A 57215-nucleotide genomic window follows, 5' to 3' on the forward strand; every position below is an offset into this window, starting at 1 on the left:
TGCCGCATACACACATAGAATAAAAATGAAATGTATTAAAATGGAATAAAGTAACAATAAAAGGAAAGCTGGAGTTTGAAGATGTGAAGATGGACTTGGGGGTGAAGATCCTGGACCTGCTGCAGTGTCCCCGTCTTTGGGTAGGGTGTGTGTGGGGACAGACAATTCCTAGAGTCACAAAGTCCTGGGTAGTAGGAAGGATTCAGGATTGACAGGCTTCTCAGAGGTGCACAGGGGTAAGAGCCAGCAACAAGTAGACTGAGGGTGCCACCTGGTCCGATCCCCAAGCGTCCCCTGTGGCTTGAAGCGCTGCCTGGATGACAAGCGGTGACATGGGCGGTTCAGTCTAGTTCAAGCTGTCTTATGCTTGCTGAAAAAGCGATGGGGTGGAGGGGACACGGGGAGACGCTAAGAGGAGGGGACCTCCCAGTCGCACGATTGGCAGCGTCGTCCCCCCCCCCGCCCCATATCCCGCCCCCGCCCCGCCCCCGCCACCATCTGCTCGGGATTTGCTATCCCGAGACTCCAGGCTCGGGGGCTCGGGCTCCAGGGGCAGCCGATCGGGTCTGTTCAGGGCCCTGGAGCTGCGGTAGGATCCGACGCCCTTCCAACCTGCTGCGCCTCCTGCAGCGACTCCCTGCGTTCCCGCGTCCCAGCCCGGGGCTGGGCGCTGATGGAACCGCGGCGATGTTCACTCTGGCCAGGCTGCTGGATTTCCAGAAAACCAAATACGCAAGGTGAGCAGCGGAGCTGGGGGGTGGTAGACAAGGGTCAGGGCGCTGAGGCCCCTCTTTCCTGTTCCTACTGCCTGGAGAACTGGGCTCGATGCACAGACCCCATTGCCCGGGGCTAGAACAACCCAGGAACCAGGCAGCACCGTCTTGGTAATGGAGTGGAAATTATCATCCCGCTTTTGCGCGCGACGCAGCGGATTCTCCGCGTTTCCTTTATCCCTTGGGCGAGGCGCTTCATCGGTCCAGAGCACAGTTTCCCCATTTGCGAGTTAGGGACCACGGGAGGATTAAATGAGATGATCCTTAGAAAGCATTCTGCGACGCCAGCAGGGCGGGGGTGGCGGGGGGAACTGCTCTATCCTTGTGGGGCTCCTGGGTAACATTTAAAAAGGGTTTTGCACGCACCTGCTGTCCACTCTCAAGGCAAGGCAGAGGAATAGATAGTTCCTCTTTTTAGGTGGAGAAACTGAGGCCCAGAACTCAGAAGGAGCTGACTATGTACCTGAGTCTCTGGGGTCCTCGCTGAGCCCTGGTTTCTTTTTTCATTTTCGGCTTTGTTTTGTTTGAGACAGGTCTTTCTGTGGAATTCCTGGCTGGCCTGGAATCCTCTTTGTAGACCGGGCTGTCCTTTGACCTTACAGAGATCTGTCTGGCTCTGGAGCGCTGGTCATTCTTTATCGTTTTTTGAGACAATCTTGCTATGTATCCCAGGCTGGCCTTGATCTAATTGTATAGCCCAGGCTTGCCTTGAACTTAATTCTCCAGTCTCAGCTTCCTGAGTGCTGAAATTAGGGCTAGGTGTCCCCACATCTCACAAGAGTATATTTTCATTAATACTTCGTATACATGATTTCAGGATGTAGTTCATCTGAACACATTATTTGTGAGGTATTTTGCATTTAAAAAAACTGGTCTTTAATATCTTGTGTGCATTTTGATTTGATTTGATTTCCCTGAAAGATTATTATTATATCTATTATTTTTATTGTATGCCTCAGCACACACGTGGAGGGGGGTCAGATAACATTGTGGAATTGGTTCTCTCCTTCCAACTTTATGTGAGTTCCAGGGATTGATTGAACTCAGGTCTCCAGGCTTCTTGGGCAAGTTCCTTGAACTGCTGAGCCATCTTGCCATGCTTTTTTTTTTTTTTTGAGAAAGTGTCTCTATATAGCCCAGGCTTCCCTGAAACTCACTGTGTGGCTGGGGTCAGCCTTGCACAGGTGGCAATCCTTCTGCCTCAGCCTCCTGAAGGCTCAGATTACAAGTGTGTGCCAGCATGCCTGGCCACATGTGGAAACTTGATGGCCTCCGTGGTGGCTGGAGAGGGAGAGGTGGGTCTTTTTTCTTTTTCTTTTTTTGTTTTTGTTTTTCAAGACAGGGTTTCTCTGTGGAGCCTGTCCTGGAAATCACTTTGTAGACCAGGCTGGCCTCGAACTCACAGACATCCTCCTGGCTCTGTCTCCTGAGTGTTGGGACTAAAGGCGTGCACACACCCGGCTAAGGGATCAGATCTTAAGAGATAAAACTGTTTCACTTGAGTGAGTGCTCGATTTCAGAGACTGGATTAACTCCCCTAGAGCTGGTTGTTGCAAAGTGCGGCTGGTCTTGCCCCTTCTGCACACACCTGCATATTTACCACCTTTGAACTGAAGCCAGCAAATGGACTTGGAAGTTCCAGAGCCTCTGTGTTCTGTGTCCTAAGCTGGCGTCTAACAGCTGAGGAAGGCCTCATATTCCCGATCCTTTTGAGTGCTGGGTTAGGTGTACACCAGCACACCCAGTTTATGCAACACTGGGGGTGAAAACCAGTGTCTTGTGTATGGTAAACAAGCATACCGAGCTAGTTCCCTAGCCCAAGAACCTCTGGTTCTTTTAGCTAGCCTGCCTCAGGTACTCTGTTACAGCAACAGAAAGCAGACCTAGGGGCTGGGAAGAGAGTTCAGCTGGTGCAGTGCTTGCCACTCAAGATTGAGGGCCTGAGTTTGAACCCCAACACCCAAGACAGAAAGCCAGATGTGGTGAAGCCTTTGAAGCCAGGGAGGTGGAGACAAGTGGATCCCTGGAGCTTGCTGGCTATCCAGTCTAATCAGGTAGGCCCTAGGTCCCAGTGAGAGACCCTTGTCTCCAAAACAAGGTGAGTGCCTTCTGAGGAAGGACTCTCTCTCTCTCTCTCTCTCTCTCTCTCTCTCTCTCTCTCTCTCTCTCTCTCTCTCTCTCACACACACACACACACACACACACACACACACACACACACACACACAAAGATAATGGACAGACTTAGATAAGGTTGGGTTGGGGAAGGCACATTGAGTGTTTCTTAGTTATACCAACATTATTTTCTTCCTTCCTTCCTTTCTTCCTTCCTTCCTTCCTTCCTTCCTTCCTTCCTTTCTTCTTCCTCCTTCCTCCTCTTCTTCCTTCCTTTCTTTCTTTTGTATTGGATATCTGGAGATGCTAGAAAAGAAGTTTTGGATTCTTTCTGTTATAATTTTTTTATTATATTTATGTGTGTGGGGTGTGTGTGCCATGGCATTCACGTGGGGGTCATAGGATAACATGAGGATGTCTTTCCACCATGTGGGTTACAGGAATTGAACTCAGGGCATCAGGCTTGGCAACAGCACCTTTACCCACTGGGCCATCTTGACGGCCCCTGCTTTGGAGTCCCAAGTGTCTAATAGTGAAGACAGACAAAGCTTCATTTCTTTGGCTATTTTTTCGGTTTTATGGTCTGTGCAGATGATAAAACCTGTCTTTCTTTTGATACACAATTTTTAATTTGTTACATAGCGGGCCGTATTCTGAAACTTAGTTCTTGGGGCTTTTTTTGTTTGTTTTGTTTTGTTTTTGAGACAAGGTCTTTCTATGCAGACTGGGCTGACCTTGGACTTTCAGAGCTCTGCCTGCTTCTGTCTCCCTAGTGCTGGGATGAGGGTCTTGCACCACCGTGTCCTGAGGTCAGCATATTTGTTCACACTGTGACCAATAAGATCTTCTCCCCAAGACCAATTCAGCTTTGACTCATCTCACACCTGGGAGAGGGGCTGCTTTGGAAATGTTTATCGATGTCTATATCATGTGGCCACATGACTAAGGCTCCTTCTGCAGCAATGGAGCTTCATGTTGTCTCAGTTCAGTCATAGCCGTGGGAGGCTGCAGGTCTCTGTTTCGCCTGGTAATATGTAGTTGACTCGAGCCAGCCATGGGGTGTGGCATCTTGTTCACACTTTGAACTGGTTTGATCTCTTCTCCTTTAAGCTCCAAGCTTAGTGGGTCACAGACACACACGTGCGTGCATGCATGCGTGCTTGTTATTAAGCAAAGGAAAGGAATCCACCCACAGCCATAGCTTGCAGGGATGCTCTATCACAGCACGGCATGGCGGGCACTGAGGCAGGAGCTTGAGCAATCAGCCCCCTTTCTCCTGAGTCTGATCCATAGGACCCACCTGATGGGAGAAGAAAACTGATTCCTCCAAGTCCCTCTTTGACCTCCCCACAGGCATAGTGATGCACGTGCACCCCTCACCCCTACCCCACCCCTACCCCACGCAAATAAATGTAATAAAAAGAACCCAAATAACCAACAAGTCAATTTGACCTGCTATTTTCCTTGTATGTAATAATTACTTGCAGATTCAGGAGGCCGAGGGAGGAGAATTGTGAGTTTAAGGCTAGCCTGGGCTCAGTCGTGAGCCCCTGTGTCAAAATAAAGCAACAAAAACAAAACAAAAAATCCAACTTATTTTCAACCCCGGTTTAACATATGTCTGAAAGTCCATATCATGACTGCATGATGATTCATTTCATTATCTCCCACTTTAGGGTATTTGGAAAATTCCACTCCTGAAGTTGCAGATGGACACATCTGTGCAACGGTATTAAGGGGATTGTTCTTCTATGGCCTGTATTACCCATTGTTGGCTCTGGCCATGAGCAGGCAGGTCATGTGGTTCCCAAGTTCCAGGTCATATCCGCTTGCTGCCCAGTGTGCAGTGACCGGGTCAAATGACCCCACAGTGGAGTTCTTGCGCAGGACTTGGAATTCCTCCTAAGGCCACACAGAGACAAAGATAGGGTTCCAGCCTGTCCCACAGAGGGGTCCGTGGGAAGGCTTGGAGCTGGTCTTTAACTGTGTCCTTGCTGGGTTGTCCTGCCTGTCAGTGGGGCTGCTGGATGAGGTTGGTAGCCTCTTTGTGGCCCTGTTTAGGCCTCCTTGGTGTCCTCAAAGACATTAAGATATGGACAGTGGGGGCATGTGGTTCACTTGGTGGAGTACTTGCCTAGCATGCATGAAGCCTTGGGTTTTGTCCACAGCGCTACATAAACTGAATTTTGTGGCTCATGCCTGCAGTCCCAGCACTTGGGAGGTGGAGGCAGGTGAATTGGAAGTTCAGAAGTCATTGTTGGCTAATGTATATTGAGTTTGAGGCCTGCATGGGTTACAGGAGACTCTATCTCAGCAAACAAACAAACAAACAAGCTAACAAACCAAACTGGAAAGACTCACATTCCAGCCAGAACTGTGGCATTGTGAAAGGCTGTAAGTTCTAGAAATAGCTTTTGGCCAAAAGATAAATGGGTGAGACATCTTCTGTGGTGTCTAATATGAAGATAGGTATAGCCAAGTGTTGGTTATTATCCTTTTGGTATGTTTTTATAGAGCTGGTCCTTGAATCTAGGGCCCTTGTACCTGCTAGGCAAGCATTCTGTGTGTCTTCAGTCTCTTTCATTTTCATTTCATTTTGTGGTGCTGGGGACAGACCACAGCCCTGTTTATGGCCAGTAGTGCTCTGCCACACAACACATACTCAGCTTTCTGGTTTGTGTATTCCTAGGGTAAGGAGCAGTGGTCCAGGTTCATGTGTGCCCATCCCAAGTGTGAAGGTCAGAGGATAACCTCTGGTGTGGGTCCTCAGGTGCCTTTAACTCTTTATTTGAGACAGAGTCTCTATGGGTCTGAAGCTTTGCCATGTAGGCCAGGCTAGCCCAGTCCTTGAACCTCCAGGGATCCAGCTATCTGAGAACCCCATCTCCTTGTCCCTGTTCCTGACTTTTTATGTGGGTTCTGGGGATCTGAACTTAAGTCCTTCACACTTGTGAGGAAAGCACTTTACCACTGAGCCCTCCCTCCAGCTCTTTTTTGACTTCACTTTTGAGACAGGGTCTACCTAAGTGACCCAGGCTGACCTGGAGCTGATCCTGTAGCTCAGGTAGGCCTTCAGGTTTAAACACTCAACCCTCCGGCCTCAGCCTCTAGAGCGGCTGGAGGGATAGCCCCGAGTCCCTGGGCTCTGCTGAAGTGTTGGCTGTTTGTGCCATTGCTGTTTACGATTGGCCTATTTTCAGTGGGAGTTTGATATAGTTTGTAGAAAGTTACTCTGTCAAGGTCAGTGGGGCTGTCTGAGAAATTCTTTCTTCTCGATAGGTCTGTGGGGCTTCAGCTCATTTCTGTGTGTGTGGAGAGTGGGTAACGGGCAGTGGAGGTCATTTGCTTGTTTTCCTGTGTTGTGGCAGATGGCCCTGCACAGGGTTTCTTGGGCTCTGGATGAGAGGCACTCTATCCATCACTTGTCAACCTCACCCCATCTAATCCTGCTAGTCGGCCTGCTGCAGGGCACACTGTTTTCCTCTTTGTGGGTGTGTGTATATACTTGCTTGTGTGGACGTGTGGACACACAAGTACCACAGCATACATGTGGAGGCCTTAGATCATTGCTTTCTGCCTCGTTTGAGATAGGGTCTCTTGTTTGTCACTCAGAACTCTAGCCGCTCCCAGGCTTCTGCAGAATCTCCTGTCTTGGCTTCCCGTCTCGCCATGGGGTGGCTGGTATTACAGACATGTCCTGCTGCACCCGGCTTTAGGTGGGCTCGAGGGATCTGAACTCAGATCCTTATGTCTGCAAGGCAGGCGCTTTACCCGCTGAGCAATCTCCCCAGCCTTGGTATATTTTTGAAATCCCCATTTGGTTTTCCTAGGCTGCTGCTTCGATTTTCTGCTTCCCCCGCACATCACACCCACGGCAACCAATGACAATGGCAGTGCCAACCACGGAGAACAGACTCCATAGCAGAGCATGTTCACCTCCCAACCCCATTCCCCATGAGACACAGGAGTTCGGAACCAGGTCTGGAGCTGCCCTTGCTACCCGTGCTTGGGTGGGAATTAGTGAGGCTCTCAGAACATGCAGCCCGCAGGTCACCTCCTTAATTCAGTCACACTGCCTGGCATCTCCAGGTCACCTCCTTTATTCATTCACTCTTTTACTGGCCAGACATTTGTAGGGTGCAGCAAGTATGCAGATGGGGAGCCACATATCTTATGCCCTGGTATTTTGCTTTATTTTTTAAAAACAGCATCTTGCTCCGCAGCCCAGGCTGACCCGGATATCCCCATCCACTTGCTTCAGCCTCCCAAGAAGCTGAGATGACAGCTCTGTGCTACCATGCCCTGCTAATTAATTTTTTTCTTGATGTCACTGTACCAAAATTATTCTGCTATTTATATACACAATTTTCTTTTAAATTCGAGTTAACAGCACCACCCTGAAGTTCTGCTGTCAGATAAAGTAACATGAGCCACCTGTAGCTACTTTATTTTAAATAGAAATTATTAAATTAACTAAAATGAGAAAGGCTACATCTCAGCTACCATGGCCACATTTTCAGGGTGCAGGATGCTTGTGGCTGGTGGATTCTATTCTGCATAACTGAGATCTGGAACATTCCAGTCTTTACAGAGACTTCCTTTGGAGAGCAAGGACCTACAGCATTAAAATGTACAATGTGATGATTGTTGTTGGTAGTTTGCACCCAGGAGCCTGAGGCAGGAGGATTGCCCATTGGAGGTCAGCTTGGGCTGTACAGTGAGACTTTGTCTGGAAAAGGCAAGGGATGGGCCTCATGCATATGAAACAAATGCTCTACCAATGAGCTCTAATTCCAAGCCAGTACTGAAAGTATTTAAATAAAGATGATTTATTTTTCTGTGATAATATGATTGGATCTTAGGAAATGAAGCAACTCTACCCAGAGTTCTGTGTCTTTTAGCTGCAGGTGTGAAGAGGGGGAGTGGTTCTCTGATCCCCGTGTTAGATCAGAAGTGATCTAGGAATACTACGGTATCAACAGACTCCGTCCATGTGCACTCCTTTTGGAAGTGACTCAGGCTTTTGGAAGTGATGGGCTGAGAGGGTAAGAGCAGAGTTTCCACCCTCAGGACTCCTGGAACATGCCACCTTCTCATGCAGGGGCCTGTGACACTCATGGCACCCAGACAGAAGTTAGTCTGTCTTTTCAGTGCTCACTAATTTCACTCCATTGACTGACCAGTGAGCCCCGGGATCTGGCCGTTTCTTCCTCCCCCAGCACCGGGATTACAGGCACGTGTGACTTCGGACAGCTTTTTATGTGATTGCTGGGGATTTGAACTCAGGTCCTCTCATGCTTGCACAACCAATGGCAACCTCTGAGCCATCACGCCCCTCCCCTCCCCAAATGGGCCATCTTAACAATTTAAAAAACTGTGTGTGTGTGTGTGTGTGTGTGTGTGTGTGTGTGTGTGTGTGTGTGAGAGAGAGAGAGAGAGAGAGAGAGAGAGAGAGAGAGAGAGAGAGAGAGAGAGAGAGATCGTAGGAGAGCACATGGTTTCTACCATGCTTTTTTCTGTCTCTGTTCTGAGTGTGCAAGGTTATCTACCACCACAGACTACTTGACAGTTCTGTCTCTACCTTCTGCCGCAGGAGTGCTGGGATTACATATTTGAGCCGCCACATACGTTTTTGTTTGCTTGTTTGTTTTTTTAAAGGCAAGTTCCAGGGATCAAACTCAGGTGGTCAGGCTCACACAGCAAACACTTTTACCCTCGGGACCATCATACCAGCTCTGTCTTAATCATTTTTAACTGCACAACTCAGCGGCACTAAGCACATTCATACCATCTGCTTCCAGAACTTTTTATCTTCCAGACATGAAACTCTGTAGTCATTAAATGCTAAATCTCCATTCCTCACCTCAGCCTCGAGCTCCCATCATTCTCTTTTCCATCTTGTGCACCCCGCCCCACCCCCATCTCTTCTGCAGACGAGGTGGGTCTGTTAACTCTTTAGCCTCTGTCTCTGTAGTGCTGGGACCACAAGTGTGCACTGCCACACGCGGCCTACTTTATCTCCTTGTGATTTAGCTACCCTGGGACCTCAGAGCCATGGAATCCCATAGTATTTGTAACTGACCTGAGTACATGTCGTCGTCGTCGTCATCGTCGTCGTCGTCGTCCTGACCAGGGTTCCTTGCCTTTTTAAAGTGGAGTGATATTCCACCATGGATTTATATATGCAGCCATCTTTTGTTGGAACAGTAGGTACATGGATGGGCCTGGAGATGTGGAGAAGCTCTTCCCGGGCCTGCCTAGTGTCCATTGACTGTGGAAGGCTGTGCTAGTGATGGGTGTCACATCCCCAGTGACTCTCAGTACTTAAGGACCCTTGAGCAGCTTTATCTGCACCAGGGACAGTGGGCCCCCTATGTCCCAACCTGCAATTCCCTCCATGGACTGCTGGCTTTGGTGTTCAGGAAAGCTACATCTCTGCTTGCAGTATGACCTCTGTCACCTCCCGTTGTCCCTGCTCCTCCTTTTCCCCCTCCATTTCATCTTCTTCCTTCTCCTCCAGGGTCTCATGTATCCCAGGCTAGCCTCAAATTCATCATTAGCTGAGGACGATCTTGATCTGATCCGCCTGCCTTAAAAACTTCCTCCCCATGAGTTCTGAGAATCTTTTTTTTAAAGTGGGTGTGGAAACCAATATTTCCCACATACTGGGCAAACTACTTCTCTTTGCACTTAAATCACTTAAAAAAAAATCTCTGTGAGTGTGTGTGTGTGTGTGTGTGTATGCACGCACAGATGTGGGCACGCACGCACGCACGCATGCGTGCACACATGCATGCAAGAAGTGTGGGTGAGGGCATCTTTTGGGAGGGTCTCTCTTGTTTCTGCCATGCTTCATACTCCAGGCTAGCTGGCCTGCCTGTTTCTAGGCAATCCTCCAATCTCTGCTTAGTGTCTCTTCCTAAGGCCAGGCTGTCCTGGAACTCACTCTGTAGGCCAGACTGGCCTGGAACTAAGAGATCTGCCTGCCTCTGCCCACCCAGTACTGGGATTAAAGACGTGCATCCCCACTGCCTGGCTTACATGTGGCTTTTTAATGTGGTCTTCGGGCTTGTATGGCAAGTGTTTTTGCCTATTGAGCTATCTCACAAGCCACACCTTTCTTAAAAAGATTTATTAATTTTTTTTGTATACAGTGTTCTGCCTGCATGCTAGAAGAGGGCATCAGATCTCATTATAGATGATTGTGAGCCACCATGTGGGTGCTGGGAATTGAACTCAGGACCTCTGGAGGAGCAGCCAGTGCTCTTAAACTCTGAGCCATCTCTCCAGCCCCCACTCATTTTTTTATTTTATAATTTGATTTAATTTTACATATCAACCACGGATTCCCCTGACCTCCCTCCTCCCGGCCCCTCTCCCCCCAACTCCCCATTCCCATCTCCTCCAGGGCAAGGACTCCTCTGGGGATTCAGCTCAACCTGGTAGATTCAGTCCAGGCAAGTCCAGTCCCCTCCTCCCTTCACCCAGGCTGAGCAAAGTGTCCCTGCATAGGCCCCAGGTTCCAAACAGCCAGCTCATGCACTAAGGACAGGTCCCGGTCCCACTGCCTGGGGGCCTCCCAAACAGTTCAAGTTAATAGACTGTCTCACTTATCCAGAGGGCCTGATCCAGTTGGGGGCTCCTCAGCTATTGGTCCATAGTTCATGTGTTTCCACTAGTTTGACTATTTGTCCCTGTGCTTTAGAAGCAAAGTGCTAGAGAGGTCCCCAGAAATCCACAAAGATACCCCCACAATAGACTACTGGCAATGGTCGAGAGAAGCCCGAACTGACCTACTCTGGTGATAGGATGGCCAAACAACCTAACTGTCATGCTAGAACTCTCATCCAATGACTGATGGAAGCGGTTGCAGAGATCCACGGCCAGGCCCCAGGTGGAGTTCCAGTAATCCAATCGGCGAGAAAGAGGAGGGATTATATGAGCGAGAATTGTTGAGATCAATTTTTTTTTAAGACAAGTTTTTGTTTTGTTTTGTTTTTTTTCTGACACAAGGTTTCTCTGTGTAGCCTTGGAGCATGTTCTGGAACTTGCTCTGTAGACCAGGCTGGCCTCGAACTCACAGAGATCCGCCTGGCTCTGCCTCCCGAGTGCTGGGATTAAAGGCATGCGCCACCACCGCCCGGCTTTGTCATTTATTTTAACAGTGTACAGATGAACAGCTGGGATGGGTTCCCAGGTTCAGGGGCCACTGTACCCGTGGAGACAGGGTAGCTTTTTCTATCCACGCTATCTCAGATCCATCCTAAGCCCAAACTGCCCGTGTTCCCAAGCTGAGGGTCTGACCTCTGCAGTCCTGGGACTCTGTCATGAGGACTGATTCCGCCAGGCCCCATGGGGCAGGAGGGCAAGTGGGGAGGTCAGGGGCCATGGAGATTCTGTAGTCTAGATGTTAATAATTACCAATAATTTCTTCTTTGGTTGACATCTGTAGCTAGTGTTGGTGAAAGAGAGGGAGGAGAGAGAGGTTGTGTCCTGTTGTGAGTTGTCTGACCCCAGAGGGGCAGCGTTAAGAAGATGTTCATAGGAGACTGGAGAGATGGCTCAGTGGTTAAGGGTGCATGCTGCCCTTGCAGAGAACCAGGGTTCAGTTCCCAGCACCCACAGAAGGCAGCCCATAACTCCAGCTCCGGGAGATCTTATGCCCTCTTCTGGATTCTGGGGACACCCACATTCATGTCCATTTGCCCATTTGCTCCCAAGTATACATATAATTTAATGATGATGATGATGATGATGACGACATTCATGGGGCTAATGAGATGACTCAGCAGATGAAGGCTCTTACTGCCAAGCCCAATGATCCAGTTTCCATCCCTGGGAGCCACACGGTGGAAGGAGATAGCCAACTCCTGCAGATTGTCCTCTGACTCCCACACACATGCCAAGGCACATATGCAGCCCCTACACAGATAAATAAGTAAATAGATGTGATAATAATTTTAGAGCCAGGCATGGTGGCTCACGCCTTTAATCCTAGACAGAGGTAGGAGAATCTCTGAGTTCTAGGCTAGCCTGGTCCACAGAGTGAGTTCCAGGACAGCCAAGGCTACACAATGAGATGCTGTCTCAAAAAACCAAAAGTAAATTAGTATAAATAAAGAAGCACATTCATGGGCTTGGGAAATGGCTCCGTTGGTAAAGTGCTCACTGGGCATGACAATCTGAGTTCAGATCCCCAGCACCCATGTAAAGGTCAGGTGTGACACATATCTGTAACTCCCACACTGGGGTGGGGGCCGAGGCAGAGACAGGAGGTTTCTGAGAGCTTGCTGGCCAGCCAGTCTATCTTAAACAGAGAGCTGCAGGTTCAGTGAGAGACCCTGTGTCAAAAAATAAGGTGGAGAGTGATGGAGGGAGACTTGTGATACCGGCCTCTAAGCTCCACAGTGCACACGAGTGAGCACCTATATCTAAACAAGGACTCATGCACACGCCACACATCTGGACAGGTTACAGTTCACCACTGAAGGATGCCAACACAGGAGCTCAAGGCAAGAACTCAGACGTAGAGACAATGCAGGGACACTGCTTACTGGCTTGCTGCCAGGCTCATGGTCACCTTCCTTCCTTATGCAGTCCATTCTCCTCTCTGCCCAGGGGTGGCACTGCCCACAGGGAGCTTATCCTCTCCCATCCACTAACAGTTAAGAAAATGCCCCACAGACATGCCACATGCCAATCTGATGGAGGCAGTTCCTCATCCTGTCTTCCCAGGTGACTCTAGCTTCTGTCAAGTGGACAAAAAACTAAGCCATACAGTTGATGATGTGCTTGCCACAGAAGCTCGAGGAACTGAGTTTTATCCCTACCACCCACATACAAATCTGGACATGGCGGCATGTGTTTATAACCCCCGTGTTGCCGAGGTGGAGGCAGGTGGATCCCTGGAGTTCCCTGGCCAGCTAGGCTAGCCTACTCAGGTGAGCCCCAGTTAGTGGGAGGCCCTGTCTCAAAAAGCAAGATGGACATCTCCTGAGGAGCAAGACCAGAGGTTTACATCTGGCATACACACATGTATACACACATGTATATACACACTCAAGTGCACCCATGCACATGAACTTACACACACACAACACACACACACACACACAGCAGTCACCATTTTCTTTCTGAACAGTTAGGTTTACCAATTATAAATCTAAATTTAAAAATATTGCTGGGCAGTGGTGGAGCATGCCTTTAATCCCAGCACTTGGGAGGCAGAACCAAGCAGATCTCTGTGAGTTTGAGGCCAACCTGGGCTACAGAGTGAGTTCCAGGAAAGGCTCAAAGCTACACAGAGAAACCCTCTCTCGAACCGGCCCCCCCATTTATTTATTTATTTATTTATTACAAGATAGGATCTCACTATGTAACTCTGACTGTTCTGGAACATATCATGTAGACTAGGTTGACCTCAAACTCACAGAGATCCACAGAGATCCACCTGCCTCTGCTTCCTGAGTGCTAAGATTAAAGATGGCACCAAGCCAAGTTAAGATTTATTATTATTATTTATTTATTTTTTTTTTTGGTTTTTTGAGACAGGGTTTCTCTGTGTACCTTTGCGCCTTTCCTGGAGCTCACTTGTAGCCAGGCTGGCCTCGAACTCACAGAGATCCGCCTGCTCTGCCTCCCGAGTGCTGGGATTAAAGGCGTGTGCCACCAACGCCCGGCCTAAGATTTATTATTTTTAATTATGTGTGTGTGTGTCCACATGAGTGCAATATCTGCAGAAGCGAGAAGGCTGTTGGATCCCCTAGAGCTGGAGTTACAGGCAATTATAAACTGTTCACTGTGGGTGTTGGGAATGGAAATGGTGTTCTCTGAAAGAGTAATAAGTGCTCTTAACCACTGAGCAATCTACCCATTTCCTTTTTTTAATTGTTGAAATGGGGTTTTACATTGTAGCCCATGCTTGCCTAGAACTCACTGTATATCCCAGGCTCTCCTTCATCTCACAGCAATCCTCCTGAAGGCTGGCACTTCAGGCATGAGCCACTGTATCTCTGTATTCTCATGTATTCATGTCATCAGCAGTTGCTTAGTGTGCCCGGCATGGTAGTAATCTCAGGGTGCAAGAAGTGGAGGCAGGAAGGTAGTGCATGTCACACCAATCTGGGCTGTATAGCAAGAACCCAAACCTGCATCAACCAAACCAAACCCAACACAGAACAAAACAATTGCCTGCCCATGCCTGTGACCAGCAGGCTCTGTCCTGGGTGCTGGGATGCAGGGCCAACCAAGACAATTCTCTGTTCCCTTGCAGTTCACATTAGCATTTATGTGTGGCTAACAGAGCAGGGAAGTGTGGTCAGGTGAGTGTAGGAAGGTGTGGGGGTGGCAGAGAGCGGGCTGTGATGCCTTCCTGAGCTACAGAGAGATGTGAGGAAAAGTAGAAGTGGTATACAGTAGGTACTGACTAGTGGCAGACTGGTTTAGAGGGTAAATGGCCATGCTAGTGGAGCTGTCATTTCAGCACTGGTCATATTGTACCCACATCTCCCTTCTTCCTGTCCTCTCTGTTTCCAAGATAAGGTCCTATTATGTAGCTTAAAGTCACCTTATAGCTCAAGCTGGCTTTCAACTCACTGTGTAGCCCAGGCAGACCTCAACTGCATGATCCTCTTTCTTCAGCTTCTGAGAGGTTATAATGACAGGCATGTACTACCATGCCTAGTCTTTCTCCCTTTTCCTTGGTGTGTATGTGTGTGTATGTAGTCAGAAGTTTTCCTGTGTCCCACCCAGTCCTGCAGGTACTCAGACCCAAATAAACACACAGAGGCTTATATTAATTACCAACTGTATGGCCATGGCCTATGGCTCAAGCTTCCTGCTAGCTAGCTCTAATAACTAAACTCAGCTCATTTCCATTAATCTATATGTTGCCACGTGTTCTGTGGCTTTACCTGTGTGCCATTACCTGCTGCTCCCTGAACGGCAGAATGGTGTCTCCCCTTACTCTCCTTTCTCCTTTCACTGTCTCCATTGGATTTTCTCGCCTGGCTCCATCCTGCCCTGCCATAGGCCAATGCAGCTTTATTTATCAACCAATCAGAGCAACACATATTCACAGCGTACAGAAAGACATTCTACAGCATATGGGTGTCTACATGTATGTGGAGGGCAGAGGTGAACTTCTGGTATCATTCCTCACCTTTATTTTGTGACAGAATCTCTCACTGGCCCAGAACTTGCCACATAGACTAGGCTGGCTGGCCAGTAAGCCCCAAGGATCTGCCTGTTCTCACCTCCTTGGCGCTGTGGTCACTGGTCTGCACTACCTCACTGGCTTTTCTTTACATAGGTTCAGAGAATTGAACTCAGGCCCCTGTGTTTGCATTTCACCAGGCTATCTACCCAGCCCTCCTTTTAAAATTATTTTTATTTTAGGTTATGTATGTGTGTGTATGTCCATGTGTGGGTAGTATATGTGAGTGCTGGTGCCTATGAAGTCCAGAGGTATCAGATCTCCTGGAGCTGGAGTTATGGATGGTTGTGAACTGCCTGATATGGGTGTTGGGACCCAAACACACTCTTCACTACTGAGCAACCCAGTCCCATTTTTTATTTTTTATACTGGTTTTCAAGACAAGATTTCTCTGTGCAACAGCTCTGGCTGTCCTGGAACTTGATTTGTAGACCAGGCTGGCCTCAAACTCACAGAGACCCACCTACCTCTTTCTCCCAAGTGCTGGGATTAAATGTGTGCACCACCACTGCTGGCCTCATTTTTAGTTCTTAGGGACATGATCTTTCACTGTAGCCCAGGCTGCCTAAAACTCACTTTTAAGCCAGGCTGGTCTTGGCTTTTTTTGTTTTGAGACAGTTCATTTGGCTTCATGTGTTTGGACAGAATGTCATGGTGGTTGAGCATGTGGAAGAGAGCTATTCGAAGGAAGTAGAGAGAGGGAGACAGGAAGTGACCAGGAATAATATGCTCTGAAGGACCCACTCCCAGTGACCTACTTTTTTCCAGCTAGATCCCACCTCCAAAACTGTCCATCATCTCTCAGAATAGCAGGCCATCTGGAGACAACACATTCAACACATGAGCCTGTGGGGACGAATCATACTCAATTCATAATGGAGTTTGTATAATGCAATATCATCTTTAAATTGTCTCAGGCTGTTTGGGCAGCTATTCCAAAATGCCAAAGACTGAACAACTAACAAACATCTGTTTCTAGAATTTCTTCCCTGGGGAAATGTGAGCAGTGCCCACCCCCTCCTCATAAGGTCCCAGTGACAAGCCAAAGCATGATTCCATGAGTTTTCCCTAGAGAAATCAGTGAGTTTATTGGGCTTGCTTACAGTACACAGGTTGAGATTGCTTATAGCAATGTGGGGTACCCCAAGTACCCACACTGGACAGTCCTTGCCCGCATGGATGGCGGCTTTTCCTTGGTTGCACAGATGGAGTCCCTTTAGTTAGCCTCCCAGCCTGTGTGCCCTAGCACCTCTAGGACACAGAAGCCACTTGTAATTAGGAAAGAATGGCATATAAATGGCTGGGAGGGGCAACTGGAAGCTCAGGATTGGGTCAATCCATGGACCCAATCGTAACGTACTAGTGCAAGCAGGCACAGCTCATCTGAGGAAGGTAGTGGCTGTTTGCTCGAGGACCAAGTTTTACATCAGAAATTCAGGTCATAGGTGGTGTCGCACACTTGTAACATCAGCACTCGGGATGTGGACACAGGAGTTTGTATCATGAGGAGGATCAGGAGTTGAAGGCTACCCTTGGCTATATAGGTTCAAAACTAATTCGGGCTCGGTTGGACCTTGTCTCAAACGCTGAAGTGAAACTCAGCAACAATCAGAATCAATCAGAAATTCCCTTGAAGTGACAGGAACTTTGAATTTGAGATCAAACTCCCAGCATGGTCTGTGTTTTCCAGATTTCCGATGTCCAAATATTTCTTGTACCCTCAGACAGTACCAAAAGGGCTGGAGATAACTCTGGTATCCTCTGGGGAGGCCATGAATTCCATTGATGAGGTTCACCCTCCTGACCTCATTGTCTCGGAATTCCTCCTCCTGATGCCATTATATCAGCTTGTACCATTTGAATTTGGCAAGGGAAGGCATGAGCATTCAGTCCATGATGCTGGGGCTCACCTAATTTTACCATTTGACCCAGAGGCCATCCCATCAGCGGTCTCTCCCAGGAGTGTGGCTTGGACCCAGGATCTTTTCTATGATCAGGCCTCTCTTTGCTCAGAACTCCTCCTCAATACCTGCTCTCTGCAGCCCTGCAGGGTATGCAGGGAGCACTCAGACCTGTTGCTTTGTAAGAGGTCGCCTCATTTAGAATCATGGGATAGTTTCTCTGGATTCCGACAAAGCTCTGTAAGCTCTGACCGGGTACACAAGGCCCCAGTTACATGCTTCCTCGGTCACGGTTTCTCTCCACAGCAATAAAACAGTAATGAAGATGCCAACGTGGATTTTTCTCTTGTCCGAACTTTAGTTTGATGATGATCATTTTGGTCTCTCTGGTTTTCTCAGCACTTATCACCAAGAAGAGCCTAATTCATTCATTCATTCATTGAAACAGAGTACACTGTACACTGGCCCAGGCTAGCCTCAAACTCATGACATTCCTCCTGTTTCAGCTTTCCAAGTGCTGGGATACAGGCATGAGTTACACCATGCCTGGCAAATTACTTGTCAGTAACTCAATATATTCAATATGTTTCTCTCTCTCTCTCTCTTTCTGTGTGTGTGTGTGTGTGTGTGTGTGTGTATTCATGTGTGCTTGAGTGTGCACCAGCCTGACGTCAATGTTCTGTGTCTTCTTCAGTTGCTCCCCACCTTATTTTGAGGCAGGGTCTCTCACTGAACTTGGAGCTCACTAATTTGGCTGGACTGGCTGGCCAGCAAGCTTCAGGGATCCCCCTGTCTCTATGCCCCTTCCCCCCAACTGAGCTAGGGTTACGGATACACCCTGCCACACTCAGCTTTTCCATGTGTGTTAGGGGATTTAAACTCAGATATTCATGCTTGTGTGACAAGCACTTACAATCTGAGCCATCTTTCTAGTCCATCTTTTTCAGACAGAGGCTCATAAGGCCCAGGCTGATTTTGAACTCTCAATGTAGTTCAAGTTGACCTTGAACTTGATCCTGTTGCTTCATTTTCTGAGTGCTGGGATTATAGGTATGTGCTACTATATCTATCTATCTATCTATCTATCTATCTATCTATCTATCTATCTATCTATCTATCTATCATCCATCCATCCATCCCTCAAACTTCCATTACAGCTACCAGCATGTCTGAGTTTATTGTTTATTATGTAGCCCAGGCTGGTCTCAAATACTCTGTTTAGCTGAGAATGGCTGCTGATTCTTCTGCCTTGGGCTCCGGAGTGTTGAGATTACAGGCAGACATCATGATACCCAACTTTTTACTTTTAATTAATTCATATTTAATTAGCTACGTGGCTGGTGGCTCCATAGCAGCACAGATGTACTACCCGGGGCTTAATGATATTCACAATTGACATTTTTGAAAAGAAAAGCAGAGTGCATGATGCATTTCATGCACAGCTCAACAGGAAACAAGACATCTATGCTTCCAACTATGCTACATTGATCGTTGGAGATAATGGTCAGCTCTTTTTGAGTATCCTGTTGCCCGGCAACCTCACATCCACTGGTCCCTCTGGCCATTAGTTATCAAGATCAGAATCAATTCTTTCAGCATTAGAGTGCTGTAGTTTCCTGATTAACCTTCCCAATATTTTCTCTTAATAAAGGGGGCCCTGCCTGCTTCCCCAGCTGCTACTACCCTTACCTAAAGTCCTTTCATTGAGTATTTCAAGGTGGTTGGAGCCAAGATAAAACCAAGAATGTATTTCAAAGAAAGGTCTCAGAGGAAAACAAATCGATTTCAGTGCATTTGGAGCGTGGATATCCTTAGATGTGGGGGTGCTACAGCTCTGTGAACCCCTGGGAGGGAGGGAGGAAGGAGAGAGAGAGAGAGAGAGAGAGAGAGAGAGAGAGAGAGAGAGAGAGAGAGAGAGAGAGAGAGCAGTTTGCTCTAGAATGTGAGTCTCCTGGGGAATCTGTGGCTACCTTATTTGAGAGCCAATGCTTAGATTCTGTGTGTGTGTGGGGTGGGGGGTGGAATTGGACTGAAAACAATCTGCATCATGTATCAGAAAACTCTCCCACTCTGGAATTTTAAAATTCTTATTATTTATGTGTGTGTGTGTGTGTGTGTGTGTGTGTGTGTGTGTGTGTGTGTGTAAGGATGTAAGGATGCAGCACATTCGTGTAGAGGTCAGAGGACAACTCTCTGGAGTTAATTCTTGCCTTCCACTATGTGGGTCCCAGGATTGAACTCAGGTAGTTAGGCTTGGAGGCAAGTTCTCTTATCCACTGAGCCATCTCACTGGCTTCTGGGTTTTTGTTATTTGATACAGGGTCTCACTATGTTGCTCAGGCTGGCCTCAAACTAGTGATCTTCCCGCATCAGCCTCCTGCGTGCTGTGATCACAGGCATGTGTTGCTGCGTGTTGTATTAACTACTTTACTTACCTCTCTCTCCCCCTTCCTCCCTCCTTCTAGAGAAGGTCTCGTGTATCCCAACGAGTCTCAAGCTAGCTATGTATCTGAGGATGATCTTGAACTCCTGATCCCCCTGCCTGTATCTCCCTAGTGCTAGCATTACAGGCATACACTACCATGCCTGGTTTTAGGCAGTTGTGGTGGGCTCCAACTGTGGCCCTCAGGCACATTTGGCAAGCACTCTACCCACTCAGCCACAGCCTTGGCCCTTTGTGTCCGTCTCTCATCCACATCTCATGAACCTCTCAGGCTGTGCTGACACGGTATTTTGGAGCTGTGGTTGAGAACCTGTACTGTGGCATGGTTTTCCTTTGCTGGACTGAACTCTGCAGGGGCTGGATTTGGGGTCTTCAGAGCAGAGCACAAAGACCATCTGGGATGGACCCTCTCATTGGAGCTATGCGTGAGGCTGCTGGTATGTGTGGGCTAGAGAAGGGACTAGCTTGGGACCTAAGCCTTCCCCTAAACAAAACTCCCCAAGGTGTCCCGTTAAATCAACAGAGCTATGTTGGTGGTAGGGCACAATGCTTGCTAATTGCTGGCAAGGCGGGGCGGGGTGGGGGTGGGGGGGGGGGGTGGGCGGGAGTTAGAGTGAACTTGCTGTCCTGTGTGCACCTCTGTGTTTCTGTCTGTAGAATGGTAGCACCATATTATCCTCCTAGTGCCAGGTGAAGCAGGGGAAGGGACTGTCTGTGACGTGATCCTTGGGGGAGTTGAGCAGTGGGATTCCTACCCTCAGTACTGGAGCTTGAACTCAGGACCTCCTGCAAGCTAAGTAAGGACCTACTGCTAATTCATACCCCCAGCCCCTCACTGGGGGATTCTAGGCAGGGGCTCTACCACTGAGCCACACCCAGCCCCTCACTGGGGGATTCTAGGCAAGTGCTCTACCACTGAGCCACACCCAGCCCCTCACTAGGGGATTCTAGCTAGGTAGGTGGTCTCCACTGAGTCACACCCCAGCCCTTTTTAATTTTTATTTTGAGATAGGGTCTCATTAAGTTCTCCAAGCTGATCTTGAATTCACTCTGTAGTTCTGGCAGACCTGGAACTTGCTATCCTCCTGCCTCAGCCTCCCAAGTAGCTGGGCTCTCAGGCCTGCACCCTTAAGTCTGGCTTGCTTGGCAGTTTTGCTGCCCTGAGGAGGAGTCTCGGGTGGCACAAACCCAAGGTCTCTTTCCCAGAGACTGAGCCAGGTCACTGTGAGCCTTGTGGGAGGAGCCCTGAATCTATGAATGGACACAAAGAAACGGCTGGGGCTCTAAAGAGAGGGAGAACTGCCTCCCGGGGGCCCACTTGTTCCTGGCTGTCCTTGGCCTCTATGGGACCGACAGACAGAACTCCCTTTGTCCAGGAGTCTGGGCAAACCTCTTTAGTCTCTTGTCCAAGGGACTCAGGGTCGCCACTGGCAGGCACCAGCCCAGCGGGGGGAGGGGCAACGGCTGTAGCAACTTTCTCCTTCTCTCTGGGAATACAGACCTCCACACCCCAGTGACAGGCCAGAGGGAGAGAGAGAGAGAGAGCACCTACAGAAGCTGAGGCAGGGCCTCCCAATGCCCCCTCAGCATGCTCTCTCTCCATTCGTTCTGACCCTGTTCAGCATAGCCAGTCGCCCACCTTTGTCTGCAGATTCCAGTCTCCCGCTGTTGAAGTCGATGGGAACACACTGGGGCTGTGTGCAGGCCATTCAGCCTTGCCCACTGCTCACCATATTTCTATGTTCAGCCCTTATTCCTTCCAGATGTGGACTGGCAGGTCCTGGTGTGGACTTCTCATCTTTCATTCCTCTTCTCCTGTAGATGGGCATCCAGGGGATCTCTGACAGCGATTTTAGCCAGCACTGAGCCCCCCACCCCACCCAGCAGAAAAAACAAACTGGTCCTTTGTTTTTTAAGTCATTTATATCCCCTTCATGTGTGTGTGTGTGTGTGTGTGTGTAAAATACTGCCACGGGAAGTGACATTTTGTTTCAGAGTGATGGAACGCAGACAGCTAACAAATGGAGGTCAGAAAACAGCTTTTGGGAGTCGGTCCTCTCCTTTTACCATGTGGGTCTCGGGGCTTGAACTCAGGTCATCAGGCTTGGCTGAAAGCACCTTTACCTTTTTTACTTTTAGCCATCCCACCCCCTCCCTACATGTATGTTTTTTCTCTGTCTGGTTTTGAGCACTGATTAAAACCTGAATTCTAGTAATTAAAATGTGTCTGGATTATTAGATCCCCCCCCCTTTCTCTCTCTTTTTCCTTTTCGAGACAGGGTTTCTTTGTGTAACAGCTCTGGCTGTCCTGGAACATGCTCTGTAGACCAGGCTGGCCTCGAACTCAGAGATTCTCCTGCTTCTGCCTTCCTAGTGCTGGGCATGTGCCACCACTGCCCAGCTAGAATTTATTTTTTAAAATCTCATTAAAGTGCTGTGGGTTTGGCTCTGTGGTAGTTAGTGTGACATTCTACCCAAAGTACCACAATCAATCAATCACTATCAATCAACCAACCAATCAATCAATCAATCAGTCGGGCTGGGATGTGGCTCAGCTGGTAGAGTGCTTGCCTAGAATGTTCAGCTCTGCATTAACCAGATGTGGTGGCATATGTCCATCATCCCAACATGGGCAGCAGACCCCAGAGGACTGCTGTGATTTCAAGGCCAGCCTGGGCTAGCTCTAAAAATTAATATTTCTTTCATTCTCTTTGCATCTGGTCTTTTCCCAGTGTAGATGACAGTGAGGTCGGGCTGGCTTTCCCTCATATTTCCTACTTTTCCAGGTCAGCAAAGTAGCCTCACCACTTAAAAATTGTGTGACTAGCCAGCTGTGGTGGCATGCATCTGTCATCCTAGCACCAGGGAGCGGAAGCAGGAGGACTGAGCATCCATGGCTACCCTAGGCTACATAGTGACATCCTATTTAAAAACAAAACATATAGATTGTGGTTTCACTTGTCCCTACCTTGATGAATGGACTTCTCAGATGTGTCCGTAAAGACATCATCATCCACAGCTGGGACTGGGGAGTTTGTCATCTGGTAATGTGCTTGCTGTACAAGCATGAGGGCCTGAGTCCTAGCACCAGCAGCCACATTAAAAATAAGCCAGGCTCGGTAGTGTATGTGTTGTAATCCCAGTATTGGGGAGGCAGAGAATTCTTGGGGCTCACTAGTCAGCAGCCTAGACTGCTTGGGGAGTTTCAGGATAATGAGAGGCCCCATCTCATAAACAAAGTGGAGCCAGGGAGATGGCCAGAGGGTAAAGTGCTTGATGTGGTGGCGTGAGGACTAAATCCATGTAAAGCTGGACACGGTAGTGGGTATCTGTAATCTTGGTGCTTCTGTGGCAATGTGGGAGGCCCAGAGAATCACCATCTCAAACAAGGAAGAGAGCCTGCCTCAAGCAAGGTGGAAGGCAAGGACCAATGATGGAGGCTGTCTACACACACACACACACACACACACACACACACACACACACACACACACGATGAATGTAATAAATTTTGTTTTAAAGAAGCAGTTGGTCTGCACTGTTTGCTTTGTCACCTTCTGAGATCTGCTTGGTGATGGAGAGATGGAGCCTCAGATAGTCTGGGAAGTCTCATGTGCATAGAGAGTTACAAAATGTCCACAGTCATTAGGGGCCATTCCAGTAGGTTTCTCAGGTGTACTATCTTGCAACAAGCCTTGCCCTGCTCTAGTATATTGCTCTGACTTTGCCTACATCTTGGCACTTCATCGTTAAACGTATCAACCTGCCTTCTCCCACATGCCCAGAACACCCCCTCACTCCTGAAACCAAACATGCCCCATTGTTCAATACTGGGACCTGATACCCGGTCACTCATCATGTCTCCCTTCCCTTCAAATAGTTCTTAAGATCAAGCTGTCATTGCGGATCTGGCTGCTGTGATATGAATGTGTATTTTATTTCCTATGTGGCCTTTTGAGTTGGTTCCTTTCATTTAGCGTAGCCTTTTTTTGTGGGGAGAGCTGGGGATTGAACTCAGGACCTCGTATGTGCTAGGCCAGCACTCAGTGGGCTGCACCTTCTGTCCCTAGCATGGTGTTTGAGGTTCCCCTGAGCTGTAGACTGTAACAGCCCATAGTTCTCTCTCTCTTTATTTTATTTGTTGTATTTGTTTGTATGTGGGGGTACACACACGCCATGGAACCTGTGTGGAAGTTAGAGGACAGCTGTGGGAGCTGGTTCTCTCCTCCGCCATGCGGGACCCAGGAATCGAACTCAAGTCGTCAGGTTTGGTAGCAGGGGTTAGCATCTACCGAGGCAGCAGCCTGCCTCTGCCGCCAAAGCAGTTACATCATCAGCTGTCACCAGGTGTCTTTCCACCACCAGCTGTGCGAACATGCGCGTCCCGTGAAAGTGCCCGCCAGTCACAGCTCGCTCTCTTACCTCCCCTTCCCTCTTGCTCTTCCCTGTTCTGTTTTTCTGTCTGTTGTTTGTCTGCCGGCCTGCCTGCCTCTCCCATGTCCCCACTCCGACGTGGCCTTTCGCTCTTTCACGCTCCCTCTCTCCCCTCCCCTAATAGACCTCTTGCACTAACTCCGTGTTTGCTCAGTGGCACACCTTGGCAGGGCCCTCTGAGAGGTACCCACTGTGCCTCTTTTTCTTTTTCTTCTTTTTTTTAAATCCTTACAGCTTAGTCGCTGAGCCATCTCGCTGGGCCCACTCTCTTTTAACGTCGTGTGTATACACTCGCCTGTGTGTGTGCAGCTCAACTGCACGTGTGCACAGTGCCGATAGAGACTGACTCCAGGTGGCTTCCTCGGTTGCCCTCCATCTTATTTTTCTGATTGTGTCTCACTGAACCGGGAGCTCAGCGAGTCAGCTAGACTGACTGGCCAGGAAGGAGACTCAGCATTCTGTTCTCAGCTGCCAGGGTCTGGCCTTGGATTCTGGCTCGGTTTGGGAGCCTGCCAAGGGGCTGCAGCCACATGGCCATCGGGGCTTCAAGGCTGGCCACAGAATGGAAAGTCTGTTCTCAAGGGATGGGGGAGAAGGGCCTAGCCTCCGCCTTTACTTTGCCTATCACAGGCCTGCTAAGAGTGTTGGCTATCTCACTGGAAATTTCTAGCTATCATTTTTTGGTTTGTTAGTTTCAAACAAGGTCTTTGTTGTATAGCCCAGGTTGGCCTTGAACACCTCAGTCTGCTGCCTCTTCCTGCCCAGTGTTGGGATTAGCACACTCAGTTTCCTGCAGTCTTGGGGTTGCTTCTTTGATTGGCAGCTTGCTTCTGAAGCAGCTACACTTGATATATTTTGTCTGTTAACATCAGAGCTCTGGGGCTGGGGGTAGTGACTTGGGAGGTCAAGTGTCTGCTGCACAAACACAAGGACCCCCAACACCCATGTAGAAAGTTGGGCATGGCAGTGCACATCTATAACCCCAGCCCCAGGGAGGCAGAGACTGGTGCGTCCCTAGAGTCCATTGGCATCCAACCGAGCCAAATCGGTCAGCTTGAGGCTCAGAGAGAGACCCTGAGATCTCAGAAAGGAAGGTGGAGAGTGGCTGAGGAAAACACCCAGTGTCAGCCTCTGGCCTCCACATGCACACACACACACACACACACACACACACACACACACACACACACACACTGCCCTGATCTACAGGGGACTGATACATTCATACATTGGAATACTTCTCAGCACTGAAGAGGAAGGGGGGCTGGGGGAGCGGCTTGTGGGGGAGCACTTGCCTCGTGTCTTGATTTCCTTCCCTGTTGCTGTGATGAGATATCCTGACAAGGACCACATAAGGGAGAAAGGATTTATTTCAGCTGAAGTTCAACGGTCCTATCCATCATGGCAGGCAAGTCAAGGCAGCAGGGGCTTGAGGCAGTTGATCTCACTGTACCCACGATCAGGAGAATGAAGAGAAGATTGTATGCTGCTGCTCACTCAGCTCCACCCCACTTTGGAGACAGGTTCTCACTATGTATACCTGGCTGACCTGAAACTCTCTATGTAGCCCAGGCTGGCCTCTAACTCTCAGAGAAGTGCCTGCCTTTGCCTCCAGGAGGATTAGGATTAAAGATGTGGCCTCCTTCTTCATCTATACATTCTAGGATCCCATCCAGTGAATGGGTACCACCCACAGTGGGCGAGTCTTCCCACCTCAATTAATAAAATCAAGATAATCCCCACAAGAATGACTGGAGGTCCGATTCTCAGGTGATTCTAGACTCTGTCAGCTCGTCAGTTGACACTAACCATCACGCCTAGCATGCACAAGGCCTTGGAGTCCTTCTCCAGTACTGCAAAATAAAATGAATCACAAAGAAAATAAAAAGAAGAGGGGCTGTGGAGATGGCTCAGTTTGCATATCCAGTGCCACCTGAGGGCTGGAGTTCAGTCCTCAGCATCCACGTGCAGACCTGGTGTGATATCAACCTCTACATACATGTGCAAGCACACACACAAAGTAAATAAATAAAAAACTTCATAAAACAGCAACACACTGAGCCAATGAAATGACTCGTCAGTGAGAAGCTCTTGCATAGCCGTGTGAGTTTGAGTCCTGGAACCCCCAAAGTAGAAGGAGAGAACCAACTCTTACATTGTTTGCTGACCCTCATGTGGATACCCTGACTCAAACTCTCTCTCTAAAAAATTAGGAAAGAGCATAAACAACGCAGGTAAAATTCATTATACTAAATGTTAAAACCTGACTTAAAGGCTGTGTAATGGGGAAAAGGAGACGAAAGAGTTGAGAAATGACCAAAACGATCTTTAACAAGAATTTTTTTTTTCAGTGTTGGGGATAGAAACCAGGGCCTGGTACATACATACTAGGCATGTGGTCTACTGCCAAACCACACCTCCAGAACCTCACTGGGTGTGGGGGGGAGTGGTTTCTAGGTAGGTGCTCTATTGCTGACCCCACCTGCACCCCTCACTGGGGTTATTTAGACAAGTGCAGTACCACTGAGCTGTATCCTCAGCCTTAAGGTTTCCTTTAGTGTGGTCCATTTTTCTTTTGTGTACACAAGTTCCTCTTTGACTCATTTGCATAGATTGTTTGCTATTCAAAGCACAGCTCCCTTCCACCTAAGAATGTGCTTTGTCTTGATTCATCTATTGGTTTTCTGAAACAGGGTCTCATGTAGTTCAGGTTAACTTCAAATTCACTGTGTAGCTCAGACTGCCCTTAACGTCCTGATCCTGATCTGGGGCTACAGGCATGCATCATTATAGCCAGCTACATTATTTAAGGGTGATGACGAGTTCATAATCAAAAAAATCCATTAAAACTCCCCAAACCATGTTACAAAATCAGGAGACCTTTTTATTGTATACAAATTAAAACACAAAAAGTGAATTCGTTGCTCTTTAAAATGCCTGTCTAAGGTTTTTTGAAGAAAAGCACTGGGTCACAAGGAGTTAAAAGAAAAGTCCATGGGTCTTTGGGGTGGTGGGAATGGTTTCTTGGGCTTTTGCCAAGGCATGCTCCCCCCACTTTCAAGCCTCTCTTTTTTTCCTCCTCCATCACCCTCCATTCAATAGCTACAGCCTAAAGGAGAGACAAGGGGAGTTTTGTGGAAGACAGAAATAAATAAATAACGGCCTGCCCCAGGTCGCCACGGCAACTGTGACATCACCCTGGACCCGCATGGCTGGCACCATGGGTGGCTTGCCTGGAGTTAAAGGCACAGGAGAGGATAAGGTGGCTCCTGGTGACAGGTGCAGGACCTCCTTCCTGCAGAGGGTGATGAGCTTGCCCACCTGTGGGTCTCTCAGTTGTCCACCTACTTTCAGACCAGCTGGTGGCCGCATCAATTGTCATTGCTTCTTGGGGGCTTTGATAGAGCTAATTATCACACCTGCTGTGACATGGGCCACTGTCATCTGCCTGCAGGAATGGAGTAGCCTACACTCAGTGCTTGGGCACAGAGTTATTCTTTCACAGTTCTTGGAAGGCTGACTTCCAGGATCGAGGTGTGGGCAGGACTTGTTCTTTCTAGTTCTGAGGTCTCCTCTTCTAGGTTCTGGAATCTTTGGTGGCTTCGAGAAATGTTGCTCCCATCTTTGCCTCTGTGACATGAGGCCATCTTCTCCCTGCAACTGCCTTATATGTCGTCCTTCTCCATACTGTTCTTCTGCAAAATTTTATTTGTGGTACTGGAGCTTGAACCTAGGGTCTTGCATATGCTGAGCCATGCCCTGGTCCCTCATTGGGGGATTCCAAGCAAGTTCTCTACCACTGAGCCACACCCCAGCCCCTCACTGGGGGATTCTAGGCAAGTTCTCTACCACTGAGCCACACCCCAGCCCCTCACTGGGGATTCTAGGCAGGGGCTCTACCACTGAGCCACACCCCAACCCCTCTCTGGGGGATTCTAGGCAGGGGTTCTACCACTGAGCCACACCCCCAACCCCTCACTGGGGGATTCTAGGCAGGTGCTCTACCACTGAGCCACATCTCCAAACCTCTTTGTGCTTGGAGTCAGGACCCCCCTAAGTTGCCCAGGATTAGTCTCAGCCCCACTTTATATCTCCAGCAGCTCTCAAACTTGTGACTCTCCTGTCTCAGCTTCCCAAACAGCTTGGATAATCTGCACTAGATGTGTGCCTGGTGTTCTTTCTTTTTAAAAAATATTATTATTTTTTTTATGTGTATGGGTGTTTCGCCTGCATTAAATGTTTCATATCCTCTGGAGATAGACTAATAGACAGCTGTGAGCTGCCATATGGATGCTGGGAATTGAACCCGGGTCTTTTGGAAGAACAGCCAGTGCTCTTAACCGCTGAGCTAACTCTCCAGCCCCCACATGTCTGGTTTGCAATCTGCCCCTGCAAAGGCACCCACATCCTGGGATGGAAAACACTGGGAGTTGGTTTTTATGGTCCAGAAGTTCTGGGACTTTCAGCCTGGCACCTTAGTTTTCTTACCTGTCTGATGAGCTCAGCGTTCCCCTGTCCATGTGACAGCGGAATTACGTGACCAGGACTGTGCAGTCCGGCGTGGATGCTGTGGAAGAGCAGTGGCTAGAGCAGTGGGTCAGGGGAGCTGACATGGTCTCTGGAGTCGTGGAGGTATCATCATATATCAGACACAGGAGCACCAGAACAAGCCATGTGGCCAGCACCGAACCACCTCCCTCCGGCCTTTGTCCCTGTCTTGCCACACCGGCATTCCAGAAGCTAGCCTACAGAAGGCATCCAATAAATGCTCTGTGAACTATAGTAGCAGAGAGCAGGCTCACAGAAAGCTTCTCATCAAAAGCTCCAGCATATTTACCAGCACAACTCCAGTATACAAAAGGTGTTCAATAAATGGTCCTCGAGCTGTCCCTGACTTGCAGACAGCAAGGTGCTCCACAAATGCTCCATCTACTGTATCAGGAGAGTACTGGCAAACAGAAGGTGCTAAATGCATGTTCCAGGGACCTTGCATTGATCCAGCAGGTACTCAATAAAACCTCAAAGAATCATGATGCACAGGGCTCTTTGTTCTGAGCTATACGTTTTGGAGGAACGCACAGTAATAATTGTGTTCACATGTGTGTGAACACGCATGTGGACACCAAAGGAAGATCCTGAGTACTTTTCTCTATCGGTCTCTGTTTTGTTACCTTAAGACAGGGTCTGTGTCTGAATCAGATCAGAAGCTCAGGTATACTGGCCAGTGAGATGTCAGGATCTGTCTGTGTGTGTCCTCTCTCCTCCGCCGCCAGTGCTGGTATTATAGGAGTGTACAGCCACACCCAACTTTTTCACATGAGTGCTTCAGGATTCAAACTCAGGTCCTTGTGTTGTGCAGCAAGCACTTTTACCCACTGAGCATTTATTTCCTCAGCCTGTATAAATGGAATCATGAGGGACTGAGCTCGATGTCTTTGGGTGACATCTGACTCCCTCTGGTGGAGGATGCTGGGTGAAGCTCCAGGGGAAACTTGAGAGTCTGCAGAGAACACTGCACAGCTTGCTGGTTCTGTCTTTTAGGCTGAGAGCCGGATGTGTACAGTTGTTTCCATCGGAAGATCTGGGACACCTCTTCCTGGTCCCACTGACTCTCAAGTGTCAACCAGGCTCACTGAAATGCCCTTCACACTCATGTCATGGTAGAGACAGGCTCAGAAACCGGCTGGGCTGGTCTTGTACCACCTGGTGATGTAACTTCTCTGCTCCAAACTGTGCTGTATGGAGGCAAAGACATTTGAGGGTTCCATAAACCAACACACAAGAAATGCTTGTTATTTTAAAATATTTATTTATTTATTAGACAGGGTCTCAATATGTAGCCCTGGCTGACCTGAGACTCTCTGAGTAGACCAGGCTGGCCCTGAAATCACATAGATTTACCTGCTTCTGACTCTTAAGAGCTGGGATTAAAGGCGTGCACCACAAATGTTTATTAGCGTGCATGTGTGCATGTGTGTGTGTGTGTGTACACATATATGCAGGTGTGCAGAAATGCTAAGATGGCCTCAGATCTCCTGGAACTGGAGTTCTAGGGGTTGTGGGCTGCGTGATGTGGGTGTTGGGATCTGAACTTGGGTCCTTTGCAAGAGAATATGAGCTCTTAACCCCTGAGCCATCTCCAGCTCCAGGAATTCTTATTTTTAAGAGAAATTTAAGTCTAGAACTGTGGCTCAGTTGGTGGTAATGTGCTTGCATAGTTTGCGTGAAGCCCTGGGGTCCACCCAGTGCTGCAAGAGCCAGGTGTGGTGATGTGTATCTGTAATCCCAGCACTCAGGATCCTCCTGCCTCTGGCCTGTAAGTGCAGGGGTTACACATGTGCAGTGATTACGTGTGTTTATGAGGTGCTGGGGTGGTACTCAGAGCTTTGCACACACTAGGAAAGCACTCAGCCAGCTGAGTTGTCTCCCCATCCCCAGTAAATAAACATCATATTGAGGATTAGACACGGAACACTTAGTGGGAAAAGATGTTTATTACTTAGGACTGAGGAGATGGCTCACCAGGTAAAGCACCTGCTGGATAAGCATGAGGGCCTGAGTTCAAATCCCAGAACCCATGTAAAAGGCAGGTGCATGTGATGACAGAGCTTGCAGTGGGAAGTGGGGCGGGGCCGGAGACAGGCGGGTCTCTGAGGCTCACTGGCCAGCCAGCCTAGTTGAAATGGCATGCTCTGGATTCAGTAAGTGACCCTGTCTGAAAAAAAAGGGAGGGGTGCAATTGAGGCAGACACTCTATGTCGGCTACTGGCCTATGTGTGTGAATACAAAAGCAAGCACATATGCATACACCACAGAAGCACATACACACAATTGAAAACTGCAGTACTCAGAAATCGAGATGGGCCGGGCCGTGGTGGCACACGCCTTTAATCCCAGCACTCGGGAGGCAGAGCCAGGTGGATCTCTGTGAGTTCAAGGCCAGCCTGGTCTACAGGGCGAGATCCAGGACAGGCACCAAAACTACACAGAGAAACCCTGTCTCAAAAAACGAGAGAGAGAGAGAGAGAGAGAGAGAGAGAGAGAGAGAGAGAAGGAAAGCTGTGTGGGTGAGAATCTGGACTCTGGCTTCCTCATCCAGTCTTTCTGAAACTCTTTCTGCCTCTCATTGCAGGTTTATGAATGACCGAGTCCCGGCACACAAGAGGTACCAGCCCACAGAGTATGAACACGCAGCCAACTGTGCTACCCATGCTGTGAGTTGACTTAATGGGGTACTGACATGGGGACCCTTCAGGGTGGGGGGTAAAGAAGGCACTCTCCTCAATCTATGATATATATTATCTGTCTGTATATGCAGGTGAGTGCAGGTGCTCATAGAGGCCCGAAGAGGGCGTCAGATTTCCTAGAGCTGAAGTTTCAGGCAGTTGTGAACTGCTCAGTGTGGGTGCTGGGATTGAACCCAGGTCCTCTAAAAGAGCACTGAAAGCTGGATTTACATTCATGGTGCACACCTTTAGTCTCAGCATCCTGGAGGCAGAGGCAGAGGAGGCAGGAGGATCTCTGTGAGTTTGAGGCCAGGCTGAACATAGCAAGCTCCAGGACAGCCAGAGCTACATAGAGAGATCCTGAATAAAAGAGCACAGATCACTTTTAACTGATGAGTCATCTCTTGTTTCTTTAAAATTATTTATTTTTTATTTTTGTGTGAGTGTGGGTGTGCAAGTGTGGAGGTCAGAGGACAACTTTCAGAATTGCACCGTGGGGCTCAGGGATCAAACTTAGGTATCAGGCTTACATGAAATCATCTTGCTGACTCCATCTTGTTTTATGGATGCTGTCTCTCACTGGGACCTGGAGCTAGTCAAGTAGCCTTGGCTGACTGACTTGATGATGCCAGGGGCCTGACAATTTCTGCTTCCCAATTCTGGGATTCCAAGCATGGGATTCAGCTTTTGATATGGCAATCTGAACTCAGGTCCTCATGATTGTCCAGCCAGCAATTTGCTGGTGGGGCCATCTCCTCAGTCCTTCTCAAACCACCCCATGTGACCTGTTTCTTTAATCTCTCAGGGGCCCCAGTAGTGCGGGCCTAAAGGAAGCACAATGGACTATAGAACTGTAGGTGGATTTTTCTGTCCCATCAGCCAGCTCCCAAATCACAACACAGAGACTTATTATTAATTATAAAAGCTGATAGCTTAGGCTTGTTTCTAACTAGCTCTTAACAATTTAAATTAAGCCATTTCTATCAATCTATGTGTTACCACATGGCTCATGCCTTTACCTGTCCTCCAGCATGTCTTGCTCTCTCTGTGTCTGCTGACGACTCCGCCCTTCTTCTTCCCATCATTCTCTGTGTCTGACTGTCTTACCTGTACCTCCTGCCTAGCTAAAGGCCATTCAGCTTTTTATTAAACCAATCAGAATGACACACCTTCACCGTGTACAAAAAGATTATTCATAACATTTACCAAGCTAGAATGACCTGTCCATCACTCAGTTGTTAAAACAATTTCCAGTACTCTCATGAGGAAAAGATGGAAGGTTTAGGGGAAGCAGGTCACAGATTTGTAAAGGTAAAGGATTCAGGGGTTTGCTTTCTATAGCTTTTGAGTGGCCTACCTCTCCCCCTGCTCTGTCTATTCTTGAAATGGGGTCCCATGTAGCTCAGGCTAGTCTTAAACTCACTATGTAGCTAAGGATGAACTTGAATTCTGAAGGTTCTTCCTTCAATCTCCACCTCCTGAATGCTGGGATTACAGGTGTTCACTACCATGCCTGCTTTATGTGGTGATGGGGAAGGAACTCAGGGCTTTGGGAATGATTCACAAGTCTTCTTCCAACGCAACTATGGAACTGTACATTTCAAAACTCTTGAAAGAGGGTTGGGGATGTAGCTCAGCTGGTAGAGTCCTTGTACAGTATGAGGGAGGCCCAGGGTACTACCCCCAGCACTGCAAACAAGAAACAAACAAACCTACAAGGATTTGGGAGTTTTTATCCTAAAGCAAGGATAAAGTGTGAGGAGATAGCTGTCTTTGATCTGAGTTCAAGTCCCTGTACCCATAGCAGACAGCTCATAACAGCCTGTAACTCCATCTTCGGGTATTCTAATGCCTTCTTCTGGCCTCCACTGGCACCTGCACTCAATGCATCCCTCCACAAACATAATTAAAATGAATTCTTAAATAATGATGATGATGATAAAACTCTGCATGGAGCCAGGCATGGTGGCACAGGCCTGTGACTCTAGCCTTTGAGAGGCTGAGATTGGAGATAGTTACAAGTTTGAGGCTAGCCTGCCATGAAATCCTGTCTCAAACAGAATTTTCATGGAACCACGTGAACATGTACAACTTTTTTAAAATCTGTGTGTGTGTGTGTGTGTGTGTGTGTGTGTGCCTGCCTATTTGTATGTGAGAGTGTGAGCACACGTGTGCCATGATGCAGGTGTGGAGGGCAGAGGGCAAGGTGTCATTTCTCACCTCCCACCTTGTGTGAGATGGTCTCTGTTGGACAGGTGTAGGCCAGGCTAGCTCGCCCATGCGTTTTTGGGAATTCTTCCTTCCATCTCTCTGTAGAAATGCTGGGATTGTGTAGAAGCACCAGGATTACAGACACGTGCTACCATGTGACCCAAACCACAGGAATAAGGGTTCAAAGCAGCATGGTGTTGAGGAGGAGGACCAGGAACGAGGAAATAAAGACAGAAGGCTGAAATCAGGAGGGCTGCATGAGGTTTCTTTCTTTCCTTCCTTCCTCCTTCCCTCCCTCCCTCCCTCCTTCCCTCCCTCCCTCCCTCTCTCCCTCCCTTTGACAGGGTTTATCTGTGTAATAGTTTTGGCTGTCCTGGAACTCACTCTGTAGACCAGGCTGATCTCGAACTCAGAGATCCACCTGCCTCTGCCTCTCAAATTCTGGCATTAAAGGTGTGCGCCACCACTGCATTTTATATACTATTTGCAGGGGAAATGGGAGAGTCAACAGAAACCTATCCCACAGTGGGACAAAGTCAGCCAGGAGCTAATCAAACAATGTTGCACAAAAGGGACACCAGATATCTCAAGTGTGTCGCAGACTGAGCACACGGTGGCCTTGGACTGATAAGAACAGCCCTTTAGTGGGGAAGAGTTAGATCCCAGGATCTGAAATTGCAGCTCCCCCAAGATTCGGCTCCCAGGCCATTACTGGCTGTGCCAAGCATGTTCATGGTTTTAGACAGGGAACTATGTTCCTTCTCCATACACCAGGGCCTCAGGAAAGCCTTGGATTGCCTGGCTCCCAACAACCATGTCTGTCTTTATTTGGGTTTTCAGGATCTGAACTTGGGTCCTCACACTTGCATGGCAAGTGCCCCACCCATTGAGCCATCTACCCAGTCCATTATGTACAAACTTTCATTTGTAACTGTGATTTTATGTCGATGGGTATTTGGCCTGGATGCTTGTCTGTTCACTGTGTGCATGCCTGGTGTCCACAGAGGCCAGAAGATGGGATCAGATTCCCTAGAGCTGGAGTTACAGGTAGCTGTAAGCCACGGTATGGGTGCTGAGAATTGAACCTGGGTCAGTCAGTGCTCTTAACCACTGAGCTGTCTCTTCAGCTCCCAATAGGTACAGTTTTTATGTCTTATGTGTCAATTCAAGTTTTTAAAAATGAAAATTGACCCCATTCCTCAGAAATGAAACGCCTCACTTCTTTAGTGGCACTGTTAGCCTTCATGTGCTCAGTGGGCACCATGTTGTCTAGGTAATGGGAGCACGATCTAGAGAAAGGGAGCGAGTCAGTGCAGAGATCTTGGGGCTCTGTACTCCCCTGAGCCTGGCTGGTGAGGATGGCTCAGTAAAATGCTTTCTACACAAGCATGAAGACCTGAGTTATTCCCAACACCTGCATGGTAGAAGAGAACTGCCTACCTCTCATCTCCAATAGTCCACTCTTGTACACACACACACACACACACACACACACACACATACACACACACACACACACACACTCAGTTAACAAAAATGTTTCCAATAGACAAACAAGTGGGGTGAACAGTGCCTGAGGAATGAGGCCTGTGGTTGATCTTTGGCCTTCACATGCACGTGCAGGAAAGTGTAACCCAGTGCCGTAAGTCACATAAAACCCTGCTGTGCTCCACATCACATACTCCCCCATGCAACCCGCAAAAGGGCTGGTCCTTGCAGGTGGAGAGATGCTTCAGCAGTTGAGACCATGCACTGCTCTTGTAGACGGTCTGAATTTGTTTCCCAGCACCCATGTGACGGTGATATTTAAGACAGCCAGCTATCTTAAAACCATCACAAAGTCCAGCGCCTAGGGATCCAGTTTCTTCTTCTGGCCTCTTTGGACTCTTGCATTCATAATGTAACTCCCAGCCCCACCCCACATACATACACAAAATTAAAAATAAAATGTATCTTCAGAAAATGTATCTATTTTAAAAAAGGCTGGCCCTGTTCTGTCTTCTCTCACTCTAGTTCTGGATCATTCCCAGCATCCTTGGCAGCTCCAACCTCTACTTCCTGTCGGACGATGACTGGGAAACCATATCTGCCTGGATCTACGGCCTTGGCCTCTGTGGCCTCTTTGTAGTATCCACCATTTTCCACACAGTCTCCTGGAAGAAGAGCCACCTCAGGTACCCTCCACCCAACCCACGGGAAGGGCACATGGGCATACACTCTGTACACACATAGTCGAAGCATGCCAGCTTTCACCGTAACGGGGTCCTGAGGTGCTTTCATAAACCCCCAGCATGGCAGGCAGCCTGGAAAACTGTGCTCTGGTCCCTTACGGGTGGAGAGACTCAGGCTGGAGGGGGTGTCTCCAGGGTGGGGTGGGCACCTCTCTCAACTCTGTCTCTTAGTCTCTCTTCCACTGGGGAAGGCAAGGCTGTCCCTAGGCAGTGCTGTGGGCACTCCCATACCTCCCTGGGACATAGTGGTTATGATCTGCCACCTCCTCTACCCACCCTAGGATGGTAGAACACTGCCTGCACATGATCGACCGGATGGTCATTTACTTCTTCATCGCGGCTTCCTATGCTCCTTGGTGAGTGCCAGCAACCCTCCCCGCTACCCTGGCTGCCTTCCTTTCTCCTGTTTGAATTTCTGTCTACATTTGGGTGGGTGATTGGTGACCACACAGACAGGGAGTAGGTGAAAAGACATGCTCATCTTCTCTCTTGTGCCAAGAAATACCTACTTATTACCAGTGTCCTTCAAGGGTTGTTGTAGTCAAAAAAGAGCAAATGTGTATGTCTATGTGTATGCAAATACTTATGTATACATTAGCATGTATTAACATATATTTACAGATATAAATGTCAACGGTTGTATAGATGTATAGACACATTTGTACATGTATGCAGATATGCATGTGGTTTTGTTTTTGTTTTTTTTAATCATTATTTGTGTGTGTGTGTATGTGTGTGTGTGTGTGTGTGTGTGTGTGTGAGAGAGAGAGAGAGAGAGAGAGAGAGAAGAGAGAGAGAGAGAGAGAGAGAGAGAATGTGTGTGTGGAGGGTGCGGTCTCAGGTTACCCAGGCCAGCCTTGAACTCCCTATGTATCTTAGGCTGGCCTTGGATTCCTGATCCTTCTGCCTCTGCTTTTCCAGTGCTGAGATTACAAGTATGTACCATGGTGCCTGGCTTATATGTGTGTTTTAAAAGCATTACTTTGTGTTGGATGTGGTGGTGCACACCTTTAATCCCAGTACTAGGGAGGCAGAGGAGGGTAGATCTCTGTGAGTTTGAGGTCAGCAGGGCTACACAGTGAGACCCTGTTTCAAAAAAATATATTATTCATATTTTTATCTTTTTTTCCTTGTGGTGCTGGGAATCAAATCAGTTCTCTATCACTGAGCCATACTTTCCCTCAATGTTTCATACATATACTGTACATTGTAAAGCATGTATTTAGACACATGTGTGGCATGTACTTGCAACCCCAGGCTTTGGGAGGCTGAGGCAAAGCTTGAAGCCAACCCTGGCTATATAGTGAGGCCCTGTCTGGAAAACAAAGCAAAATGCCAAGTATCTATTTATACTTTTACCTCATGCCTGTTTTCCTTTTCGTGTGTGTGTGTGTGTGTGTGTGTGTGTGTGTGTGTGTGTGTGTGTGTGTGTGTGTGTGTGTGTGTGTATGTGGTGTACATATGTGTGCATGTTTTATGTGTGTTGGTGTCTGGAATCACCCTCCATCATTTTTCAGGAATTTGGATGACCACATTTCTTCCACATAGAAAACTGCATTTTTTTTTAAACCACTGTGATATAGGTAGAGCTTAGACTTTCTTTCACAAGTGCTAGGTAAACATTCTTCCTCCCACACTTTTTCTGAGATGGCATCTTGCTATGTTGCCTTGGCTGGTTAGGAAGGAACTTCTGTGAACAGATCATCCTTACTTCAGTCTTCCTCGGGTAGCAGCTGGAACTACAGTGTATACCACCATGCTCTGCTGCTTAACATGTCTGTCTGTCTGTCTGTCTGTCTGTCTTCCTTCCTTCCTTTCTTTTTGAAGACAGAGTTTCTTGGTGTAACAGCCCTGGTTGTCCTGGAACTCACGCTGTAGACCAGGCTGGCCTTGAACTCACAGAGATCCACCTGCTCTGCCTCCTGTGATGACTAGATACTGAGTAGAGTGTCCTCCCACCCCACACGTTTCTCCTCCTGCTCTTTCCCCTCTATCTTTCAGTGGTTGAGAGCACCTGCTGCTCTTGCAGAGGACCGGAGTTCAGTTCCCAGCACCAATGTGAGACAGCTCACAACCACCTCTACCTCCAGTTCTGCTCGCTTCCACTGAGATCTGCCTGCCTCTGCCTCCCAAGTGCTGGGATTAAAGGCGTGTGCTACCATTGCCTGAATTCTATGTTTAATATAGCGGCTAGCTTTTTCCTCCGATCTCCAGATAAGCTTTATTGGGGTACACAAATAAAATATCCCAATATTCTTCTGGTCTCCACTGGCACCTGCACTCATGTGCACCCCCCCCCATATAAATTTAGAAAAAATTAAAGGCTTTCTCATGCAAGACTTCATTCCAGAGAAGAGTTAAAGGATCTTCATGCTTGGCACCTTATTAGTTGTCTTTTTCTAAACCAAACTGCTAGGGAAAGGGCTCAGATCTTTCTCTGCATCTACACGTACGTAATTCATCTTGTGTGTAAAGAGTATAATCTTGCTGTCCTGCCGCCACCTCAGACTGTGATGGGACACCACGATGAAAGCAGCGTGAGGGAGCAAGCGTTGATTCCCACTGGGGGCTCGGGAGTACAGCCCGCCCTTCCAGGCAGGAACTTGATGAAAACTGGTGCCATCCGCACTGGGTGGTCTCCCTACAGCAGTCACCACCACTCACAGCCGTCCTAGAGGACCTTCTGGGAGATTCTAGGTCTCATCGAGGTGACAGTTAGCACTAGCCAGCACATTTGCTTCCTTTTTTCAAATTCGTTTATTTGTATTTTATGTGCATTGCTGTTTTGCCTGCATGATACACCTCACATGTCCGTTATGTGCCGGATCCCCTGGAACTGTGGGTGCTGGAAACTGAACCCAGGTCCTCTGGAAGAGTAGACAGTGCTCTTAACTGCTGAACTCTCTGGCTCTACTATTCTTTTTTTTTTTTTTTAAGATTTATTTTTTACCTTAATATTTATAAACTGTCTTAACTTGCAAAAATAAAATCACAAGTCAAAAATTAGCCATATCCCAAGTCTGACTTCTCAATGAACTTCTGTAGAGTTAGACTAGCCATCTGGAATGGAAGCTTGGAGTTTACATTTTTATTATCAAATATATTTTTATGCATATATTCATCACCCAAAACAAAAATCTATGACAGAATTAGAAGCAGGAAAACTATCAGCTTTATCTCCTCTTTTGTAACTCGATACCTGCAATCAGTTCTTTCTCATCCTCTAATCTGCAGCCTTGTTTTCTTTTCAACATGCTATGTTGTACCCACACATATATTTGTTGACGGACAGACATATATGACCGTATGGGTATTTATTTATTTTTAATTGTGTGTCTGTGTGAGACAATGTGTGTATGTGTACCATATACATGCAGGAACCTGTGGAGGCCAGAAGAAAGTGTCAGGTTCCTTCGAACTGGAGTGACAGGTGGCTAATGTGGGTGCTTGGACTTGAACCCAGGTTCCCTGCAAGAACAACAAATCTCTCTGTTTCTGTCTCTCCTCCCCTCCCCTCTGAAGATGGGTTGCACTATGTAGCCCTGGATGGCCTGCAACTCACTATGTAGACCAGGCTGGATCCCATCTGTGTCTGTCTCCCCAGTGTTGGGCCTAAAGGCCTAAAGACTGGCACAGCGAACACGCGTAACTCTCCAAACTCAAGCTTGCTGTTCTCGTCTGCTCTCCCCACTCCAGCATCTACTAATAGCTTCTGGGGATTTTACCACATTGGTTCAGTCTGTCCTATTTTTAAAATGACCACGAATAGGGCCTTTCAGATGACTTAGGGAACTGTGGTTGGTATGTAAAATAAAAGAAATTTAAATAAATAAAAAGGAAAGAAAAAAAAGATGACTTAGCCAGGAGCAGGGGCTCATGTCTTTAATCCCAGCACTGAGGAGGCAGAGGCAGGTGGAGCTCTGAGTTCGAGGCTAGCCTGATCTACTGAGTGAGTTCCAGGACAGCCAGAGCTACATAGAAAGACCCTGTCTCAAACAAACAAACAAAGACAAAAAACCAAAAAAAAAAAAAAAAAAAAAAAAAAAAAAAAAAAAAAAAGTTGACTTAGCAGATTTTTAAAATGGTGCCTGCAGACAGCCCTGACTTCTATAGACAAACCTGAGTTCTTGCCCCAGAAACCACACAGTAGAAGAAGAGAATCAACCCCCCAAAGTTGTCCTCTGCTCTCCACACATGTGCCACAGCATATGGACACACACACACACACACACACACACACACACACACACACACACACGCACACACTCACAAACAAATGTTTAAAAAATTAAAAACCTACAGATGTACTCAAAACATTGTTGTTTTTGTTTTTGTTTTTTGAAACAGGGTTTTTCTGTGCAGTTTTGGTGTCTGTCCTGGATCTTGCTCTGTAGACCAGGCTGGCCTCTCACAGAGATCCACCTGGCTCTGCTTCCCAAGTGCTGGGATTAAAGGCGTACGCCACCACCGCCCAGCTGTACTCAAAATACTGTATAAAATTACAAGAGCTGGGCATGGCGGTGTATTAGGGTTCTCTAGAGAAACAGAACCAATAGAAGGTATATATATTATAAAAGGTATGTGTGTGTGGTGTATATGTATATACATGTTCTTGTGAAGAACTTCATGTGAAGGACAAAGGTCATGTGGAGGTCAGATATCTCTCTTGTTTGATCTCCACCTTATTTTTTGAGACAGGGTCTCTTACTGAACCTGCCACTCACTATTCAGGGAGGCTGATGGTTGACTGAGCCACAGGAATCCTCCTGTCTTGGCCTCCCCATCACCAGGGATTATGTGGGTTCTGGGGATCTGAACTCATGTCCTAATGCTTGAGTGACTGGCATTTTACTGACAAGTCTTCCCAGCCACGAGGCTAGCTTTGTCTGGGTCTTTTGTCAGCTGTGTCGCTCATACTGGCCTGAAACTGGTGACTCTCCTGCCTCAGCCTCCTGAGTGCTGGGACGACAGGTATGTACCACCATTCCAACTTTGCCAGTTCAGTTTGTGCAGCATTATGCCTCCCTCTGGTGAGAGTCCTTGTCCTACCTGGGCAGCCATTGGGGACCGGGCTGCTCTAGGGTCAGCTTCCTTTGACAGGCTGGCCACATAGTGATTGTCCTTGGTGGTCCCCTCAGGCTCTGCCCTTGGCTTTCTCTCTCCCAGGCTGAACCTCCGGGAGCTGGGCCCCTGGGCCTCCCACATGCGCTGGCTGGTCTGGATCATGGCCTCCACTGGTACTATCTATGTCTTTTTCTTCCATGAACGGTAAGTCAGGGCTGGGGGACTCACACTGGTGAGTTGTCCCTTAATTCTTCAATGCCACCTGCTCAGCAGCCTCAAGCAGGTGAGCCCCCAAGATGACCCCCAAAATGCCTGCATCCTACCGTTGAGGACCATGGCTGTACACCAGGTCCCATGGCCCAGAGGGATACATCTAAAGCAGTGTGTGTGTGTGTGTGTGTGTGTGTGTGTGTGTGTGTGTGTGTGTGTGTTTAGGGGCCAGAGTTTAATGCTGGCCAGTGAGCTCTAGAGATCCTCCTGTCTCCCATCTGAAAATGAGGTTGCAGATGTGTGTGATCATGCCTGACTTTTATGCGGGTGTGGGGATCTGAATTCAGGTCTTCATGCTCATACAGAAAGCCCTTTACCAATGAAGCCATCTCCCTGGGCCCTGAATGTTCCGCCCCCCCCCCCAAAATCATAGTGGGTGTTGGGGAGATGGCTCTGTTGGTGAAGTTCCTGTTGTTCAAGTATGAAGTACTGAATTTGATCCCCGGGACACACTTTAACAGCTGGGCACAGTGGTGTACCCGTTGTCCCTCTGCTGAGGAGGCGGAAACAGGAGGATCCCTGGGACTTGCTGGTCAGCCACCTTACCTTACTTGGCAAGATCCCCATCAGTAAGAGACCCCTTCTCAAGGTGGACAGCACCCTCGAAATGACACTTGAGGCTACTCTCTGGCTTCCACACATATGTGCTCACACCTCATACATATGTGCATCTGCACACCCATGAACACACACACACATCAAAAAATTTTACTTCGTGTATGTGTGTCTGTGTGCGTGTATATGTACGGATGTATGTAGGTGCCCAAGGAGGCCAGAAGAGGGTGTCAGATCCCTAGAGCTGGAGCTGTAGGAGGTTAGGAGCTGCCTGTTGTGGGTGCTGGGATTCGAACTACACATGCTCTAACTAACTGCTGAGCCATCGATTCAGCACCCTATCCTCTCTAGATCATTTTTTATGACATCATAGGAAACTTGACCCACTAAGTGGACTAGGTCACATGTCACCTGCCTTCCCTAAACTGTGTTATCAGATAATGGAGAACGGCTTTAAGAGGTCACCCTGAAACCTTGTTTTTTTTTTTTTTTTCCCCCTGCTATGGGACTGGAATGACAGTCAGGGAAGCAACAGAAAACAACCAAGTCCTACAAACACGAGCACACAGGGCCTCCAGGAGGCAGACAGTCCAGAATGGCATAGGGCTCGGTTCACCTAGCAATTCAGCAAACCTGAGAATGGCTGCTTGGGTCCTGTGGGAGAAGATGCTGGGATTAATTAGTAATGTCTGCCACAGGCCACACATTGGCGATATCCATGTACTTGCTATGCTTAAACTTGCAATCCATGTTCTACCTGCAGTGTAAACTTTAGAAACTCAGAAACAGGCTCAGAGAAGCCCAGGGGCTTGTCATATGATTTGCCCAAGGTCACGCGACTCCCATTACCCGTTGATGTGATGGGCAGAATATGAAAAGAGGAGTTCCACACAGGAAAAATCTCCTCTTCTCACTGTGCTGGTCTTCAGCGACAGAAAGTTGTGTGCTCTGTCCCTCTTTGGAAGCTTGTCCTGAGACCACATGATTTGTCTTCCCAGGTACAAGCTTGTGGAGCTGCTCTGCTATGTGGTGATGGGATTTTTCCCTGCCTTGGTCATCCTCTCCATGGTAAGTCCCACTTGCCCAGGGTGAGGACACCCATCTTCTGGAAGGAACACATGCGTGAGCTGGACCTGCCTCTTGAGACTATCAATCAAGCCCTCTCCTCTGGCAGCAGGGGAAATAGAGGCTGAGTGGGTCTGTGTGCTTGCCTAAGGGGACAGAGAACAGGGAGAGCTCGCCTGGGAACTGCAGCATCCCTTGTGCCTAAGTCTGAGGTTAGGTCTCCATATCCTATGGAGGCGACTAGACAGCTTAGGCAAGGCACTGACCATGGTGCCTGGTACATAGTACCTGCTGAGAAACACTGGGTGCTTTGACTACTGTGTGGTTAACATTCAGTTCTTTAGGACTAGGGAACATGTTACTGTGTGTGTGTGTGTGTGTGTGTGTGTGTGTGTGTGTGTGTGTGTGTGATGAGATACCTTAGAGCTATTCACAATACCACCCAAAATGTTTTAGATTCATTTTTTTTTGCCGCATGACAAATAGCGACTTAGAGGGCTGGACTGGCGGGGTGGCTCAGTGGTTAAGAGCACTTGTTGCTCTTGCAAGCCAACCTGAGTTTGGTTCCCTGCACTTAAGTGAGGTGGCTTACAAACACAAACATTTTTAACTCCAGGCAATCTGATGCCCTCTTCTGGCCTCCATAGGTACTGCACAGAAATGGGGCATAGTCCCTCCCTCCCTCCCATATACATACACATAACTAAAAATGAAATATTTTTTTAAAGCGGTTTAGAAAAGAAAGGGTTTATTTGGATCACAATTGCAGGTTACAGTCCATCATTGCGGGGAAGCCCAGGCAGGGAGCCTGAAGCAACTAGTGACAACCACAATCAAGAGCAGAGAGAAATGAGTGCGTGCTTATTACTCCGCTTACCAATTCTACTGTCATACAGTGCAGGACTCAAATCCAGAGACTGGTGCTGCCCATTTTTAGGCTTTGTCTTCAGACATCAGTTATAATAATCAAGACAATCTCCTACGGACAGATCCACAAAGCAACATGATCCAGACATTTCCTGTGACTCTCTTCTCTGGTAATTCTAGATTGTGTGAAGCTGGAGGTTAAAATTAAGCACCACATGGGATCTTTAAGATTTCAAAGAGACATTTTTTATTTCTTGAGAGGGTCTCCTGAAGCCCAGACTTGCCTCAAACTCATTATGTAAAATAGTGTTGCTTTTTCAAGGCTGAATAATATTCCTCATGTCCAGTTCTTTCTTTCTTTCTTTCTTTCTTTCTTTCTTTCTTTCTTTCTTTCTTTCTTTCTTTCTTTCTTTCTTTCTTTCTTTCTTTCTTTCTTTCTTTCTTTCTTTCTTTTTTTCTTTCTTTCTTTCTTTCTTTCTTTCTTTCTTTCTTTCTTTCTTTCTTTCTTTTTCTGTTTTAATTTGTGTTGTTTGCATGAGACAGAGTCCTGCTCTGTAGCCCAGGCTGGCCTTGAACCCCTTCTTCCTCCGCCTGCTCAGTCCTCGGGTTGCAGGCAGGTGCCACTTGCCCAGTCTACAAGAGACTTTGTTTTGTGGCTGCTCAAGTTGTAGAAAGACAAGGACAGTGGAACCTGACTGACCTAAAGATGGTTAGGTCCTGTGTGTCAGTACAGATGATGGGCAGGAGTGTGGCTTCCTGCACCCAGGTTAGGCGACTCACAAACACCTGTAACTTCCAGCTTAGGGGGTCTAGTGCCCTCTTCCTACCTCCTTGGGCACCCCCACACATATGGTGCACACACACACACACACACACACACACACACACACACACACAAATAAATAAATAACTTTTTAAAAAGCTGGCATGATGTGTGCCCTTGTAATCCCAGCACCGGGAGGATTTCTGAACTTGCTGGCCAGCCAGTATAGCCTTACCGATGAGCTCCAGGCTAGTGAGAGACCCTGTCTCATAAAAACAAGGTGAGTGGTCAGGTGCTGGGGCTTATAATCCCAGCACTTGAGAGGTAGAGGCAGGTGGATCTCTGAGTTTGAGGCCAGCCTGGTCTACAGAGCAAGTTCCAGGACAGCTAAGGCTACACAGAGAAACCCTGTCTTCAAAACAAAACAAAACAAAACTGAAAGTGGATGGTGTCCTGAGGAGCAGTGCTTGAGGTGGACTTCTCGCCTCCACATGCATGCACATGTACCACACACCACACATACACACATACATACACACACACCACACACACACACACACACACACACACACACACACTGAGAGAGAGAGAGAGAGAGAGAGAGAGAGAGAGAGAGAGAGAGAGAGAGAGAGAGAGAGAATTCTTCTTCTCTATGGCTAAAATTCCTTCCCCTGAGAAGATATGAACATTTACCCCTCCTTGAGTTCACCAAAATCCACCTTAGGTTTACCTACCGGGCTTTGTGTGAGGGATTATGGGCAGGAGCATGGGTGACTTTCTAGCAGCCACACTGGAAGATTGCATCCATCATGCCTGATGACTCCTCATGGGTATGCAGATGGAGTTCCCTCCCATATTGCCCACCTATAGTCTCTAGCCCTTCTCAGAGACCCCAAGGCCATGTGCAATTGGGGACAAATTGGGAGGGATGACTGGATACTCAATGGAGGTTACCATGACCCTCCCTGGCCCCCTCTTTCCAGGAGGGAATGTCAGCACTCAACAAGCCCAGCTGTGATGATCCTTGGTGAGCAGGCCAAACCTCCTGAAGATGGCAACAGTTTGGCTGGGAGGATAGCTTTGCATAACATCCTTCTATCCAGGCCATGGCATGCTCCTTCTACTGTCTCTGTGGACTGGGCTCCTTTGGGACAGTCACATTTTATGGTAGCTGTGTTTTCATGCCTGGCTTATTTCACTTAGCGTTGTGTCCTTGGAGCTCCTCCCCATCGTGGCTTCGTCAGAAGTCTTTTTTTTTTTTTTTTTTTTTTAAAGCCAAGTAACAAATAACATTCCATGATATGAGTATATCAACTGACTGTGAGTACGTGTGTGCAATGATGGAGACTGAACCCAGGGTGTTGCACATTCTAGGCAAGTGCTCTACTATTGAGCCAAATCTCAAGCCCCCTCCCCCAAGGGTCTTAGTATTTAGCTAACATTCTTGAACCTGCTATGTGACCCTATAAAAGTGGGGTTTTTGAGATTTTGGCTTTGTTTTGTTAAGGCAGAGCCTCGTGTATCCTGGCATGACCTTGGATTTCTAATCCTGCTGCATTTGCCTTCTCCCAAGTGCTGGGCCTCTGAGGTTCGAGTTCGCTGTCATCAACCAACTGCAGATTTGGAAAAGTAATATGGGAAAATTTGATATCACAGTGTTGAGATTTCCTAGGGGACTGACTCTGGACTTGTTCACAACTTGTATGTCTTTTTGTTTGGGTGGCAGGAAATGACTAGCTCTTCCTCTGACTTGTGTCCAATCCTTTTCTTCCAACAGCCCAACACTGAGGGCATCTGGGAGCTGATGACAGGAGGGGTCTTCTACTGCTTGGGTATGGTGTTCTTCAAGAGTGACGGGAGGATTCCCTTTGCCCATGCCATCTGGCACCTCTTTGTGGCATTTGGTGCTGGTACCCACTACTATGCCATCTGGAGGTACCTCTACCTGCCCAGCACACTGCAGACCAAGGTGTCCAAATGAGATGACCCAGACTCCATGGGTCATTTAGACTTTGGGATCAAAGCATCTTGGGAAGTGAACTGAGAACTCTAACCCAGAGCATAGTGCCAAGGTCTGCCTGCCTTTTCCTGGATGGAATTCTTTAAGGGTCTAAGGTCCCTTTCACTGACAGCCAGACTACCTTTTGAGTCTCCAGCAAGGAAGAAAACATTTAGTCGTCTCCATGGAGAAGAAATTAATTCAGTACTGTATTTCTACTTTAGACAAATGACTTTTTTTTTTTTTTTTTTTTTTTTTTTTTTTTTTTTTTTTTTTTTTTTTACTATAACCAATATTAACATCTTCAGAAAAGGGCAAAATTGGGAATGAGCACTTGAGAAGCAATTTTTAAGGTCCTGAGAACCTCCCTTTCTGCTGCAGGGGAAAACCACCTAGCATTATAGATGACAGATGGGGAATATCCCTGACCATTTCGGACATCACCAATCAATTGCAGAATTTGCATAGTGGTAGGTAGAATTCAACATAGTGCCCCATGCAGACATTACTAATTGATTCTGTGCTCATGATGGAACTTCTTGGCTGGCCTGGTATGTTAAGAGACAAGATCACAGCAGAGCCATTAGAAACCACTGTATGGAGGAGCATGCTTATCTCTGGACACAATTACCTTCTATTCCCTCCTGCCCACCTTCAAGGAAACAATTGGTGTGGGATGTTTGGAGGCAGTGCAGGGAAACGAAGGCATACATTCCAAGCAGCTGCTGACACTCTGGTCCACCATGGCTGGTCCTTGGTACTGGAGGAACTGAGAGCTGGGATGAGGATGCTGCTACTTAGCTATTTCTTCTCATCTCACAGAATCCAGAGAAATGATGAAGCTGCATTCAGCAGGTTTTTCCCCACCTTGGTTTTCTGAGATGGCTTCCAGAGGTCCCTCTGATGGGCCCACGAGCAGGGTCTTCAACTATCAGAATTATGGAATGTCTACATCCCCAACCTCTGAGGTGACATGTCAGCTAAGAACATGGCTGTCAGGGGCCTATCCTCAGCCACCTCTACTCCTGGGCTAGCCTTGTCATAAGATGCCACCTGGACACTGGCTGAGTGTTGGAGCTGCAGGCCATGCTCCTGACCTGAGCTGACAACTCAGAATCTCTGGAAGAGGCTACTGGAAATCCAAGGTCTTATTCAACAACTTCCGGCCAGATGGGTGTGGGCGAGGGTGGGCCTAGACAGGGTGCCTTATACTTTGTTCTAGCACATTCCAAGGTATTTCAGGGCTTCAGCACCTGGAATCCCATATGTCAAAGCCAGTATTAAATCAAGTTTATGCATTCCTCAGAAAGATGGTTTTGGAGCCAGTGAGCTTTAGGATTGGTTTTGTCTAGCCTGCCTGTGCATATGAGTGCTGTGTGCATGTATGAACGTGTGTGTGTGTGTGTGTGTGTGTGTGTGTGTGTTTGTGAACAGGACCTCCAGCCCCTGGAAACCATCTTGGGTAATGCTGTCCCATGGATCTCCCCCATGTTTCCTCCAACTGGGGGTCAGGGTTCAGAGAAGAGGACCACAATGGAGACAACTGACTTCAGATCTGCCTCCCCTTGTGTCTGAGGCTATTGGGGGAAGGGGTGGGGCATCTGGAATGCTGTGTGGGAACTCCCCTGGATGTGGCACTGGTCAGACCAAGAGAATCTTTTGTCACTAGGATGCTAACGGGGACCAAGGAGGTTCCCAGGAATAGTGATGGATGCCAGGACACTGACTTGGCACTTCAAAGTGACCACATGACCCCTGCGGAGCTCATGAGGTGAACAGTTCCACCTCCTGTGCCCCTGGGCTGAGCATTTGATTTGAGTTGGCCCTAGATGGCTACCCCACATGTTGTCTCTCTCCTACCCAACTCCTACTCATCCTTCAAAGCCCAAATACACATTGAGGAGCTTGTAGATTTTGTGTGACTCTGGGGCTATCTTCTGTACCCCCTCATTCCTCGTGCTTATTTGTACCACAGCTCAGAGCCCTGTCTGTCACTCAGGTACTTAAGCTGCTCCTGGAGGGCAGAGCTTTCTTGCTGGGATTGTCATCAAATTTGGCCTTCCCCATCTGCAAGGGTTTACTGCTCTCTGTGGCAGGTGCTGCCAACTATACCATATGACTGAGAGATGGCTCAGCAAGAGCACTTGAAGGTGATTCTTGCATGCGCTCAAGTCCTTGCTGACCTGCTGCAGTTGCTCATGTTCCGCTCTGAGGCTGCCCATAGTTTAGATGATAAGACTCTGGACTTCTTGCTGAGTGCTGGTTCTTCTGTCATATAAACACACGTCACACACACACACACACACACACACACACACACACACACACACGGTGATATTTGTAATCTAAGAAATAAAGCTTGCCTGAAGATCAGAGGACAGAGCCAGCCACAAAGTTAAACATAGAGGCCAGGCAGTGGTAGTAGACACGTTTTGTTTCGTTTTGTTTTGTTTGTTTGTTTTTCGAGACAGGATTTCTCTGTGTAGCTGTGGTGCCTGTCCTGGATCTCACTCTGTAGACCAGGCTGGCCTGGAACTCACAGAGATCTGCCTGGCTCTGCCTCCCGAGTGCTGGGATTAAAGGCCTGCTCTACCACCTCTCAGCTTGGTAGTACACACCTTTAGCCCCAGTATTTGGGAAGCACACACACCATTAATCCCAGCACTAGGAAGGTTGCGATAGGAAGTGAAATGGCTGAGTGGAGAAAGACATATAAGGCGTGAGGAGACAGGAACTAAAGAGCCTTTCAGCTGAGGACTCAGGAGCATTCAGTCTGAGGATTCGTGGAGTTTGTGAGGTGAGAAGTGGCTGTGGCTTGTTCCTTTGTCTCTCTGATCTTTCAGCATTTACCCCAATATCTGGCTCCAGGTTTTTATTATAAGACCATTTAGAATTCATGCAACACACACACACACACACACACACACACACACACACACACACACACACACAGTAACCTAAAATGCAGCATCAGCCTGTGTCCTAATTAGTTATGGTGAAATTTCAACTATGGGTAACACTTGGGAGCCTCCTGAAAGGCCTTGGCTACTCTTCCTTCCCTTGCTCCAATTCAAGACACACTAGCATCATCTAGCATCATTCAGGAAAGAGGGTCTCCCAGGATCCCATTCCACTCCAGCCCTGATTCCAGATGTCACCACATATCACCAGAGCAGCAGAGCAGGAAAAGAGATTCCCATGGGAGGAGTGTGGGGGCAGAGAGCATGCTGAGACCTAAGATGCCAGTACTCACTGTTGTCATGACCCAAAGAGCCAGGGAGACAGCAGCAGTGTGTCTCACAGCTGTGCACAGCTGGGAGAGCTTCCTTGGAGGGTTTGGAACACTCCAGGTGGTGGTGGTGGTGGTGGGGAATCAATCTCAGGCCAGAGCTAGAATGGAAACGTGAGCAGGGTTGGGTGGCTCTCTCATGGGGAAACATAAGAGGGGAGCCCTGGGTGACAGAAAGAGGAGACAGTGCTGGGAACCGCAAGCAGACCTGAGTCTCATTGTCCAAAGCTGCCTTGGCTGAGGCTGAGCCCTTGTGCGGCAACACAGTGTGATGAGGATAGGAGCTTGCAGGGAACCCTCGGCCCCACGTCTGTGCTGCTCTCCCCTCCCCATTTTTCTCCTCACTCCCTTCCTTTTCTTTTTTTTTCCTTTCTTTTCTCTTTTCTTTTCCTTTCTTTTTTCTTCTCTTTCTCTCCCTCCTCCCTCCCTGCTTTCTTTCTCCCTGCCCCCCCCCACCTCTTTTTTCTCTGTGTAAACCAGGCTGGCTTCGAACTCACAGAGATCTACCTTCTGGGATTAAACAAGTGCACCACCACACCCAGCTTTTCCTTTTCTTCTTTTGAGATAGGGTCTTGTGCAGCCAAGGCTAGTCTCACATGGCCAAGAATATCCTTGAACTCCCGATCCTCCTGCCTCTACCTCCCAGGGCTGGGCTTGTCAGGGTGCAGTACCTCACCCAGTGCTGGGGAGGCAACCCAGGGCTCCGCGCTTGTCAAGCGAGCACTCTACCAGCGCAGACACATCCTCATTTCCCTGCTCTCTACTGAATTCCCAGGGTCTGGGGAATTGCGCTACATCTGGCGTGGGATATCTGAGGGAAAAAAAAATCTACATACACTAAGCTCTTATGTCTGTTAACTTTATTCCTCTAAGACAAAATTCTATCAATACAGCTATAGCTCTGTCAGGCATTCAGGACAAGAATAAATATAGATACACCAAGCTCTTTATCTGTCTACTTTATTTCTCTGGGATCCTGTTTCCATAGCTACAGTTCTGTCCAGTTCCCTAGCCCATAGTCCTGCTAAAGACTAAACTCCAATGCTTCCATCTTCATCTTCGTCCTCAGTTTCCTCATTCTCCATTTCCACTACTCTCTACTCCTGGCACTCAGAAAACTCTACCCGAGATCTGCTTACCCTCTGCGGAACCTCTGTCTTCCTCTCTTTTCTCTCGCCATGTCGTTCTGTCTGTTTCTACCGAAAATGCCTGTCTTCCTCTCCCTGGCCACGTGGTTCTCTGCCTCCTAAGGAATGTTCCTCCACCCTACCTTCCACCTTGATATGTAAAACCTCTAGGTGAGGAGATGGTCTGAGCTTCATTTGCACAAGAAGCAAGCTATATGTCTGGGGGGGGGAAGTGGGGGGCAGGAAGAAGGAGTTAGTAACTTAGAAGTTCAGTGGGTCTAGAAATATTTGGGCATGCAAAAATTTCATAGTAGAAGACAGCTGAAATATTAAAGGCTGGATAGCACCAAATATTCATAATAAATGGCTTGCCTTTTGACAGACCCTTGGCCGGTCAAAGTATAGCTTTAATACACAGCTGAATCTCTATAATATATTCTTGCGGCCTGCAAGAGCTCTCTTTTCCATCTAAGCCTGCAAATGAACAGGGCAGGCTTCCCTCTAGAGCTCTGCCTGAGCCTAGTGATGGGGAAGAGACATGGGAGGATCCCCAGGGCGCACTGGTGGGCCAGTCTGGCTGAACTGGTAAGCTACAGGTTCAGTGAGAGACCTTGTCTCAAAAAAATAAAAATAAAAATAAAAATAGGGTGGGGGACTACAAGATAGATCAGCCTGTAAAAGCTCTTCATGCCCATGATGGCCTGAGTTCAATCCCTGGAACCCATGGGATAGAAGGAAAGAACCGACCCCTTTCCCCAAGATATCTGAAAATTGTCTCCCATGACCAATATAAATAAAAATGTGATTGAAAAAGATAAGATGGGGAGCGGCTGGAGAAGGTGCTGACATTGACCTCCGCCTGGCCCTCACATGTGTGTGTTTGATCATACCTGTATGCACACACATGAACACATACATACCTCCAAAAATGAATAGATAAAAATAATTTAAAAATAAGAACTGAAGATGTGGGTTTGGACACAGGGAGGGATTTATTCAGCTGGCTGGCAATTGGAGATGGATCAGGCATGCCACCATTGGCTGTGGCAGCTCCTCCACATGAGTCCCTCCTCTAGTCCCAACAATCTTCTCTTTGTAGTTGGCTTCAAGATGGCCTTTAAATCAACGGTTGGCACTGGCGGGCTGTGTGTGTGTGTGTGGTGTGTGTGTGTGTGTGTGTGTGCGCGTGCGTGTGTGCATGTGTGTGCGTGTGTGTGCCATGACACACATGTGTAGGTAAGAGAACAACTTATGGGAGTTTCTTCTCTCCTTCCACCATTGGATCGTGGTATTTTGAACTCAGATCATCAGGCTCGGTGGCCTAGCTCCCTCTTCAGCCCTCCTCTGCTCTGCTGTGTAGCTGAAGTGTTCCTGTGTCCCACCTGGCCCCAGTCAGGACAAACCTCTCTCACCCGCCAGTCCTGCAACTGCTTGGACCCAAGTAAACACACAGAGGCTTATATTGATTAAAACTGCTCAACCATTAGCTCAGGCTAACTATTGACTAGCTCTTACAATTAAACTCAGCCCATTTCTGTTAATCTATATGTCACCATGTTTTCCGTGGCTTTACCTGTGTGCCATTACATGATGCTCCCTACACAGCAGGCTGGGGTCTCCTCACTCAGCCTTCCTTCTCCTTGTCTGTTTATCCTGCCTATACTTCCTGCCTGGCTACTGGCCAATCAGCTTTTTACTTATCAACCAATCAGAGCAACACATATTCGCAGCATACAGAAAGACATTACCCCATCACTGCTGTGTAGACTTGACTTTTCTAAACATTGTAGCTTTCCACCGCTGCTACAGAACACTGGGCAAAGTCAAGTTAAAGAAGGTGAGAGATTTATTTTGGCTCATGGTCTCCGAGGTCTCAGTCCATGTCACTTGGCCTCACGGTTTTTGATGAAGCAGAGCATCATGGTGGTGGTGGTGGTAGGGGAAAGGAGAGTGAGAGAGAGAGAGATTGAGTGAGAGAGATCTCTCTTCTTATTTTCCAGGGTAACTTCCTCCAGGCAAAACCCCCACCAGCTAACATCCCATTCAGCTGTGAATTGAGGATTACTTAACTGATGAAATCAGCACCCTCACAATCTAGTCACCTTTCAATCCCTCCAACTCTGAACTCTCCTGATCAGGGATCCCATGAGCTTTTGGTGGGGGACACTTCAGAGCTTAACCATGACACTACCTGGCTTATATCAGTATAATACTTCCAAGGTTCATCTCTGTTGCAGCATGTATTAGTACTTTGTTGCTACATTAATAAAAATAGAAAATAATAATGACTGTTATTATTAGTGTGTGTCTGTGAGTTCAGACATGTGAATGACACAGCATGTATGTGGAGGTCAGAGGACATGTAGCAGGAGTCAGTTCTCACCTCCACAGTGGGTTCTGTGGCTTGAACTTAGGCTATCAGGATTGTATGGCAAGTGCCTTCACTCTGAGCCATCTTGTCAGATCTGCATCACTTTTTGTGACTGAATATTCACCAATCCCATTTGCCAAGTGATAGACATATTAGTAGTGTGAACAATAGGTAGTAAATATAATAAGGCTTTTATGCTGCATACATTTGCACACACAGTTTTTGAATTTTATTTCTCTCTCTCTCTCTCTCCTCTGTGTGTGTGTGTGTGTGTGTGCGCGCGCGCGCGCATGTGCATGCATGCACATGCATGGGGCACATGTATGCCCAAAGTGTCCAGAAGAGGGTGACAGATTGACGGAAGCTGAAGTTACAGGAGATTGTGAAGACCTAGATGAGGGTGCTGGGAACCAAACTTGGGTCTCCTGCAAGAGCAGCAAGTGCTCTTAAGTGCTGAGCTATCTCTCCAGACACTGTATGCACGTTTTTGTGTAGAACTGTGTCTCCATTCTCCTGAGAGTTCCTAGATTGTCTGGGAAAGCTGTTATCATTTGAGAAACTACAGGTTTTCCTGGGCCTCTGGATGGTTACTATGGATAGTTGACTTCTAGATTTGACTAGGAGATAAGGCTCTGGGATGTCTGTGACAACGTTTCTAGAATAGGTTAATTGGAATGGAGGCGATACTATCCCACAGGCTGGGGTCCTAGACTGAATACAAAGGAGAAAGTGAGCTTAGCACCAGCATGCATCGCACTCTGCTTCCTGTACGGGAACACAGTGTGACCTGCTGCCTCACACTCCTGCCACCATGCTTTCCCTGCAGTGGTGATTGCACCCTCAAACTGTGAGCTGAGATGAACCCTGCCTTTCTCAAGTTGTTTTTCCCAGGTGTTTGTCACAGCAATCAGACAAAAAACCAGTACACCATGTCACCATGTGTGTTCCCACCAGGAACATGTAAAAGTCCCAGTTTCTCTGCATCCCCACCCACTTTCTACTCGTGTGTGTGTGTGTGTGTGTGTGTGTGTGTGTGTGTGTGTTTGTATGCTGTAGAATAATGCTCTTGTACACTGTAAAGATTTGTCACAAAAATTGATTTAATAAAAGACTGATTGGCCAATAGCCAGGCAGGAGGTATAGGCGGGGTGACCAGACTAGGAGAATTCTGAGAAGAGGAAGGGTGGAGTCAGGAGTCTCCAGCCAGATGCAGAGGAAACAAGATGGGAATGCCACACTATGGAGTCCCAGGGATCCCAGGGTTTAGCTGTGTCTGGTGTGGGATATCTGAGGGGAAAAAAAATCTACGTACACTTATGTCTGTTGACTTTATTTCTCTAAGACAAAAATCCTATCAGTATAGCTGTAGCTCCACCAGGCATTCAAGGCAGGAATAAGTCTACACATACCAAGCTCTATATCCATCTACTTTATTTCTCTGAGATGAAATCCTGTCTCCATAACTGCAGTTCCGTCCAGCTCCCTAGCTCATAGTCCTGCTAAAGACTAAACTCCTGTGCTTCCAGCCTCATCTTCGTCCTCTGTATCCTCTTTCTCCATCTCTGCTACTCTCTACTCCTGGCACTCAGAAAACTACCCGAGATCTGCTGACCCTCTATGGAACCTCTGTCTTCCTCTCTTCTCTCTCACCATGCCGTTCTGTCTGTTTCTACAGAAAATGCCCGCCCTTTCTTTTTCTGGCCTCGCAGTTCTCTGCCTCCTTGGGAATGTTATTTTACTTCCCACCTTGATATGTAAAAACCTCTTTTGTTCTCAGTCAGTTGCTCTGGAGAAGCCACTAGGCCTCCTCAAGGCGAGGGGATGGTCTGAGTTTCATTAGCACAGGAAACAAAGCTAGGCATCTCCTGCCAGCTTGTCTCCTAAGCTCAGCAGGGCAGTTAGTAATTTAGTAGGTTCAGCAGGTCTGGGGAGCTGAACTGTTTGCCAATTGGTCTGGGCATGCAAGGATTTCATAGCAGAAGACAGCTGAAATATTAAAGGTTGTGTATCACCAAATATTCATAATAAATGGCTTTGCCTCTTGACAGGACCCTTGGTCCGGTCAAAGCACAGCTTTAATACACAGCTGAATCTCTGTAATATATTCTTGCGGCCCACAAGACCACACAGAAAAGATATCAAGCCATGTGGCTAAACATAGATAAGAATAATGGGTTAATTTAGGTGTAAGAGCTAGTTAGTAATAGGCCTGGGCTACTGGCTGAGCATTTATAAATAATATTAGGCCTCTGAGTCAATTATTTGGTAAGCAGCTGCTGGATATTTAGGAATATTAGGATATTTAGGAGAGAAACGTCTGCCTACACACACACACACACATACATACATACATACATACATACATACATACATACATACATATACATACACAGGATCTCACTGCATAGCTCTGAATGGACTGGAACTCACTGTGCAGACTAGGGTGGCTTGAATTCACAGGGTCCGGCTGCCTCTGCTTGTATTAAAGGTGTATACCCCCATGCTTAGCTAAAAAAATTTTTTTTGATCTTTGACGAATTAACATATGTGTAGGAGATATTTTGATGATATTCATCTTCATTGCCCTCTTTCAACCCTCTCTCAGGTCAGGAGCCATTTAAGGTGCATAGGCAATTTACCAGTGGCCACGCTGTCCTTCCCTTCTTAGGGAGGGGTGTGGCCTCATGAGCTACTCCCTGTCCATGGTGGAACAAGGATGGGCCAATCTCATACAGCATTTTTAATTTATTTTTTTGAGGTAGGGTCTCCCTGTGTGGCCCAGGCTGAGTCAGTCCCTTCTTCAGCCTCCTGAGTACATGTATCATCAGAAATGGCAGCAGATTCTTTACATAAACTCCCGTGGTACAGTCTGGACTCCTACACTTCCCCCATCATTCAGGAGAAAGTCAGGTTCCCTGGAAGAGCCTTTCTGAGAATGAGGAGGCAGGCAGAGCAAATCTGAGTCCAATCTCACTCAGTCTCAAGTCGAACTTACCAGAGTCACAGATCACCTGCCAACATGCAGGCAATAATGGTTCTTTATTGTAGACCTCTGAATGTTTGTCACACACCATTATTGCAGCATTAGCTGATGGCTACACAATTGGTATTTCATTGTATTATAAGGAACTCTTCACACTGACATGTGGTGTGAAGTGGTGTGTGTGTGTGTGTGTGTGTGTGTGTGTGTGTGTGTGCGCGTGTGTGCCCATGTATGTACGCAGTGGACAGAGGAGGATGTTGGGTGTCCTGTTCTGTCACTCTCCATATTATCCCTTTGAGACAGGGTCTCTCAATGATCCTGCAGCTAGGCTAGAAGCCGACAAATTCTAATGATTCTTCTGTCTCTGGTTCCCACATTGCTGGGGTTACAGGTGTGTGTGTGTGTGTGTGTGTGTGTGTGTGTTCACATCTGACTTTTCAGATGGTTGATGGGGATTTGAACTCTGGTCTTCACATTGCTGGGGTTACAGATGTGTGTGTGTCCATCCTGGCTTTTCATATGGGTGATGGAGATTTGAACTCTGGTCCCCACATTACTGGGGTTGCAGGTGTGTGTCAACCCTGGCTTTTTATATGGGTGATGGGAATTTGAACTCTGGTCCTCACATTTGTGCAGCTGGTACTCTTGCCCAGCAACCCACCACCCCAGCTCCAGAAGTTGCCTTGCTCATCTTTGTAACCCTGCTATCCTAGGGATTGCTGGTGACAGGCAGAACTGGATTATTAACTGAATGTGCCTGCTAACATCTGGTTTTCATCACTACTGGTCTTCTCAGGAGCCCATCTCTATATTTCTGGAAAGTCCATCCTTTGGGGACACAGCCTAACCTGATGCTTACTTATCTTTGGGCTCAGTAAGTACTTTGCCTGACAGTCTCAGGGATCTGCCTCCACCTACTGGCCAAAGATAGCAGCTCAAAACTCCATTTCCTCTGTGTGTGTGTGTGTGTGTGTGTGTGTGTGTGTGTATGTATATGTATAGATGTGTGTGTGTGTGTATGTGTGTGTATGTGTCTGGGGATGTGGGTGTGTATGTATAAGTAAGGGTGTGTGTGTGTATGTGTGTATGTGTCTGTGTGTGTGTGTGTGTCTGTATAGATGTGTGTGTGTCTGGGGGTGTGGGTGTATATGTGCCTGTGTGTATATGTGTATGTGTGTGTGTGTGTGTATGTATGTATGTATGTGTGTGTGTGTATATGTGCCTGTGTGTGTGAAATGTACATGTTTGAGGGTGAATGCACACATGTGTGTGCAGGTACACATGCACTCATATGTGAGTGGAGGTCAGAGGTCA

The 57215-nt window shown here is 47.8% G+C and overlaps 1 protein-coding gene across 2 annotated transcripts; it reads left to right on the forward strand.

The window, feature by feature from the left end:
* Window positions 1–481: 481 nt before the first annotated feature.
* Window positions 482–47440, forward strand: Mmd2 (monocyte to macrophage differentiation associated 2). 2 transcript variants are annotated; one of them, XM_028887378.2, is made up of 7 exons: window positions 482–737; window positions 31013–31094; window positions 35331–35491; window positions 35830–35904; window positions 40715–40816; window positions 42436–42505; window positions 45910–47440. In XM_028887378.2, exons 1-7 carry the CDS (start codon window positions 688–690, stop codon window positions 46111–46113), a joined length of 744 nt encoding a protein of 247 aa, XP_028743211.1. In that variant the 5' UTR covers window positions 482–687; the 3' UTR covers window positions 46114–47440. The 2 variants fall into 2 exon arrangements, with proteins under 2 accessions (XP_028743211.1, XP_037054327.1); XM_037198432.1 differs by lacking the exon at window positions 45910–47440 and adding an exon at window positions 45116–45299.
* Window positions 47441–57215: the final 9775 nt, after the last annotated feature.

This window comes from Peromyscus leucopus, chromosome 23 (assembly GCF_004664715.2).
Source record: "Peromyscus leucopus breed LL Stock chromosome 23, UCI_PerLeu_2.1, whole genome shotgun sequence".
Classification (NCBI taxonomy): domain Eukaryota; kingdom Metazoa; phylum Chordata; class Mammalia; order Rodentia; family Cricetidae; genus Peromyscus; species Peromyscus leucopus.

Excerpts from the sequence above, each read along its gene's own strand:
- Mmd2 (XM_028887378.2), top strand. The coding sequence starts at position 688 with ATGTTCACTCTGGCCAGGCTGCTGGATTTCCAGAAAACCAAATACGCA. Across the intron at positions 31,095-35,330 it reads CCAACTGTGCTACCCATGCT|TTCTGGATCATTCCCAGCAT; the intron begins GTGAGTTGACTT and ends CTCTCACTCTAG. Across the intron at positions 42,506-45,909 it reads CCTTGGTCATCCTCTCCATG|CCCAACACTGAGGGCATCTG; the intron begins GTAAGTCCCACT and ends TTCTTCCAACAG.